General features: G+C 33.1%; 10 protein-coding genes across 19 annotated transcripts in view; 4 read left to right on the top strand and 6 right to left on the bottom strand.

Annotated features, from left to right (window-relative positions):
* LOC105770299 (two-component response regulator ORR24) overlaps positions 1-2,162 on the bottom strand; it is a 3,655-nt gene extending 1,493 nt beyond the window's left edge. Inside the window, exons 1-5 of one of the 2 annotated variants that reach the window (XM_052630721.1) lie at positions 1,591-2,162; positions 1,124-1,276; positions 530-913; positions 347-426; positions 1-134 (exon numbers count right to left, since the gene is read on the bottom strand). The exon at positions 1-134 is cut by the window's left edge and continues 1,123 nt beyond it. In XM_052630721.1, the coding sequence (XP_052486681.1) occupies positions 1-134; positions 347-426; positions 530-913; positions 1,124-1,276; positions 1,591-1,738 (899 nt within the window). In that variant the 5' untranslated portion in view covers positions 1,739-2,162. The remainder of the gene's footprint in view (positions 135-346; positions 427-529; positions 914-1,123; positions 1,277-1,590) is intronic. The other variant, XM_012591433.2, reaches the window with a different exon arrangement.
* A 13,112-nt stretch (positions 2,163-15,274) lies between these two features.
* Positions 15,275-17,774, bottom strand: LOC105770301 (two-component response regulator ORR24-like). The gene is made up of 5 exons (XM_012591434.2): positions 17,542-17,774; positions 17,084-17,236; positions 16,573-16,851; positions 16,393-16,469; positions 15,275-16,139 (listed from the first exon to the last, which is right to left on the bottom strand). Exons 1-5 carry the CDS (start codon positions 17,687-17,689, stop codon positions 15,309-15,311), a joined length of 1,488 nt encoding a protein of 495 aa, XP_012446888.1. The 5' UTR covers positions 17,690-17,774; the 3' UTR covers positions 15,275-15,308.
* A 3,829-nt stretch (positions 17,775-21,603) lies between these two features.
* LOC105770302 (uncharacterized) lies at positions 21,604-24,207 on the bottom strand. The gene is made up of 5 exons (XM_012591435.2): positions 23,430-24,207; positions 22,791-22,827; positions 22,388-22,624; positions 22,251-22,298; positions 21,604-22,166 (listed from the first exon to the last, which is right to left on the bottom strand). The coding sequence occupies exons 1-5, from the start codon at positions 23,726-23,728 to the stop codon at positions 21,882-21,884; spliced, it is 906 nt and encodes a 301-aa protein (XP_012446889.1). The 5' UTR covers positions 23,729-24,207; the 3' UTR covers positions 21,604-21,881.
* A 2,248-nt stretch (positions 24,208-26,455) lies between these two features.
* Positions 26,456-29,724, bottom strand: LOC105769985 (hypothetical protein). Of its 2 annotated transcripts, none has more exons than XM_012590984.2 (9): positions 29,518-29,724; positions 29,369-29,419; positions 28,953-28,974; positions 28,489-28,603; positions 28,308-28,340; positions 27,850-27,975; positions 27,387-27,493; positions 27,235-27,306; positions 26,456-26,990 (listed from the first exon to the last, which is right to left on the bottom strand). In XM_012590984.2, exons 1-9 carry the CDS (start codon positions 29,659-29,661, stop codon positions 26,629-26,631), a joined length of 1,032 nt encoding a protein of 343 aa, XP_012446438.1. In that variant the 5' UTR covers positions 29,662-29,724; the 3' UTR covers positions 26,456-26,628. The 2 variants fall into 2 exon arrangements, with proteins under 2 accessions (XP_012446438.1, XP_012446439.1); XM_012590985.2 differs by having other exon boundaries at positions 28,862-28,974; positions 29,518-29,667.
* A 2,086-nt stretch (positions 29,725-31,810) lies between these two features.
* On the top strand, positions 31,811-35,415 carry LOC105770629 (putative cysteine-rich receptor-like protein kinase 20). The gene is made up of 7 exons (XM_012591910.2): positions 31,811-33,267; positions 33,488-33,616; positions 33,745-33,920; positions 34,028-34,238; positions 34,342-34,579; positions 34,671-34,821; positions 34,955-35,415. The coding sequence occupies exons 1-7, from the start codon at positions 32,151-32,153 to the stop codon at positions 35,261-35,263; spliced, it is 2,331 nt and encodes a 776-aa protein (XP_012447364.1). The 5' UTR covers positions 31,811-32,150; the 3' UTR covers positions 35,264-35,415.
* Positions 35,416-36,587: 1,172 nt separating this feature from the next.
* Positions 36,588-37,942, top strand: LOC105770696 (class V chitinase CHIT5b). The gene is made up of 2 exons (XM_012592008.2): positions 36,588-37,711; positions 37,807-37,942. The coding sequence occupies exons 1-2, from the start codon at positions 36,601-36,603 to the stop codon at positions 37,833-37,835; spliced, it is 1,140 nt and encodes a 379-aa protein (XP_012447462.1). The 5' UTR covers positions 36,588-36,600; the 3' UTR covers positions 37,836-37,942.
* A 95-nt stretch (positions 37,943-38,037) lies between these two features.
* LOC105770697 (uncharacterized) lies at positions 38,038-41,531 on the bottom strand. 3 transcript variants are annotated; one of them, XM_012592012.2, is made up of 10 exons: positions 41,251-41,531; positions 40,215-40,299; positions 39,671-39,745; positions 39,553-39,589; positions 39,355-39,438; positions 39,093-39,153; positions 38,881-38,987; positions 38,685-38,750; positions 38,245-38,384; positions 38,038-38,153 (listed from the first exon to the last, which is right to left on the bottom strand). In XM_012592012.2, the coding sequence occupies exons 1-9, from the start codon at positions 41,324-41,326 to the stop codon at positions 38,289-38,291; spliced, it is 687 nt and encodes a 228-aa protein (XP_012447466.1). In that variant the 5' UTR covers positions 41,327-41,531; the 3' UTR covers positions 38,038-38,153; positions 38,245-38,288. The 3 variants fall into 3 exon arrangements, with proteins under 3 accessions (XP_012447466.1, XP_012447465.1, XP_012447463.1); XM_012592011.2 differs by having other exon boundaries at positions 38,038-38,384; XM_012592009.2 differs by having other exon boundaries at positions 38,038-38,750.
* A 1,091-nt stretch (positions 41,532-42,622) lies between these two features.
* On the top strand, positions 42,623-43,456 carry LOC105770961 (60S ribosomal protein L39-3). Its single transcript, XM_012592342.2, has 3 exons — positions 42,623-42,787; positions 43,007-43,110; positions 43,231-43,456. Exons 1-3 carry the CDS (start codon positions 42,785-42,787, stop codon positions 43,277-43,279), a joined length of 156 nt encoding a protein of 51 aa, XP_012447796.1. The 5' UTR covers positions 42,623-42,784; the 3' UTR covers positions 43,280-43,456.
* A 2,431-nt stretch (positions 43,457-45,887) lies between these two features.
* Positions 45,888-49,915, top strand: LOC105771439 (ATPase 8, plasma membrane-type). The gene is given in 12 exon segments (XM_052631431.1): positions 45,888-45,944; positions 46,041-46,397; positions 46,490-46,804; positions 46,889-47,215; positions 47,288-47,407; positions 47,499-47,621; positions 47,739-47,843; positions 47,934-48,872; positions 48,964-49,137; positions 49,247-49,429; positions 49,535-49,710; positions 49,819-49,915. Coding segments are annotated over 12 exon segments (2,973 nt in total).
* A 2,524-nt stretch (positions 49,916-52,439) lies between these two features.
* On the bottom strand, positions 52,440-65,966 carry LOC105769313 (dicer-like protein 4). 6 transcript variants are annotated; one of them, XM_012589858.2, is made up of 25 exons: positions 65,515-65,960; positions 64,957-65,134; positions 64,665-64,775; positions 64,237-64,377; positions 64,056-64,131; positions 63,126-63,190; positions 62,038-62,181; positions 61,814-61,939; positions 61,245-61,383; positions 60,779-60,875; positions 60,232-60,424; positions 59,340-59,500; positions 59,035-59,241; positions 58,656-58,921; positions 58,257-58,534; positions 57,747-58,177; positions 57,503-57,603; positions 56,459-56,664; positions 56,101-56,310; positions 55,137-55,595; positions 54,730-55,002; positions 53,875-54,201; positions 53,287-53,644; positions 53,100-53,214; positions 52,440-52,963 (listed from the first exon to the last, which is right to left on the bottom strand). In XM_012589858.2, the coding sequence occupies exons 1-25, from the start codon at positions 65,667-65,669 to the stop codon at positions 52,813-52,815; spliced, it is 4,968 nt and encodes a 1,655-aa protein (XP_012445312.1). In that variant the 5' UTR covers positions 65,670-65,960; the 3' UTR covers positions 52,440-52,812. The 6 variants fall into 6 exon arrangements, with proteins under 6 accessions (XP_012445312.1, XP_012445313.1, XP_052486976.1 ...); XM_012589859.2 differs by having other exon boundaries at positions 58,257-58,531; XM_052631016.1 differs by lacking the exon at positions 65,515-65,960 and having other exon boundaries at positions 64,665-64,866; positions 64,957-65,105.
* Positions 65,967-68,875: the final 2,909 nt, after the last annotated feature.

Genomic DNA, 68,875 nt, shown 5'->3' with positions numbered 1-68,875 from the left:
AATGTGCGAAAATCTCCAAAGCCGTCCAGTGAACCCATGCGCAAGTAAGACGGATCTTTACTTCCTAATGCAGCAACCATGTTAGCTTGTTGAGTTGCAACACTGCTGAGTCTTTTTAGGTAAAGCCTATATTTCTGCAAGACAGCATAAGATAGTAAGCTTAAATACTGCACACTTTTATAAAAACTCATAATTCAAGTATATGCACTTCTCCCATGCCTACGGCCCAGCAGGCTTGAATTGAAGTTGTAAAACTTCATTAACGATGCGCTAATTTTAACATGAAACTAGCAGATCGCTTGTTAAATTTTCCCTTGTGAGCCCTCAACATTCATAAGGAGATTACCTGTAGATGGCTTGCTACATTTTCCCTTGTAAGGCCATCGACATTCATGAGGTCAAGAATTTTCTTCGGAACAGCCTCTGCTTTTAAACAAAGAGGAAACAAAATGTTAGAACTAAAATGCAAGTGGCATGAGAATCACTGGACGATAATAAGAGACATTAATCTCAACAGCAAAAAACTCACTCTCAAGACCCAACTGGTTGACAGCGGAAACAAACTTCCTATGCAGCTCTACAGACCAAACAACTCGAGGCTTCTTTTGGGTTGAAGGGTCCTCATGTCCATTATCGTCACCCTCTTCATCCTCATCTTCACTTTGGTCCTTCCGCTTCTTACTGACCTTTTGGTCAGAACTGCTAGATGTTGGACCAGTTTCTCCGGTTCCTCCCCGAGATTTATCTTGATTTGATGCATTAATTTGATCCTTAGAGTCAGGTTTCTTTTTTCTCACAACGTGTTGCCATATGTTTTTTAGCTCCTCAATGCGAACCGGCTTCAATAAGTAGTCACAAGCACCATGAGTAATCCCCTTCATTACAAGCTTGGTATCACTATGAGCTGACAACACTGAAATTTCATCATGAAAAAAAAAGACAATATCGTCACTTCTGCTCTATTAATCAAATTTAGATCCAGAAAATTATGGGGAACGAACTTCACCCAAAAAAATAGAAATTTTCATTCATTTCACAAAGAATTCAAAAGACAAAAGGGGAAAAGGAAAAAAAAAAGAGTAAAATTCAGAGCCATAAAATGGAAAAAAGGGTTAATGCTTACTAATTACAGGTAGGTCCATTTCAAGCCCCACAAGTTCAAGAAGCTTAAAGCCATCCATATCTGGCATATTAACATCACTAATAACCAAGTCATATCTGTTCCTGTTTTCCCTCAACATTTTGAGGGCCGTAATTGCCTGATTGGTTGTGGTAACTGCAGGAAAAAGAAAGCATAAATGATATGTCAAAAAGAGGCCCACTGTCTCAACAATGTTAAAAGTCAAACCTTGCATACTACAATTACAAAGACCTAATTCTAAACGCATGCTAAGCACAACACACAGATCTTCCTGACAGAAACACAGTAAGATTACTTATTTAAGATTTTTAGAACAATGAATGAAATTTTGAATTAAGGATTGAGAATAAACAGAACAGCAAACACGTAACTTGTCAGCAGAATCTAGAAGTAAATTTCAAGTTGGAAGAAAATTTTCAGCAGAATTCAAAAGATAAAGTACCACTAACCATGATATTGGCATTTACGAAGGAGATTTTCCAAAACTTTGAGACAAATAGGATCATCATCAACTGCTAAAACACGCATACCAATTGGAAACCTGTCCCTGCCACCATCTTCACCATTGGAACCACCCAGTTTCTCCTCCATAGTCATCGATAAAAATAAGCAACCCAAACAACCAGATGAGAAAACAAAGCAACAAGAGAGATCAGAAACCCAAAGTTTCAATCTTTTCAAGTTTATCCACTGCCTTTTTAAAACTTTTAAAATAAATCCCAGATAGTACAAAGACAAGAATTGAAAGTGAGAGTGAATTGGAAGATAAAACTGTGGGAGAAAGAAAAGCTTTGCAAGTAAAAGCTGTACAAAGAGACAATGATGATGTTGATGGCCAAAATGCCTCAACTCCCAGAAACAACAGAAATCTTTCTTTTTCTTTTTCTTTTTATTTTCCTCCTTTGAACTTTTGGGTGCAAAGCAATTCTCCGCTCTTTCTCTGTCTCAGGTTTTTTTTTTCTCCCCTTCTTTCTACTCTGTATTTGTCTTTAGCTTTTTCATGTCAACAGAGCAGAGCATCTTTTCTTTATTTTATTTATTCTTTTTTGAGGAATTATTTTGGTAATTGAGCTTGTTTATATTTTTTTTTCTTCAAAGCCTTCCATTCTTATTTTATTTTTTTGCAACATTTATATATTCTTTATTATTTCTCTACTGTATTTTCACCCGCTAATGATTCTGTAGAAACGTTACTAAGCTACTATAAATGGACCTTACTATATCTGCCACATTAATCTTGACCGTCGGCTTGGGTGTATCCTATACAAGTTTAACGGTTTTATAAATATTTTTCAATTAATATAAACTTCTTTTAAAGGCACGCTTTCCTTATTATATAGTTTTTAAGTGTGTATTAACATCGCTGGCTTTACATTAAATATTTCGAATTTTAAAATTTAAATTACTTAAATGCTTTTATTATAAAAGATTAGCACTAAAAGCTAAACCAATTATGGTAACTAATTTGATGTTTATTGCTAATTACCATTTTTCTGGGAGGCTATTCCTTTGATTTGTTGAGAATTACCTTGTTTAAATTCAAGCTGCTTAATTGATAATTTTATCACCAAGTAATTGCATTTCCGTAATTACAACCAATTTTAGTTTCTTATATTGTTTTCCAATATGATATTTGACCGGAAAATTTTTTAATTCCTTTTATGGGTTGGACCATACAATTCAGGAAAAAAATAACAATGAACCCTTATCGGTTCTGTCACAATTAAAGTACGATATATTTAGAAATCAGTCCCATATGTTTCAAAGCGACGGGTAAAAATCTACAAAAAAAAAAAACCAAAAAGGACTATTGCAAAATTACCTCTAAAATCACTTGCAAAAGCAAATACCGAGTGCATAAGTAATACTTAAAAAAACATACTATAAGAGTAGACAAATACTTCTAAAAGTAAAAACTTATTAAACAATAGAAGACAGACAAAAATATATATAAAATTTAAAACAACATAAGTCCAAAACATAAACAAATTAAGAAGCTGGCGAAAACCCATGTACTTTTAAAGAAAAACAATTGGTGACCAATAGAATTACAAATTATAAAATAATAAAATTAAATAAATTAAAATGCCTTGAGTCTTCAACCATCACAAGATATGTTCCAAGTAATTAGAATCGCTGCTTGAACTTGTATTTTAGTTCGAGTAATATACACCAATATGCATTACTTTATTTGAATAACATTTTGTAATAGAATTTTAGATTTCACAAGCTAAGTTAAGGAATTGAGGTAAAATATTCATGATAATTTTATTAAAATTTATTGTGGAAAATTACACTATATCAAATATTAACCCAGTTTTATTATCAATTTAAAAATTATTTAATTTTGTTAAATTAAAAAAAATCGCAGCAAAAAGTTGCAATATATCCGTCTAAAACTCTTCAAATCTTATCTTACCCGTAAAAGAATCAAACTATTTGACCAAATTATTTTGATTCCTTTTATAATTTTAATTCCATTTCTATGTAATGTAATTTCTCGATCCTGAGTTAATGAATATCTCGTCATATAAATAACAAATTCATAATATGATTTTTAGAAAAGGCAACTCGTTTTAATTAAGTTGTAAATTTTGAAATTTAATATTTGTATGAATTTAATCTCTCCACTCGTATTTCAAAATTTATGTTCAGCTGTTAAATTTAAGTTTATTATAATGTTATTTTTAATTACATTACTATCAAATAAATATTCTTATATTTCATAATATACCCGTCTAAAACTTTTCAAATCTTAACTTACCCATAAAAGAATCAAATTATTTGACCAAAATTTTTATTTCGTTATTATAATTTTAATTCCAGTCCTATGTAATGTAATTTCGTGATCTAAGTTAATGAATTACAATTTTTAGTCATGTTTCATCATCTAAATATCAAATACAGAATTGCTTTTTTTAATCAATTCAACATGTAATATTTTGATTAAAATACGTCATAAATCTTTTCTCTTCATAAATTTTGATATTTGATATTTGTACTTTTATTTCTATGAATTTAGTTCTTCTACTTATATTTTAAAATTCAGATCTAATTGTTATCATTGTTAAAATTATTTTGTTAAATTTAAGTATGTTATCTGTCATTTTTGAGTTACATTGCTATCAAGTGAGTTTTTTTTAATGTCACACTAACAAATTTAACAAAAAGAAAAATAGTTTTAGCAATTGTACCTGAATTTTGAAATTAAAAAATAAATAGACTAAATTTCTAGAAATAAAAGTACAATAACTAAATTTCAAAAATTTGAAGAGTACATGTTAACTCAATATTTATATAATTAACTCAATATATATTTTAAAGTTGAAAATAATATTTAAAATATATTAGAAAATAAATGTAAATTCTAGCTGAGTCTTAGCCTGGTTGGTTCCGACATTATTGTCTGTGCATGAGAACCTGAGTTTGAGCGAACTGAAACACGTTTATCCTCTTGTTTAAGAGTTAGGAGAAATTATGGATAATTTCAAACATTATATAAAAAAAAAAGGGATTACGTAAATATATGCTATAAGTATTTGTACTCTTTGAAAATATGAAATTTAACCCTTATACTATCATTCTAGGAATTTAGTCACTTAACTTTTCAGATTTTAAAATTGATTCAAGATTAAATATTGTTAATTTTTTGTTAAATTTAAGTTCATTACAATGTCATTTTTCATTACATAATTATCAAGTGAGTTTATTTTTAAATGTCATACCGACAAATTTAATAATAAAATTAACAATATCAATAATTGAACTTAAACTTTAAAATCTAAAATTCTTAAAAACGAAAATATAAAAATTAAATTTCAAAATTTTAAAAAGTACATGAACTTATAATATATTTTATCCTTTAAGATTATTACCTAACATCTTAAATATGAAATTTATTTCAATTCTACGAGTGGATTTTAAAACTTATATATTTTTCATTTATTTAAATTTTTAAGACTATTAAATTGTGATATACTTACGACATGAAAAAATTTATATAAAATTTTTATTATTATAATCTATGAAAAGTTGAAATTATAAAGTTAAAAATTTAAAAACTATGGTGTTACGTTATAAAATTTTATGTAAAATCTAAAACATTCATATAATAATATAATTTATTTTGTAAAAATAATTAAATTTCAAATAAAATATATTTAAAAATAAATAAATAGTTAAGACACTCATCATTTTAATCTTATTTTGAATTTTTTACTTTTTCAATAACAATATATTTAATAAATTCTTTTAGATATCTAGACAAGATGCACTACAGATTTACTTCCATCACCGTTACTATACCAAATAATTATGGTTATGATTATAAATTAGTCAAAATTACTTTTGTAAAAACAGAAACAAACAGGGGGCGGGGCAATTCCCAGGCAATAAGAAAAGAAGAGAGACCCTACCCTAGTGTTCTTGGGGGAATAGGTCAGCATGCCCTCAAACCAAAAGTACCACAAAAAAAGTACACTTTATTTTTGGATGCTCCCTTATGGTGTACGACAGGGGGGTAGCCCCCTTGCCCTGCTATCACCCACGTTCACAATTTATTGGCTTAAACCGTCTATAGGTGGGACCCACCCTCAGAATGAATGCTATGCTTGTTGCAGCCTTTTTTGATAATGACACATCGGTCGCAGGATATCAGAGACTTAAAGTTTGCTGGGAATTTGGAACTCTCAGTCTCCACACTACTCGTATGTGTATAGTATTACAATACGTATATACTGTATTAGATTTGATGTCAGTCTCTATTTGTTTTTTTATATAATGACTTGAGTCATCTATACTTATTCCTCAACTCTTAAATAAGAAGATAATGTGTTTCAACACACTTAAATACACTTCCTCCTATGCTGACAATAATATCAATACCAAAAATCTTAATTCTAAGTTATAAAATTAGTAAATTAATGACATAAGATAGAGAAATTAAAGGAATTATAAACTAGAGATTGAAATGGTTTTATTGTTTATATATAGAGAGGGATATTGTACACCTTATTTTAGATCTTAGGTTGCAATAATTTTAATATAATGAAGTGTTCCTAACTAGAGATCTAAAACAACCTTTAATTACATGCCAACAACCTACAAGTGACGTATAGAAATATGTTGAGATTGACATTATTATTCATGTGAACCTCAAATTAACCTCAAAGTAATAATATTATATTGCATATGTAGAAAGTAGCCATAGCTTAGAAATGCTAATGAAAGATTAAGATGGGTCATGTCATAATAATTAACAATTCATAATAGACACCAACAAAGGGGAGAAATGTATAATGTGATGAAGCAAGTTGCTTAATGATTAATTAATACTTTAATGCCATGACAAATCTTTCACAACTTTGGTTGCCATCCAGCTAAATACAGCAAAGCTTTGATTGGTTTTCTTTATTTTATTATGAATTATAATAATATTATTATTAGCCTACGGGTCAAGTCTTTCTTTCAAACTCACAAATTAGTCCTTGCCATGGCTTCATTTGGATTGAGATACAATTAGTCTAATTGAATATATTTGGTGGTTGGATTAGCCTTTAATTTAGGAACGCAGCATTGCTGTTTGATTTGATAATTGAAAACTTCAAGTGAGGTGTTATACCAATGTAAAGCAAGCTACAGGAAATTAATAAGAAAGGGACAACTTATTGTCTAGATAAACAAATCTTAATCTAATATAATCTAATTCATCACTAAAATTAGTCATTCTATTAACTGCGGGAGTTAGTTGAGGTGGCAAAAGTCTCTCCTACCTTAACTAATGGTTGAGGGTTCAATCTCCCTATTGGGTATAGAGTAGCTTTAAAACTCGTGGTCAGCATTTATCCCTTAATGAGCCTATAGAATATGGAAAATTAGTTATTGGGTTTCAAGACTTACTAAAGCTAGAGTGACAGGTATGGGTTGTGCACATATATCAGGAAGGTAACCAGGCGGCAAACCTCGTGGCTAAACTAGCCACTGAACGAGGAATGGGTTTACAGCTGGTTCAACACCCGCCGGAGGAGCTGCTACGGGTGCTGCAGGCCGACAAAGAGGGTTGGTCTATGCCCACAACAATTTTCACATTATCTTGGTGACCTGTTTCGAGTTTTTGCTTTATTCATATTCTTTGAAAATGATTATTGATTGAACTTTATTTTTTAAATATCAGATATAAAAAAACAAGAAATAAAATTCAAAAACTCAAAGAATACAAAAAAACCGTAACAGATCAAAACGTGTTTCAACAAATAATTTTACTGTAAAAAAAAAAATTGATCAAATTCAAATTGGTCCAGCTGTAGCCAAAAATTTATGATGGGATCTGAGGGGTAACAATCATACTAGGGCTGTGGGGCAGACTCAATTTCATGGAACAATCTGGCCATCTTTTTATCATAGACGTGCAACAAACATGGATATAATTCCAAATTTTTCAATGAACTGATGGAAGGTTGTGAGATTAATGATAAAATTAATAAAGCAAAAAAGTTGGGTGAGATTTTGATTTTTCAATTCACTTTAAGTAATACAACAACAAAAGTAAAGCTACTAATATTGGTCCATATGAGTGGTGATGCACTTCATGGAAACATTAAACAGATCCATGAAACTATCATAATTAATCCCAAATAAAAAAAGTTTGGTTATCTCTTTTTTATTAAAATTAAATTCCTCGCAAGCTTTATAATTTTATCAAAATTTCCATTTTCTCCTTTGAATCTGAATCATGTAATTTATCACTTTTTTACTCCATTCTCCCTTAATTGTGGATCATATAAAATTATCTTAATGATTACAACCTTTTTCAGTTAAAATTTACAGTTTTATATAGAAAATATTAGCCTTTTATTTTTCTCATTAATTAAGATCATAATTCATAGTTGGGTGTGTTCCTAATTACAATTTACATTTTCAACCCGTCCTTTATCCATTTTTTTGATTTACTGAAATAGGTCGTTTTGGGAGAGGATGTGTGAAAGCGTGCTCAGCTAAACAAGCTTTCCTGCTGACATGTCAGGGAAAGTGTGTCCAGTTGAATGCATTTTTCGATAATTACAAAGAGAGCTTGTTTAGAACACGCTTTCACACACTCTAAAAAATATTTTCCTAAATTTTCAAAAAATCGACTTATTTGATCAATACTTTTTTTTACATATATGACTAATTTAACCTTCAATTTGTCTTTTAACTTATATATAACATATATTTAAAAATAGGATAAATATTATAAAACAGTAATTTAAATATTAAGTGTCAAAATAAAATTATGACTTGAGAATGGAATTGTAATTAAACATTCAAACAACTTGTTTGGTGAATTTTTAAAAAAGTGAAGTAAAGCAAAGTGGATGTGATTGTGAACAAATCATCAAACACTTGAATGCTTATGACTTATTATTTTATTTTATGCAGGGAAGCTCTTTTATTGAAGAAACGGAATCCATTTACAAACCATAAGAGCTAAGCTCAACATAAGGGAGCAAACAACATGAAGGATGACTTTTCATTTTGATATGTCAAACCAAAACGTGATGATCAGAAATGACAAATCGGTTACTGTATTTAATAAAAATTATATGTTTTGTTAATTAAAGATAAAATAGTAATTTTTAGTATTTAATTCGGGTTTTATTAAAAATTGATTGTTAATATTATTAAATTTGAATTTTTCATTATTTGTTAATAAAATAAATTTAGTGTTAATCATGAATTTATTTAATTTTATGTTTAATTTGTCAAATACAATCTTTAAGATATTTTCATCAAATTAACTTTACACACTAAAACATTAAAGTATCAAAATATGTAACTTTTATCAAATGTAAATACATAAATATTATATAAAAAATGTGAGACTCATATACTATCATGTATATTATTTATTTGAAAGAAGCTTGTATCCGTTCTAGGCTTGGGGTATCTTCCCTTTTCTTTTTCCAATTTGTTGCTGCTTGTTGTAAGCCATCCTTTCTAACGTGCTTGCTATTAATAAAGATTACTTTTTCTATTAAAAGTAACACTTTTTCAAAGTGGAAGTCCTTTTTTAAGTAATAGTTAGTATACTACATAACGGGTTGGATCACATGTTCCTGTTTTTTTTAGAAAGTAACTAATGTGAATGTCATTAATGAACAAGGAATAGATTAACACGCAATTAATCAATAATATTTGGACTGATACCAAAGAGAAAATGTGGTTCCGATTTTAAAGACAATATTATTAGGAGGGGCACTCACGGACCTCAAAATAGATGTACATAAATCAAAAAAGAAATATTTGAAATGAAGCAAATTTTAAAGGCATAACTCGCTTTTTAAGTGTGCTTAGTTATAATTTACGCTTTCAAAGTTGTGAAAATGAAAATAAAAATTTGATAATGGGAACAAAAATAGAAGAGTAAACTCTACAAATGGTTACTCAATTATGTTTGGTTTAAAATTTTTTAATTAGCCTTTAACTTTTGAATTTGTTCATGTTTTAGTCACTCGCGATTAAATTGATAATGGAAAGCCTTATTCTAACTGGTACAATAACACAGTTAGTCCTCAATACTTACATTTTCTATCAAATTGATCCTAATTCTAAATAATTCAATAAATTTAACCCTTCACATTTACAATTTGTATCATCCACAAACTTCTCAACCAAAGCTTTTAGCTTTTAAAATAGAGGCATTTCACATCTACTATTCTTTTTATTTATGGTTGAAATTATCCAATTCGGTATATAACCCTTTTTATATTTTTAAGAAGTTAGTATTAGAAATTAACTAAACACCATTAAAAATAATAGAAAATAAAAATTCTAAAATATAATATATATAATAAAATTACATAAATAATTTAATATTTTTTTAAAAATAATTTTCACTTTGACTAGCATAATTTTAGAAATATCTTTTAAGAAGTTGGATCTAGAACCTATCAAGGTCCTAATTCGAAATAAAAGATTGAGCCAATCAATCCGCGAACCAATTGAGTCGGACTAAAAATTTCATTAATTTGACGATTGAACCGATTTTCTCTATTTTTTTCTTTAAAATTATGCTAGCCAGAGTGAAAAATATTATTTTTTACAAATGTTAAATTATTTATATAATTTTATTATATATACCTATATTATATTTTTAAATTTTATTTTCTATTATTTTAATGGTATTTAGTTAATTTCTAACACTAACTTCATAGAAATATAAACAAAAGAGTTATGTATCGAATTAGATAATTTCAACCATAAATAAAATAATTAATAGAAGTGGAATGCCTCTGTTTCAAAAATTTGAAAGCTTTAGTTAGGAAGTTTGAGGACTAAATTGATAGAATTTGTAAATGTGAAGGATTAATTTATTGAACTGTTTAGAATTATGATCAAATTGATAGAATATGAAAGTATTGAGGGCTAAATGTGTTATTATACCAATTAGAAAAAGACCTTCCGTTATCAATTTAACAATGAGTAACCAAAACAGTAACAAATTCAAACTTTAGTGTCCAAATTAAAAAAAATTTAAAGTTAAGCGACTAAAACAGAAACACAGGCATAATTGGGTGACAGAAACACAGTTCAAATTCATGCCATAGTATAAATGATTCAGCTAAATGATTTTATTAAAATTTAAATGATATAATATTAAAGGTAACATAATCTCCACGTAACTTACATTAAACTAAATGATTTTAATAAAATTTTAAAAAATTAAATAAGAATAATTTTATTTTTGATAAGATCGGCATAAATTTATTCCATCATTAATATATAAATTTATATAAAAAGAAAAAAGAATTCATGTTACCTTCCTTTTATGATGATATCTTCTGTTGGTTACGGCTTTCATTTGCTTGGTATTCATTGCCAGTGGCGTCAAAGAATCTATGCTGTTTTGTCTGCATGTCTTCCAAAAACTTTCATGTTCCCTGGTGTAGGAATTTCTCGTACACTACATGCTTTTTCTTTTTGACATGCATTTGACTCACATATGGATGTTTTTTTTTTCTTTTTTCTATTTCTATTTCTGTGATATATTTAAATGTTAGTTTACGACAAGTTTTCACCATTATTTTTAAAAAATGTAACTGTATAATATTTTCGTCTAAATAAATAAATAATGTGGTTATAATAGTTACAATGATATTTGTAAATTTCAAAAACGAAGTCCATTTAATAATAAATATTACTAACCTTTTAATTTGTTGATTAATGATTCTAAGCATTGGAGTTAATTATAAAAAAATTGAAAATAGAAATTGCCCTAATGTTGTCAGTGTCTTTCACAAGAATATTCTCTATTGCCACATTATAGTTAATGGCATAGTGAGAAGTGGGCTTCCTAGGAGCTTCCATTTTAATGCATAAATGTTTATAAACTTTATAATAAAGTAATTAATGTAACTTAGCCTTAGCCACGTGACGAGTCTAAAAGCAAAATACAGATGTAGCATTTCACTAAAAATTTGGAATCCTTAAAGGTGGGGAAGTTGGCAGTTTGTTTATTTAATAGAAGTGTTAATCATATATTATTATAAAAATGCAATTAATGTTTTTATACAACTTTTTAAACTATTAATATTTTTTTAAATCTCTAAATTGAAGTTATTATACGCATAAATGCGCTTAATTTCACGTCCTTCAATGTATTACAATAACACCGATGTCAATAGAACTAAGACTCAATTAATTAAATTATTATCTTTCTAATTAATATTGTTATAATTAAAGACGATAATGATGGTAGAAGATTGCAAAGCAATAAGAAAAAAAATAAGGCCACACAGATTTTACGTGGAAATTTTTTTGGGAAAAAAATCACGGGCAGAAGAGTTTTAACCACATCTATTTTAAGGGTTGAAAAACTCAATTCTAATCAAAGTCCGATAGTAGAAGTATAGTTTTATACGGACTCAACTTGTGCGGTATGGTCCGTACCGTGAGGGCTCCACCCCCACATCCGGTCGCAACCCCAATCCAGTTTTGTGCTTAATGGTCCACACCCCAGCTCCCACAGATCCCCTTATTTTATCACTGTATTTATTTTTTCAACAAGTGACAGGATTCGTGTCACATAATCTTTAACAAATATAAAAATGATGAATTCAATAAAAAGAAATATTTAACTAATACCTAAGCATAAATTGTTTATTTAATTGTAGCTAAAATACTACTCTAAACATTATCTTAAATCTTAGAGTTAGGAGCTAATAATGACTGATACAAATTATTAATGAATAATTTGTTTTTTTCTGGGGGGGGTGGAGGTGAAGTGCTAAGATGTTGATTAAAGAACAGTAACGAAAAATTGTATAAAATTATTGAAACATTAATTGGAACGTGTATCTTCTTGGTTGTAGATACCGCAAATCTAGCTTAGCTAGCTGTCATTTGTTGTTCCTACATCAAACACTGAAATGATAGAAAAGGAAGACCGTGATCCATTTACTGTTAAAAAAATTTATAAAATCAATTTTAGTCCAGTAACCCTAAACTTATCTTATTTTGATACTAATAAATTTGAGTTCATTCCAATTATTATTTGAATATAATTCTAAAATTTTTTTTTTTTAAATTTAATAAATCAAATAATTTATTTTATTCGAATTTGTTTTAATGTCATGTATAAATCCATGGTTGAGAAAGAGGGTTTTTTCCCTAATGATTATAGTTGTAAATCATCGATTTCAAGCAAACCTTCTCTACATGTTTAATTTTCTAGTTTGCTTTATAGCCGTCTCTTTCTAGTGTATATGGTCGCTGATTTGTGGGCGACATGTTTACAAATCATTATCCAATTTGCCACAAAACTAGCTCGGTTCCAGCCATGCAACGCAATCTTCACTATTTGTTTAATCAAAAATAGTAATCATATCATATTAGAAAGAAAAAAAAAAAAACTCCGAAATCTTAATTCTTTAGCCACTTCTTGTCTCGAGTAGCTGAGATAGCACTCTTTGCTCGTTTACAACTATAATCATTAATATTTGCTCGTTTAGTCTTCAAACCTGAGTTTGTTCCAAAGATAGAAATAATGGGTCGGTCCCCGATTTTGAGGAATTGGGTATAAATAGAATACAATAATTTATGCACATATTGGGTCCTCTTCAATGGAGGTTTGGACCTTAGTCCAGTGAAATTTCGAGGAGCATTTATATTTCACTTTAAAATTATACACGAAACCCTAGACCAAGAACCATATGTTCTCCGTGATATATTTTTCTGATGGAACACTTGGGCGGCCATAAATGGTTCAAAATCAAAGAGACTACATATATCTATGGTTCCTATCAGCTTACAATGTTTTATTGAAGCCGATCAACATCAAAGCTCAAGGAACCATGGCTGCCAGTCCCTCGGTGATGAAGTGAGTCGGATGAACTGTAGGAGACAAATGAGTAGTATTATCTACCTGTTCTGAAGCATTTATTGTGGTTAGATTCTTCTTCTGTAAAACTGGGTTTAGAATCAATCTCCTTGTCTGGTTTCGTAATGGATTTCTTCTCCATGGCATTTATGAACTTGCGTAGATGTTTAATATACTCGGGATAAGTTTCCAGGTTGCAAATGGCCGCCACCTTTCACCCATAAAGGCTCCTATTTTTCCCTCATAAGCTCCCATAATCGTTTCGCATGATACCAATCGACAACCTCAACGTTTTTGCCATGCAGACATTTGTATAACTAAAAGTGAAGAACTAAGGAAGGTAACCAAAATAATGATGCAATGGAAAAGATACTAACATGTATAACTGGATTAGAACCGGACAGTTGACTCGTCGTATTTTGTCTATGTTCTGCAAATATTCCGACCGAATGATTTTTAAGGATTGCAGCAGAAAGGAAGTGTTTAGAGTTTAGAGGAAGGTAAAAATGCTTTGAAAATATCAAACCAAAATGCCCGAAAGGGTGGCTCCCCTTCCAACAGATTGGCCATATCCCCATATTCCTTCTTCAAACAATTGTACACTGCCTTCATGTCATAATACGTGATGAATTCTGTTGGCCATTGCAATTACAAGGGGAAATGAAAGCAACTTATCATATAGAAAGTTATACATACAGGCAAAAACATTTTTCTACCAAATAAAATTTTCAATCAATTTAAAAATCAACGGACATTCGTCGATTGAGTCTTAACTCAATCGATATAGACATTGTTGTCAATACAAGAATACGTGCGCTCGAGTTCATTGAAAAGAAATTATGAATAATTTTAGTCATTGTATAATGAGATAATTAAAAAAAAAATCCGGAATGTTGCAGTGTTGTTTACCCTCAAAACAAAGAGAAAGACAAGAAAAAGAAAGAAGACGAATAGATACAAACTTAAAGACTCTTCTACCTTGCGGGAAGATCTTCATGTCCTGAATAATAATAACTGCAAAATAAATAGCATTCTAGCGGGTATAATTTAGTGGTAAAAGTGTGATTCGTTTTATTAATTCTAAGAGTTAAGCGATTTGATTTATATTCGAACAAAATTTTATTTTTTAAAAGAATTTAATCATTTACCTCTCAACGAAAGATTTGAGGAAGAATATAGATCATCGCTATTTGGATTTAAGGCCAATTAAATTATATATATTTAATTATATTCTAACTAAAAATTAAATTATAAAATTACAAAACATAATTTTTTTTCAATTGCATCAATACTTTCAATCGAATAAGTATGAGGAAAAGATTAATAGATAAAATAGAAAATGTATTTCAAATCATAACTAAATCTTCATTTTTTTATGGGATAGATTGAAGCAATAATAATAACAAAAGGAATAACACAAATAAGATAATTGGACATAAATTAAAAAAATATATTGAGGATTCATTTTTATGCTATAGGAGCACCGTGAGTATCGGAAACATGCATAAATTCTTCTCAAATATCCTTAATTTTATTTTCTATTTACTTATATAAGATGGATTAAAATATGGGTTAACCACATTTGTGTTAAATGCAAACAAAGAAGAGTTTAAGCCATTTCATGAAAGGCTCTTTGAGGAAAAAAAAAGAGGGCTTGTGTTCGGACATCAAATAAAATGAAAATTCATTTATTTATCCATTTTTATTTTTTTAAGGGAAGAAGATAAAATGGAGAAGTTACAGCCGGCCAACCTGAAATTAAAAGCAAGCAAAACAAATTAAAAAAAGAAAGCGTTGAAGGAACATGTTGCTTCAACACCAAGCATCATAAGTCTTCTGACATATCTTATACACACAACAAAATAACACAAAACATACAAACAAAAACAGAACCAGGGAATCCGCTCGGCAGAATGAATGATTCGTATTGCCGTTATTATCGTGTCTGCTATCTCCCCACTGTTGCTTTTTTGCATAATCAATATTCAGAATGATATAATTATTTAGGCCAACATTGGAGATGTCTCCTTTAGAGTCCCCCAAATTTGCTGATTTTGCCTTGAAAGAATAAAGATCAAGAAGGCTGTTACTAAGGGATGCTTGATTTCCAAATGTACCACTATGTTTCGTTTGTTGTGTGTTTGATTGTAACAACAAAGGGTTGCCTGAGGAAACATGTAGAGTATTACACGAGCCACCAACCGCCATTCTGGCATCTTGGAAGTTCGGATCATTAACACGATTAAATTCTCCACAACCGTTGGTGGGCTTGTTCTGTGTCGGTTGATTGAGATCTACCGATGTTGGGATCCCTTGAAACAAAGTTCCATTTTTTTTCTGGTTTGCAGGTACCACGGCTGGCTGGATCTTCCCAGAACCATTGATCGGATTATTCAATGTTTGACAATGTCCAGGTTGAATCACGCTAGAAGAAATCCCATGTAGGCTTAAAGCAGCTGAGGAGTTCAGTCTCCCAAACATTCCACCTGGTTGATAAGATGGCAGAGAGGCACTTGAAATCCTTCCAGGTCCAGTCAATGTGTGAAAATATCCAAAGCCGTCCAATGGACCCATGCGGAAGTAAGACGGATCTTTACTGCCTAATGCAGCAACAATGCTGTGTCCTATGTAAAGCCTATATTTCTGCAAGACAACATAAGATAGTAAGCTTAAATACTGCACACTTTATAAAAGCTCATACTTCAAGTATATGCAATTCTCCCATGTGTATGGGCCAACCTAACTCTTACAATAGCTTGAACTGAAGTTGCAATAACTTCATTAACAATGTGCTAATTCTAACAAGGAGTAAAATGGTAACAAAACACTCCACTAAAACTAGCAGATTGGTTGTTACGTTTTCCCTTGTGAGCCTCAGCATTCATAAGGACATTACCTGTAGATGGCTTGCTACAGTTTCCCTTTTGAGGCCTTCAACATTCATAAGGTCAAGAACTTTCTTCGGAACAGCCTCTGAATCATTTAAATAAAGAGAAAATGAAAAATTAAAACTAAAAATGAAGCTGGTCTGCTGCGTCACAGTAAGAGACACTAATCTAAACAGCATAAAACTCACTATCAAGACCCAATTCGTTGACAGCTGAAACAAACTTCCTATGCACCTCATCAGACCAAACAACTCGAGGCTTTTCCTGGATCGAGGGATCCTCATCTTCGTGTCCGTTATCTTGGTTCAGTGCATTAACGTGATATTTAAAGTCAGGTTTGTTTTTTCTCACAACGTGTTGCCATATGTTTTTTAGCTCCTCGATGCGAACTGGCTTCAATAAGTAGTCACAAGCGCCATGAGTAATCCCCTTCATTACAAGCTCTGTATCGCCATGAGTTGACAACACTGGAATTTCATCAAGAATGAGATAATATGGTATAAATCGCTCTCAAACACTTCTAATCTACTATTCAAATTTAGATCCAGAATAATTATGGGTTTATAAAACCATCAAACTTTACCCAAAAAAAATTTTCATTCATTCCACAAATAATTCAAAAGACAAAAGAGGGGAAAGAGCAAAATCAAATGGGAATAATTCAGTGCCATAAAATGGAAAAAAGGGGTAAATACTTACTGATTACAGGTAGGTCCATTTCAAGCCCCACGAGTTCAAGAAGCTTAAAGACATCCATGTCTGGCATGTTAACACTAGTAATAACCAAGTCATATCTGTTCCTGTTTTCCCTCAACATTTTGAGGGCCGTAGTTGCCTGATTGGTTGTGGAAACTGCAGAAAAAGAAAACATGCATGATATGTCAAAAAGAAGCCCACTGTCTTAGCATTGTTACAAGTCAACCTAGCATTCTACAATTACAAAGACCCTAATCACTTCACACAGATCTTCCTGACAGAAGCATTTATTTAACATTTTGAGAACAATAAATAAAACTTTGAGTTAAAGATTGAGAATAAACAGAACAGTAAACACGTAACTTGTGAGCAGAATCTAGATGTAAATTTCAACCTTTGAGATAAGAATAAAGAAAAATTTTCAAGAGCATTCAAAAGGGAAAACAAAAACAACCACTAACCATGATATTGGCATTTACGAAGGAGATTTTCCAAAACTTTGAGACAAACAGGATCATCATCAACTGCTAAAACATGCATGCCAATTGGAAACCGGTCCTTACCACCATCTTCACCATTGGAACCACCCCTTTTCTCCTGCAGGGTCATTGATAAAATAAGGGATCCAAACACCCACCCAGATACAATCTTTGTCAAGTTTATCGACTGTGCCTATCTAAACTCAGATAGCCAAAACAAAACTGAAATGGTGGAAAAGGAAAAAGTAAAGCTTTGCAATTAAAATGATAAGTAATTCTAGTACTATAAATAACAGACTTTACTATATCTGCCCTATGACTCGATCAATTAAGTAATCTTAACCGTGGATTTGGGTTTATCCTACAGAAATTTAACAGTTTTATAAATATTTCATTCAAATGTGGTGTAACATCATTATTATTTTTACTTTTTAAATGTTATTATTAATTTAAAATTATATTAAATGTTATATAAAAATTAAAAAATTAAATTAAATTAATACTTGGATAATTATTATTAAATATTTCATTAAATTTAAAATTATCATATAATATAAATTATTTAATTTAAATAAAAATAGATATATATTTTTTATTTTAAAAGTTCTAAAAAATTATATAAATGTCCATAACTATTGTATAAAATTATTTTAAAGAATAGTATTTTAATTTCTCATTTTAACATTTTTTATGCTTTTACTTTCTTCAATTCTTTTAAATTTTTAAATATTAAATTAAAAATAAATTATAATTTAATTAATAAATACAATCAAGTATATCACAAAAAAATAATATATGTTATATTACGAGGTTTTAATGAAATAGTTATGTTTACATTATATTTATATGACATTTGATATAACGTATGAATGGCGTGTATCTTTTAAACATTTAAATTATTTTTAACGGCTTTAAAAATATAGTTTTAACATATATTTAAATTTTAAAATATTAATCCAAATAATTTTTGGGAATATTTGAAATAAGTTTATAAGGAAAAAAGTTGAAAAAAATATTTATTTAAAACTCCTGTTCAAATACAATTAAGAAAGAAAGAAAAACTTTAAAATGTTTCTATAATAAAATTTTCATATATTTTAAAATATATTTTAAACAAGTCATTAAATATAGGCAGAATGAACATTTTAATGACATAATTTTTTTGGTGTTATTCATGTCGATTTTATGGTTCATAGTTGCCCCTTCCAACAATTTCATTAAAATATTTATGTTTTTTGCTTGCCGCTTTGGACTATCTAGGGTTAATTTATTCATCGTATTAAGTGCTTGCAATCACTCCAGATATGTCGTGCTTGAGTTGTGATAAAATAATTGTTAATATGTGATAATGCTTTATTGATGTTGAGACTAAAACATTTGTTGTGTTGATAGAGCTTGTCCTTCACCATCTACAACAAGTGTTTGTTATTTTTTTCCTTGAATTGTATGGTTCATTAATTGAATGAATTAATGAATTTATCTTTCAAAAAATATAGGATTTAACATTTAAGAACATTTAATTTAAAATTAATAATACAGTTTTAAAACAATAAAAATATGTTTAAAATTTACAATCGTTATTTAAATAAATTAAATTAAATAAATATTAAACAATAAAAAGAAGTATTTAATCTAATATATACATTAATCTTAATTTTTTAAGAATTACAAAATAAAAACTAAAAATCAAATTAAAAATTAAAGATTTTTAACTAAAATTATAAAACAAATTATATTAAACAATTTTTGTATAAATGTTTTTTATTAATATTTGACATAAATATTCTAAAAATTAAACACTTATATTATTTATTAAGTTCTCAATTATAGTATTTTTGAGATGCTGTAAATTTTGTAACAAAAGTTTAACAAATGAATATAATATATTTTAATTTATCTATACAGCCAAATCCATCCATCACAAGGGATAAAAAATTAATTTATAATGAAAAATTAAATTGTTTTTAAAAAATCAATATATGATATTTATATAATCATTACCATTAAATATTTCAAAATATTATAAATAAAAATATTATTTTAAGAAATATAATTAACGTATTATATTTTAAAGTTAAAATAATATTTTTTGATAATTGGAGAGGAGGAAAGGAGTTGCTTAGAATTAAAGCCCAACTTTCATGCCTGTAATATAATATTCTTGGTATTAGGCCAAAAATTAAAGTTATTATATGATATATATGATATAATAAGTGAAACATATTTTAACTCTACAATAATTTTTTGAGCAATCACAATAATAGTTACAATATATACATATTATGATTCATAAACTTTTCTTATTTGTGGCATATTTTACCAAAGTTATTTTATCCTTATTGATTTATTTCAATAACATGCAATCACAATAATATATGGGTTGACTTTATAAAGATTTATCTCAATACTTTGTATCTTTATTTTAATAGTAATTGATTCGATGAGAATTACGTAGATCATGATGATTTGCTTGGTGAAGATGGATTCTAGATCTATACAGTTAATCCTCTTTATAACAACCTTGCATGTATAACAATATTTTGAATGTTACTGAGAGAAGACTGTTATACACCTATATCAACATTCGAGACACTTATAACAATATTTGAGATTTAAATCATATTTGAATTTTTTAAAATTCAAATTAAAAACTATAATATATTAATAACATTTTAAATATTGAGATTTAGATTATATCTTTAATAAATTTTACAAATATAACTTCATCTATTAAATATTATTTTCATTTAATAAAATATAATTGATATATTTTTATATAAAATTTAAACATTTTATTAACTAAAATTTATTATTTTCGTTTCACTTAAGATTAAAACTAAATTTACTAAATTTTAATATAAGAGGCTGTTATAGAAACTAATTTAATAAATACCTTGTTATTGTTCTTGACTTCTTGTTATAAATGAAAACTTGTTATTAAAGGTAAAAGTAAAACATAAAAAGTGGTTTTACAACAAATTTAGTTGTTACAGTTAGATGATGTTATAGATGTGTTGTTGTAATGAAATTATGTTATACACACTGCCTATTATAGTTGATTCCGGTGGTTGGTTTGACCGATTGATTCTATTAATTGATTTGACCAACTAATTTTATTTAAAATGTTTAGAAAAACTTAGTTAATAGCTGAAAAATTGATATGTGTAAAATGACAAATAAGAACATGATACATTTTATTGTGAAGTATTTATTTATTTATAATACTTTAGTTTTTATTGGGTGAAATAATTGAAATAAAACATTATTACCAAGGAATTAAAACATTCATTATAGAAATTAATTAGAGAATATTTTTGAAATTTTAAATAAACAAATTTCTTAAGTTCATTATTTGCAAACATTAACTTTGTGGAAATTGATAAATATTAATAGTGTATCGATATAATTGCACACTATATTCTCAAGTGATAATTATGTCATGTTCTTAATATGTAAATTAGTGATAATTATGTCATGTTCCTAGTGATAAATTAGTATGTAAACTTTAGATTTTAGAGATGAAAGTGAAAATGAGAGAATAGATGATACTAATATCTTGACACCCCTATTAGATCTGAGAGCATATGACAATGAGAGTAATTTTTGGACAAGTATGATCAGATATATCATTCCACATATCTCATTCCCAATCCATTGTGAAAAAGTAGTTCATCCCTGTCTTATGTGTTTTGGAGGTTTTAGCTCAAACTAACCTTCATCTACCAAACGCTATAATCAAAGGGTTTGACTACTCAATCTTCTATTTGTGCCTAAATCTCAAAACCCTATTTACCAAGCACCTTGTAGTCTAACTATCAATTAATAAAAGTAGAAATTTTAGTTTATTAGAATTAACAAATCAAATTATTATTTGAATTTAATTATAAAATCATTTTTAATAATGAATATTATAAAATTTAATAAATCAAATGAACTTGTTACAAAGATTGAAATAATGGGTCGGCCCCGATTTTGAAGAATTGGTAGAAATAGAATACAATAATTTATGCACATATTGGGCCCTCTTCAATGGAGGTTTGGACCTTGGACCAGGGAAATTTCGAGGAGCATTTATATTTCACTTTGTAAAATTATACACGAAACCCTAGATCAAGAACCATACGTTCTCAGTGATATTTTTCTATCAGACCATAAATGGTTCAAAATCAAAGAGACTACATATATCTATGGTTCCTATCAGCTCACAATGTCTCATAGAAATCGATCAACATCAAAGCTCAAGGAACCATGGCTGCCAGTCCCTCGGTGAATGAATTCTAGGAGACAAATGAATAATAATATTATCTACCTGTTCCAAGGCCTCACTCCTTTTTGGAACCAGCTACCTTCTTCTTAAGTCTCAAGCATTTATTGTGTTTAGTTTCTTCTTCTGTAAAACTAGGTTTAGAATCGAGCTCTTTCTCTAGTTTCGTAATGGAAATCTTCTCCACGGTGTTTATGAACTTACGTAGATGTTTAATGTACTCGGGATAAGTTTCCAGGTTGCAATGGCCGCCACCTTTTACCCATAAAGGCTCGTACTTTTCCTTCGAAAGCTCCCACAATCGTTTCCCATGGTACCAGTCGACAACCTCATCGTCCGTGCCCTGCAAACATTTGTATAACTAAAATTAAAGAAGAGTAACTAAGCAAAGTAACCAGAACAATGATGCAATGGAAAGGATGCTTACATGTATAACTAGAACCGGACAATTGACTCGTCGTATTTTGTCTATGTTCTGCAAATATTCGGACCAAATGATTTTTAAGGATTGCAGCAGAAAGGAAGAGATTTAGAGTTTCAGAGGAAGGTGAAAATGGAACTTACTTTGAAGATATCAAACCAAAATGTCATCTTGACAGGATAAAGGACCCTAATGCCCGAAAGTATGGCACTGTGAAGAACAACTCCTCTTGGTCTCTGTAAACGAGAAGCCAAATGTAGGGTGGGTCCACTTCCAACCGATTGGCCATATATTATCAAATCTTCCTGCGTAACCCCATATTCCTTCTTCAAACAATTGTACACTGCCTCTATGTCATAGTATGTGTTCAGCTCTGTTGGCTGTCGCAATTTCAGGGAAAAAAAAGGAAGCAGCTTATCAGACATAAATTTAGACATACAAGTAAAAAACTAATCCACAATGTTGTGGTGTTGTTGACCCTCAAAGGAAAGAGAAAGACATGGAAAAAGAAAAGACGAATAAACACAAACCCAAAGACCTATTTACCTTACCGGATGATCCTCCATATCCTGAATAATCATAACTGCAAAATGAAAAGGAAAATAAATAAATAATATCTAACAGGTTTTGCCTTTAAAAAACCATTTTAGCTACTTTCCCCATACAATTCATAAGATAATTGGAATATGGTCAAACACATGGGTGTGAAACGCAAACAAACAGAATTGAAGCCATTTTCATGAAAAGCTTTGTGTTCAAACATTACTTAAAATTACAAATTATTTATATTTTAAGGGAGGAAAAGTGATAGCCGGCCGACCTGTAATTGAAGCAAGCAAAACAATGATGGGCTGAAATTGGTTTTAATAATAATAATAATAATTTAAAGTTGACAAACAAGATTGGTGGTTCTCAAATATGCAAAGACAAAAAGAAAAACAAATTAAAAAAGAATTCCATAAGACAAAAGCATGTTGCTTCAACAGCAATTATCATAAGCCTTCTGACAAATTTTATGCTGAAAACAAAATAGTACAAAACATATAAACAAAAACAGAACTACCGAACTCAAAATACATTAAACTCGAAAGGCAAAAAAAGAAAAAAAAAAGAGAGAAGAAGAGTTGAACATAATCAAAATCCAAGCAAAAGATGAGAAACGAATAAAAAGATAAAGGAAGGTACCTCATAATATTGACGCGGAGGTGGGCTCTGAGCTCAATGAAGAGTTCATGCATTTGGCCTAAGTCAGCGGCATTGCCATGGGAATACAAGAGGGTTAACTTGGCAATAGGGTGTTTCCAATAGTTGGCTACGATTTTATTGCCGCCTTTGGTATCGAGCAAATGAACATCCATGTTCAAATCATCTCTGATCCCAGGCAAAACCAGCCTCCCATCTGAATCCTTGCAAACTTCGTACGTTGGTGGATCTGGTGGGAAAAACGCAAACTTTGCGGCCACGCTTGACGTTACGTTCCCCATTAACAAGACAACGGAAGAGAACGAAAGGCACAGTTTCTTTCCCTTTTCTTCAGATACGAAACTGGACAATACATACAATGAACATACAGGCAGGCAGGCAGGCAGGCGAGAATTTGTTTTATGGTGTTTGGTTCGAAAGGGTATTGTTTCCGTTGAGTTTCCTTGAGAGTTTTGTCTTTGAATTTCCGTTGGGTTTTGGTGATTGGTGATAGGTGAATTGGTGGTTTATTTGGTTTTTCCTTTTTGGAGGGTTTTTGTTTGTTTTATTACTTGGTTACACTGAGGATGATGAAATGCCAAAATCCAAATAAAGGGGAAGAATCAAAGGATAATTGGATCCGATCTAAGCGGGTCTGAGCTGGAAGTGTTGCTGGAGAGGAACATAAGCCTAGAAATATAGCTATACTATTGCTAGCTAATAAGCTTTTTTTTTCCAAGTACTCTACTTAGAAGCCATGGATGTCTTCAACATGATCTGGACTCTTTTCCTTCTTTCATTTTCTGATTGACAATACCTAGTTTTGGAATTTTACCACCTTACCCTTTACTAATTAAGTATTTTGATCTTAATTTTGAATGAAATTAAAGATTAGTGCTGTCTTTATTTGAACAATTATCCCAAAAAAATGATTTGGATACAAAATATAAAAAAATGTTGTGATTAAAAAATGTAAACAAAATTCTATAATAATAAATTAACACCTATAAATATCTGATAACAAATTCATGCTAAAAAAATGAAGGGTGTTTTTGACATTTAAATTGTAAAGTTGAATGTTCCCTTTATCCAAAACAATGGGTTGTTCTTAAAACTAGTGCTCTAGAGTTGGACGGAACAGATATTAAAGAGAAAATGAAATTTGTAAATTTGGACGGCTGAGGTTCGGTCAAAGGCAGGTGGGGATCTTTAGGAAGGAGAGAAGATTTCAGAAAAAAATGAATAAAAAAATTTGTCAGAATCCGACATTTCTTTTTCCTTTCGTTGCTTTGTTGAGTTCAGTTTCAGCCCATGTTTTTGTAACAAGCGTCTTCCAACTTTGACCATTTTTACCAACAACCTTTTTTACTGTTTGGTCATCTCCAAAATTTACTACTCTTTTTCATTTCAACTTTTTACTTAAAATTTGGGTCTCCACTGGAGAATGGATTTTTATATGAAAAAGGAAAAGAGAGAAAATATAGAATTGTAGTAAATTTAGTGATTGTCTAAGAAACAAGTGGGGGTTTTGAGTGGTTTTAATAACTAAATAGAGATAGGTGTATCCTCAATTATTGAAGTTCAGATAACGTAGAATTAATTAATTATGATGAATGTTGGAAGTGAAATTGTGAACATGGGGATTATGGAGTGACATTGGGAGAAACTAAAATTAATTGATTGGCCTTTGCCTGTCTGTCTTTCGGCTTTCAAAAAAGAATGGATGATGGCATTACCAAGGGACAGGTAGTGGTCCTCCTAGGATGTCTCTGCCATGTTATCAATATCCACAGCTAGTGAAAATGAACGGTTTTGGAGAGATCCCCCCATAATTATACTTCGGCAATTACTAAAACTGAATCTAATTATTCATTACTACCTTAATTAACACTCAAATGATTATAAAAAAAGAAGAAGAGAGGCTACAGTTCCATGCAGAAGCCAAGATTACTCTTACTAAAAGTACAAATAAATTATTATATATAAATATGTCAGTGATAATTAATTTAAAGTATTAATTGACATTAAAATTGAAATTTGAATCTAGACGATCTTATATTAATATAATACATTCTAAAACATAATTACGAAATAATGAAAATAACAAAAATGTCATGATAACAGAAAACTGGATCTAGCTTCGGTCCAAAGGAAAGGAAGAGAGTGAGTCAAAAAGGACATAGAATATAAGATAAGTTGGTGCACAGATAAATATGAAAAAGAAAGAGAAAGTGGCAGGTCTTAAGTTAAAGGTGCTATAATAGTATGACTAAAGAAAGAGAATAAAGCTTAGTCTGAAAATATGTTAAGTATATGCAATAGAATAAAAGAAAAAGAAAAGGGAAAGGAAAAGTGACCTGTTTAAAAAGTGTTTAACAAAAGAAAGAGTCCAATATTTTACAATATATGCTATAAGCCTATAATCATGATTGAAGAAATCTAGGTAATGGATCATCACTTTCATGTGCACAAATCCCTTTTTCATTGCCAAATATAATTGATTATTTTAATCCATTTCTCTACCTTGGCCATCATTAACTAGTAGGTTATGGTAACAGTCTTATTACTGCTACTTTTTCAATTCAATGTATTTGAACATAAAATAGGATAATATTATCCTTCAGGAATCAGGTCTATGTATGACTATATTTTATGAGAAGATGGAATATATCAACGTTATAGAAATGGTTACGGAGTACTGAATCAAGATGAAACTGTGAGCACATCAAATCATAAATTAATTGGTCAGCCGTTGCCACCTGTCTTTCCTTTCACCACACTCTTGCCAAAGAATAGGATTGTTTTGAGGGAGCATAAGCAAAATGATATCTAGTCCCCTGCAAAGTTAAACCAGCCAGTTGAACAGCAAAAAAATCGAGCCAAGCTGTTCATAAACCGTTTATCAAATGCTCTGTTTTTATTTACAATCCTATCGGTCAGAGATTGGATGAGCGCCCTGGACCCTGTTTCAGGTTGTTAAGAAAACTACAAGCTGAAAGCTAGCAGTTTTTTTTTATCATTTCCAAACATATAAACCAGAACTCTCCATATCACATTAACAAATGTTTACCAGTGAAGATAAGTCATATTCCTGCTACATACGGATGACCAGTAAGCAAGATTCAAGACTATTATTTAGATTTTAGCAGATTAATTCTGTTGCTGGTCTCTAAAGAGTGTAAGAAGTCAAACTCAACACCAATCAGCGAGAAGACTGTCCGTTCGATTTGAATAGTATGTGCTCCTCCTCTAATGTTGTCTCATTTCCAACAACAGACACCCAACTTTCGGAGATTTTATTCACTTGTCCATTCAATATCTCAACTAAAGTGAAGGCTCGGTAGGTGCCATCAGAATTGGATGCTTGCAGGGAGGTCTCATTTGTGGATCTCTTAACCCTGGGAACTATGGCTCCATTCAGGTATATGATGTTGTGAGTCCCGACTACAATCATTTTACGAAGACCATTCCCATGTGCCAATTCCTTATGCATGTGACCAAACACAACAAGTGGAATGGAGACGTTAGTAGTCTCTTTCAAGTTGGAGATGGCTTGTGCTAGATCTGTACCAAAAGATATTTTTGTTAGCTTTGACAAAATAAGGCCATTAATCTATTTCAAACATAGACAAACATAGTTGCATGAGGAAGGACATTTGATTTATTAGTTTTGACACTCCTACATCTGGTCTTCAGCTTCATATTATTCCACCGATCTTTTCAAGCACAAAACAGAGTGAGATAATTAAATTATTTTGAAGGGCAGGTAAAACACTGTATTGAAAGGAGCCTAACTCTGATAAATTACCTGGATCACCATGATCACCACCACCAAACACCCAGTCTTTTCCACAAATGTCATTCAATTCACTGCCAAGACCTGCAAAAAGTAACGCCTAATGCTTTTATAGGAAAACCCAATTGGTCTTAAATAATGATTGAATTGGCAAGTCCATACACCTGTGGGTCCATTATGTGCAAGAAGTATAACTAGATGATCTTCTGGGGTCCCAAGCGCAGCTTCATAGATTCTCTTGGCACTTCCTTCCATATCTTGGATTCCATACCTAAATGGCACTCCAATTTGGTAAATTGCAACATGCATAAAGATTGTAAGACGAGAGCCAAATTCCACAATTAACAATCCCATTAGCACAGCCAGCTTAACTTATTAGATTGTTAGATTACAGAATAGTTTAAATCTAATAAAGTCGATTCAAGTGTTTTGCAGAGTTAACAGACAAGCCAAACAAGATTTATCTAAGAAAGGAAATAGTAGACAAAGGGTGAAATACAACCTTGCAGAAAAGTGAGTCATTGTGGGGAAAGAGTAAAAGTAACCAAACATACAACACGAGAAAAGTATGAAAAGTCAACAAAACAGGTAGTAAATTAACAAACAGCTGCCACTATGCAATACTACCTTGCAGACAGAAGCCTTTTCCGAAATATTTGTTGACCACCGCACGAAAATGGCCGTCCACCAACAATACTGAGCTTTAGTAAAGGAAAGTCCAGACGTTTGTAACCTACATGTTCCTGTCCAAGACTATAATGTGAAAGGAACATTATTATCAACTGATGCCCTTCAAACGCTACAACTTACAAATGATTATAATATGCAAAAGGACCATATGATGACACATACAATAAACTGTGTCAGTAGCCAAAGTCCTTATCCATATGTTCTCATTTTTAACTTTTGGCAACAGAACATCATTATAGCCAAGAGATTATATTGATATTTGAAACAAATGTACTGGACTAATCCAAGCCTCAAATTTTCACAGTTACCATCTAACATGGAAGAATAAAAGGAACAGCGAAAATTACAGAAGCATGCATTCTCAAAATTCCTTTTTATAGGTCAGCAAAGCTCACCATTCTAGCTGAAGTTGAACTCGATCCTTCTTCCTAAACAAGAAAAGATGTGCTGAATTAGAAATCATTAGATTGTCTAATGCATAGCTAGCAACTTAAGACATGAACAAGAACCACCACATCAAAATCCAAACACACCCAACAGGCATATTAGTCAATCCATCGGGCATAAGTAACTCACTTAGAAGAAAACTGTTGAGTGCTCCAAGAATCATGATTCCCCAAAATAACTGCTTTGGGAAAGTTGAGAGCAGCGACATCTTGAACTAGTTCGAGATTTTCATTACCAAAATCACCTGAATGAAGCAAAAGCATGTGAACAAGGAAAAAAGGGGAGAAGCAAGCTTGACGGATGTAACAGGTTGTTCAGGTAGCGCTAGAGCTAGACATTGGCTGCATGATTTAGGCACATAAGCTACAGTTATCTAATTTCTTTTAAATGAATGAACAACTCTAGAGTGTCTCAGACATATCCGAGAGTGTGAAATGAAGCCAGAGTCTAGCCACAACATGGTTACAACTTACAATACATGTTTCTTTTCAACATGACTCACCTATTGGATCTGGAAAAATATTAGAGGGAAGACTCCAAAAGTGAATAATCATAGCACACATTGGTTGGATAAAGAGGAAAGAGGAACCTGCCTGTGAAGAGCACCAAATCCGGCTGCATTTCCACGAAGTGTCTTATCAGATAGGTTTTTGAGATCCATATGACACTTTTAAACATCAGAAGAGTTCATATAAAGCCAAAAAAAAGCCACTAAGAAGACAAATCTTTAATTTAACGGGAACTTGAAATCTATCAATGGGATCTGTGAAAATGTAGTCTGGCAACTTGTACAGTTTCATTGAACACATGTAATCAGGGAATTTGAGAATAAAATTCCCAAAGCTAGAGTGCCGAGTTAATTAAAAGCACCCAAATCGATAAGCAAATTATATTATTGAATTCCTCTTATGTTTATTTTTATTTTTCACATTAAAGCAGAACCCTTAGCGCTTTTTTTTTACTTATCTAAAAATCCGAAGGTTTTTTTTTAACGAAATTTAATCTTTACCTTAAGAAATTGAAGGGCGTTTGCATCTTCTTCAAGGTCCCAATCATCGTGCTTCAAAAAAAAGCCCAAGTTAAAAAAAATATAAACGGAAAGGAAATTTCAATATGATACATATGATTCAATAAAGAAGAGGAAAACCGACAACTTACGACGTCACCAACAACAGCGATTCGAACCAGGGAAGAGGAAGCCATGGAAGAGAGACAAGGGCGGGGCTTTGGCTGAGGTTGAGGGGAAGAAGATGAAGAGCAAAGAAAACTTAGAGTAGGCGCGTGGAGAAACGCGCTAAGCATTTGTTTTATGGTACTCCTCTTTCCCGGTTATAATTTACTGGCAATAGTTGATAGGCTGACTACAAAGAAAGTCAACCCTTTGTTATCTAATAAATAAGTAATGTAAGGAGCCCTTGTGGCCGTCCAATTTCAATCATTACTGGCCGTCCGATTTTTTGTTCAGTTTGTGAAAACTCTGGCATAATAGGCACGGCACTTTTTCGATTTCATGATTTTTTTTTCTTTCAGAAAATAATTTTAATTTGTTGAAATCAAAGTATTTTTTAGGTTTATTTTATGATTAATGAAAATTAATTTTTAAAGTTTAGTGATTGTTTCTTTCAAGAAATTTTATATAATAAGTAAAATGTATCACAAATTTGGTAGGTGGATTGTTTTTCTCGGAAGTAAAAGAAATAAAAATTCACACTAAAATGTCGTTATGCGATAACTATTGTGTCATGCAGATAAAACTGACGTAATATACGTCTAGAATACGAGATTGTAATTACTTTTGTTTCTCTGTATAGTAGGCTGCTGCTGCTAAGCTTGCTTGCTTCACTGCTCCACAACCTTTTAACTTTTAATTTTATATCATGGCGGAAAATCCATGAAAACTCCCAACATTGGGTTTTTTACAAAAATATTATAAAAAAATAAAAATTTATCAAAATATAATCTTTTTTTTATTTACTAAAATATTATAAAAAAATTTATTTACCAAAATATACAAAAAAAACAGAAAAAAACAAAAAAAAATTGACACAGCCTGATGAGGCCAATGCCATTGGCGGCACCAATGTGCCAAAGGACTAAAATGTGACCACTTATAGTTTCAAGGATCTGACATGTAAATTTACCATTTTAAATTTTGAAAGTGAATGGCCGCTGTTGTGGGCACTAAAAGTGAAATGTGACTAATTGCCTTCTAAGCCCTCCTTATTTATTATTTACTTTTTATTCCCTTCAACTCACTTTTTTATTTAATAAACAATCCCTTAACCTATTTTTGTAGTTAAATAAGCTCTTAATCTATGATTTTTACTCATAAAAGCCATTTATTTTATTATTAAAGTAAATATATTTTACCTAAAGTAAAGCTATTTAAAAAGTATAAACTAATTCGCATTTTATGTATTATTTTTGTAATTTGATGAAAATAGTTTATTTAAAAATTTACTAAATTTGATGAGAATATTTTATAATTATACTTTATTTTTCTATTTGGGTTACATTTATAGGTGATCGTTTTATTATTACTTATAATTAAGTGATAATTAAGATACTTAGAATTCTAATTAAGTAATAACTCTATTTTAATTTAATAAAATATTCGTTATTATTTTAATTTAATAAACTATTCTCATTTAATAACTATATTTTAAATTAATATAACTCTATTTTAATTTAATAAACTATTCTCATTTAATAACTATATTTTAAATTAATAGAAATACCGTGTATGCCTTATTGAAAAATAAACTATTATAAACTATTCTCATCAAATTTAGTAAATTTTTAAATAAACTATTCTCATCAAATTACGAAAATAATACATAAAATGCTAATTAGTTTATACTTTTTAAATAGCTTTACTTTAGGTAAAATATATTTACTTTAATAATAAAATAAATGGCTTTTATGAGTAAAAATCATAGATTAAGAGCTTATTTAACTACAAAAATAGGTTAAGGGCTTGTTTATTAAATAAAAAAATGAGTTGAAGGGAATAAAAAATAAATAATAAATAAGGAGGGCTTAGAAGGCAATTAGCCACATTTCACTTTTAGTGCGCACAACAGCAGCCATTCACTTTCAAAATTTAAAATGGTAAATTTGCATGTCAGATCCTTGAAACTACAAGTGGTCACATTTTAGTCCTTTGGCACATTGGTGCCGCCAATGGCATTGGCCTGATCAGGCTGTGTCAATTTTTTTTTTCTGTTTTTTTGGTATATTTTGATAAATAAAAAAAATTATAATATTTTAGTAAATAAAAAAAAGATTATATTTTGATAAATTTTTATTTTTTTATAATATTTTTGTAAAAAACCCCTCAACATTTTATTATATTTTAGCTAAACGGTAGCTGTCAAAACATCTTTTCTACTTCTTTTGTACAAGTGTCCATCATCAAATGTCAAAGAACTCCCTTGCTCTCTTAATTCAATATAGAATTGATTGAGTTAGGTCCTATGACAGCCACCCACAAAAACCCAAAGTCTTGTCGATGTAGAATGTAGAAGAAGCTGCGGTGGCTTCCTCTTTCATTGCAGGAACCATTGACGGGCCGGTTAATACCGTTGTAACGTTTAGAAAATGGGGTTTGGAATGGACTTTGGAGCGTGGTTTTCAATTTTCAAGCGAAGGGTAATTGTAGTACATATTGTATTTGCCAGTTTACAAATCGGGAAGCCTCTTTAATGTAATAGTCACCGTTGACACATGATGGTATATTGACTTTGAAGATCAGTTTTAGCTTTGTAGGAGATCTTGCCTTTTAAGTTTCCATGGCATCCAAAATTATCTTCTTCTTTCTTTTCATCTTATTCCCTTCTTCTCAATTCCACTTGTGTGGAGCACAAACTTTGGTTAAAGCTGGGTACTGGTATGCCAGTGGTGAATTTCCCATACAAGACATAAATTCTGCCTTGTTCACTCATCTTTCATACGCTTTTGCTGATGTGAACGCCTCAAATTATCAGCTCCTTATCCCCTCTGCCTCTCAACAATATTTGTCCACTTTTCCAACCATAGTCAAACGGAGAAACCCATCGGTTAAACCACTGTTATCCATCTGGAATGGAATATCTGCAACTGGAAAATCTATTGCTGGTGAAAATGTTACTGACTCAGTTTTATCTTCAATGGTTTCAGCATCTTCTAAAAGGAAGTCTTTCATTGATTCCTCTATAAAAACAGCTAGGCGTTATGGTTTTCAAGGCATGGACTTGTTCTGGGTCTGGCCTAACAGTACAGATTTGTCTAATATTGGTGTTTTATTAGATGAGTGGCGAGCTGCCATTAATTCAGAGCAGAGACAGCCAGGTGAGTCGCAATTGATCTTAACACTAGCCATTCGTTACTTGCCAACAATTGAAATGGTAAGTTATCCAATCGATTCCATAAGAAGAAATGTAGATTGGGCTCATGTTGTGGCATATGACTATCATTTGCCGACAAGGGAGAATTTTACAGGCCTTCATGCTGCTTTGTATAATCCATCTAGTAATGTCAATACAGATTTTGGGATTAGGGAATGGTTAAATAAAGGAATGCCACCTAGCAAGCTGGTTTTGGGTTTGCCTTACCATGGGTATGCATGGAAATTGGTGAGCAGTCAAGATAATGCCATTGGTGCACCATCTTCAGGTCCTGCTGTCAACATTGATGGTTCCATGGGTTATAAAGCTATCAAATCATATATTCGAGATTATGGTTATGGAGCTACTAGTGTATACAATGCAACTTATGTAGTGAACTTACTAACTACCCCAACAATTTGGATCAATTTTGATGATGTAGAGACTATCAAAGCAAAAATGTCCTATGTAAAGGAGAAAAAGCTTATTGGTTTCAAAGCTTTTCAGCTTTCCAATGATGATAATTGGGTGCTATCACGGGCAGGTAGGTATTTTCAACCATCTCAGAAGATTTTTGAGCTTAAAAACTCTGCACTAGAGAGCTAGGATTTGGTTTCTGTTTGCTTGTTTTGTGTAGCTAAAAACAACCTTCATAACTTTTAGCCAAATCAATCTTTACATAAAGTAAACAAAGTAGATAAATAAAAGTGCATCAACTTTGATGACAGATCCTAATTAATGTTGCTGCTAAACTACATTGGCAGCTCAAGAGGGGGAAAATCAAGCAAACAAGCAGCAGTTGTTGCTTAAAATCATCCTTCCAGTATCTCTCATTGTTATCCTTGCTGTGGCTTTACTGTTTTATTTGCGTAGAAGAAAGGTTCAATCAGAAGGTAAATGGCCTTCAACTTTGAGGATAGGAATTGGAGCAAATGTTTTGGTTGATAGCAATGCATAAAAGGAAAGATTCTTTTTTTTTTTCTGAGTTTTCCTTATACATTTTTTTGGTTGCTTTTTACAGCGGAAATGGTTTTAACGAGCATTCCTAGCCCAAGAATTAATGCACCAGCTGCTGAAAATTTTGGCAGTGATGCTTCCCATTTGCAAGTGTTCAAGTTTGCTAACATCAAAGGGGCTACAAATAATTTCTCAAGTGCAAATAAGCTTGGAGAAGGTGGCTTTGGTCCTGTGTACAAGGTAACATAAACAGTATACGGTTGGTCAATAGCATTTACATTCAGTGCTGAAGCAAAGTTGCAGGCACCAGCAAATGATGATTTAGTATCCTTTTTGGATTTTGATAGGGTAAATTACCAGGAGGCCAGGAAATTGCAGTGAAGAGACTTTCCAGAACTTCTACTCAAGGACATGAGGAATTTCAAAATGAGGTTACATTGACAGCCAGGCTTCAACATGTAAATCTAGTAAGGCTGTTGGGATATTGCACAGAAAAGGAGGAAAAATTGCTGATATATGAATTCATGCCAAATAAAAGCTTAGAACTCTATCTCTTTGGTATGCTATTAAGTTGATTTTAAGTCTTTAATTCTAGTTTAAAGCACATATTGGTCACAATTTTATACTTGATGCTATGATCAAAAGTGTGGGGTTGTTGCAGATCCAGTCAGGCGGTATGTTTTAGACTGGGAAAAGCGTGTGAGGATCATTGAAGGGGTTACTCAAGGACTGTTGTATCTTCAAGAATATTCGAATATTACGGTGATTCATAGGGATTTAAAAGCTAGCAACATATTACTGGATTGTGATATGAACCCCAAGATATCAGATTTTGGGATGGCTAGACTTTTCAAGAAGGATGTAAATGAAGCAAACACTGGTAGAATTGTTGGAACATAGTAAGTTAAACCTTTTTCGAAACAGGGTTTCCTTTTGTTTGATTTGATGTATATTGCTTAGCATTTTAATGACAAACAAATCTCAATTCAGTGGCTATGTTCCTCCTGAATATGTAAGAAAAGGTATATACTCCATGAAGTATGATGTTTACAGCTTTGGAGTTCTTCTTCTGCAAATTATAAGTGGCAAGAGGAATACATGTTATTATGGCCCACAGGAGAACTTAAACCTTCTTGAATATGTAAGTTAATCACCATGAATTCATTAATGTTTAGACTTTCAAGGTTTTTCCAAATGCAAAAACAAACCCATTTAAGCTACTGAATGAATGACATTAATAGGCTTTCTTTTTTTTCTTTTTTGATGATTTGCAGGCATATGAGTTGTGGAGTGATGATAGAGGGACAGAATTCATCGATACATCACTTGATGATTCATCTTCAACTTGTAAAATCATGAGATGCATGCAAATCGCATTGCTTTGTGTGCAAGAAAATCCAGAGAATAGACCAACCATGTTAGAAGTTTTCAGTATGCTTAAGAATGCTTCAATGGCGGCAACTACGCCTAGAAGGCCAGCTTTCTCTGTAAAAGCAGATAAAAATACAGGAAGTACGTCTGCATCACAACAAGAAATTTGCTCATTCAATGACCCTCAGATTTCACAATTGGAACCCCGATGATTGCCGCTGCAAACAATGACAACAGATGATTGTTGATTTCCTTGTAATTATTTGCAGTGTCTTTTTTTTGTTGTTTACATTTTTCATTGTTAATAATTTCAGAGCTAATACTAATACATGACTTGTTCATAAATTTTTATCATTTTTTTCAATGACCAAGTACTTGAAAATTTCATTTATTAATAATGCAACATGAGAAAAAATATCTTAATTATTACGTACGCATATACCTGCTTCTTCATGTGATAATTGCTTTCATGGATCTTGAAAAGTGAAAGGGTAACCCGTAACCCTCCTACTCAAATTTTTCAGTGAAGGTACCTAAGAGGTTCTATAATTGGTTTAAATATGTTTGAGAGTTTTATACTCTTTTAAAATTTAAAATTTTATCTTATATTTTACTTTTGAGACATTAAATTTTGATATTTTATTGGATTTGAAAATTTTGTATAAAAATTAAATTTTAAATTTCGAGGACGACTAACATATTTAAACCATGATTAAATCAAGCCTTCTATTATTAAATGAATTTTATTAAAATAATCTAAATCAAAATAGAGTTCATATTTACTATTCAAAAATATTATTTATTGTTTAACAGAATAATATTTTTAAATTTTTATGGTTCGAAATGAGCAAATCTAGAAATTTTTAAGAGGGCTGAAAATTAATTATAAATTTTGAGAGGTTAAAACATAATTTTATCATTTATAATTTCATCATTTTAATACGTTAAAAATAAATTTTTTTATTTTGAGGGACAAAGTGTAATTTTACCATATATATTATTTTTAATTTCATTATTTATAAGGTAACCGAAATAGCAATTTTTTGTTTTGAGGGACCAAAATCCCTACCTACCTCTTTAAATACATTCTCCTTCTTAAATGAGATTTTTGTATGAAGTTGGAATGCAATTGAAAAAAAATATAATTTTCAGGATAGTTTTTATAAAGTGAATTTTAATTATATTATATAATTAATCTTATTTTTATTTTTAATAGTATATAGAGATCATTTAAAAATAGAGGGATTAACATTACTTCCCAATACTTTGACCAAAATTTTCATTTGACAAAATTTTGAAATATAGAATATAAAGACTTCTCCACTTGTCACTGCCTTCACACTTGCGTTCATTTCATCTCCGCAAGCAGACGTTAGTGCCCAGACAAAAACGAAAGGCCATTATGTAAGGTTCAAGCACATACTGACCATTAAAGTATTTGTTCTATTTTTTATATTTAGTGTTGTTTGAACAGTTAACTGTGTATCCATATATATATATATATACGTGTGTGTTTTTATGCCGTATATTGTGAAAAGCCTCTGTAATAATGGCTGCCCTCATCATATATTTTCAGCTGTTTTCCATTCTTAATATCGTTTTATTAACATTGCCTACAAGATCAGTTGCCATTGCGTTTGCACCGGCTATCAAAGCAGCTTATTGGCCTTCAGATTCAACTTTCCCACCATCAGCCATAGATACATCCTTGTTTTCTCATATTCACTATGCTTTTCTCATGCCAAGCAACGTCACCTACAAATTCGAAATATCAAATTCAACAGCCCTACTGATGTCAAATTTTACTACCACCCTGGGCCACATGAATCCTCCGCCCGCAACCCTTTTCTCCATCGGCGGTGGCGGTTCCGATTCCCTTCAATTTTCTCGCATGGCTTCAAAGCCAAAGTCACGTAAAGCTTTCATAGCTTCAGCTATGGAGGTGGCACGAAAGTTTGGGTTTGATGGGATGGACTTGGACTGGGAATACCCCAACAACCCGAAAGATATGAAGAACTTAGGCCATTTGTTCAAGGAATGGCGACGAGCTATCAAAGTTGAGGCTAAAGCAACATGCCGAGCACCTCTACTTCTCACGGCGGCCGTGTACTTCTCAGTCGAGGTTAACTTTGATGGAGTCTACCGAAAATACCCAGCGAACTCTATGGATAAAAATCTGGATTGGGTTAATGTAATGTGTTTCGATTATCATGGAGGATGGAACACTTCAGTGACAGGAGCTCATGCAGCGCTTTATGACTCGAGCAGTAATGTGACTACGAGTTATGGGCTTAGATCATGGATCAAAGCTGAGGTGGCTAGAAGCAAGCTAGTTATGGGATTGCCACTTTATGGAAGAAGTTGGCAACTAAAGGACCCAAGTTTTCATGAGATAGGATCAGCCGCTGTTGCAGTAGGGCCAGGAGATAATGGAACGATGACATTTCTGGAGATAGAGGAGTTCAATAAGAAGAACGGTGCCATTGTAGTACATGACATGGACAGTGTCTCGACATATTCTTATGTTGGTTCATCTTGGGTTGGATATGATGATGATATAACAGCGACGTTGAAGATTGGGTTTGCACAAGCACTTGGAATTCGTGGCTATTTCTTTTGGGCTCTAGGCTCTGATAGTGAGTGGAAAATCTCTAAACAAGGTAACAACTAACAATAAAGTTGGAACATTTTTCACTCTTCTTATTCTGATTTAGTTAATTAACAATTTACTGTTCTTTGGTTGATGTTTTTGCAGCTTCAAGAGCGTGGATTCTTGGTGAATGAAGATTGAAGCTTCCTTGGTCTCTTTAGTACTACCAGAATGAAACTGTTGTGATAAACAAAACATGGTTTAAAACTATATATTAATATATCCTTCATTGAGTAACAAATCTTTTTCTTTTCTTTATTTTTTTTGCTTAAAATAACGAACTGTAAAAAGGAAAAAGGAACTATTAATGAATGCAGAATGTATAAACCATCGGAGGACAACAAAATTGCAGCTTTAACCAGAGAAAAAGGTTCAGTAAAATCAGTTTAATCAGTTATGATATGAGCCAAGCTCCAAGGTTGCTGTGGTTAGGTTTTCCACAAGGTCTTGTCCTGTCGACAAATTAATCAAAATGAAAATTTTATAGTTCTTTAATACATTCAAGGGCATAACATCTAAGGGACACACAGAGAAAGCATTTACCATATGAAATCAGCAATCTGCAAGACATACAAAAAATGGCAACACTAGCTATGCTTTTCTCTCATCCATTCAACATAATTATCAAGGATCAAGGGCCAAGCTTGGGTTGCATCATAGTTTTCAAGATCTGGAAAGCTAATCTGTTCTAGCAAAGATTCAAAGTTATTATAGATGCCTCAAGGTTGCTTGAGGAAAAAGAAAATTATGATAATAAAAGAAACTAATGCCTTTTCATCAAATATCAAGTACATACGTCAAGCATGTGAAATCTAGCATGAATTATTCATATTTTTACATGTCATTTTCTTTTCTTAGTTTTTCTTCATTCTGGCAGCCAACACTGACTTCCAATGCAGATGGAAAGAAACTTTATGGTATTGAGTTATGGCGGCAAATGGGAAAATAAAATTAGCAAACTTGTGCATTTCCAAAAGGTTTACCTCCTTGCAAAAACGTAGAAAATTTATCCACTGGTCTGAATTTATTACTTTGTAATCATTCTGGACCTAGAAAATCAAGTCCCAATATCATAAGCACGCATGGAATATATGCTCCAATAAAAAACAGTGCATCTAATTATCATTTCCTTTGCTAAAAATTAAAGAATAACAGCCTCAAACAAAATTGGCTGCCTACCTTCAGATATTCAATTAGTGAATCAATCTGAGGACGAAATTGAACCCCTAGAACAAGATTCAACAATTCACAGATGCTTTCTATGTCCACACTCTTTTGCTTCTCCTCTGGGGAAGAGGATAAGTGTTAGCTTTTTATTAAAAACTAATCCTAGAAAAGTGAATCTGTGCACTGAGGAAAAAAAAGGCTGCTTTCATTCAATTAATAGGAACCTGTCAAACAGTATCGAAATGCATAGGTATAGAAATCCTCATAATTGGATGGCTTCTCCACCTATTTTTCAGATATATAAAAGATCAAATCAGTACTACAACTAAATTGCTTAATTCAGAAGGAAAATGGAGATATCCTAGTTAGGAAATCAATCTATCTAGGGTTCTATTTTCTATTTATGAGTCGAGGGCTCCATTTCCTACATCAACTTTTCTATCAGAAAATGACTTTACAATGATTGTAATAGCCATTGCAACATACCTCTTTCTCCAAATCAGAGAGCGCCTTCTTTAGTTTGCTAAGTGAATCAACCCCCAATGCTTTAAGGCCTGTTTGCCACTCATCCTGGTTCAGTGCAAGTAAAAAAAAAAAAAGAATGGCTCATCTAATGTCAGTTCACTTTTTCTATTAAGGCATCTGTTGAATGTAGCGAGTCATATAAGTAGTTCTTCTGCTTACCTGGGTAAAATAGCCCTGCTTTTCAGCTTTTAGTTTCCTGAGATATCCAGAACACATTTGTTAGAAGAAACTCTCACCAAACATTAGGCCCAGTCATGGTCCACAGAATAGAACATACCAAGCGAGCATCAATATCCTTACATCAGTGTAGTCCACTCCTAGATCTGAACAGAGTGCTTCAATACCTTCTGGACTGCTCAAGCAAACTAAGGGTATTAAAAAAAAGATATCTATGTAATTCTGTAAAGAAAATCATTCTTTGTGCATCCATGGGACTTGTCTTCAATTGTTTCAAACAAATTAGGTTTGCAACTGTGTGACCTCACATCAAACTAATCAGACAAAAGGAAGTCCTAAGCATTCGTCGGTAAGTACCTTGATATGAAATATAACTCTATGTATCATGCAATAACATATGAGACATTATGTTCAAACAACAATTATGAATAATGTAATTCCTTTAAGAACCAAAAGCTGAGAGAGATGCTTGACCTTGAAAAATGATAGCAGCTTGATTTGGATAAGTATAATAATTTTATTTGACATTTTCTTTTGTATTTATAAATAATTACACCAATTGATCATTGAGCAAGAGCAAGAAGTTCATATCACCATATCAGTAACTCTAAAAATATAAAAGAATATAGACAAAATGTACTTACTCAATCATGCCCAAGGAACTATTTGCATATGTATTGAACAAGCGATCTATTTTTTCCAGCCCCTTTATTTTAGCTTTACTTGAGACTGAAACAAAGAGTAGCATTATCTAATAAGAATACCGGGCACCTCACAAGAAAAACCCGAAAACTTAGTCGATTAAATATTAGGGGACCATCATTACCATTACTGTATCCAACTAACATTCAAGTCAGATAGCAATTTGAATGCCGGTTCATGTCATTTTCAGAAGCAAACGCCATGCACTTAATTCTCTATAAAAATTATCAATATTCTACATATCAACCTTCTCAGAATGCCACTTTAGTTATTATTAACCCTATAAGGCTATTCACACACCAGTTAGGGGACCGAAAAGACACGAATCCTACTGACAACAGGAAAACGAGTCCAAGTTGGGCTCATTACATAGAGAACCATCATGAACAAAAAGCAAAGTCCTTTTCAATAGTTTGAACCTTTGTCTTCCTCACTCCTAGCATTAACTTTCAGCTCTAATGCTAAAAGGCCCTATTTTTTATCTCCCTCATACGCTATTTTTCCCTAACTTGCTGTGAAAAAGAACCTGTAATATTAATTATAATATTGATAAATCCCAGGAGATATGTTCAATAATTCAATCAAAGAACGAATCAGATTTATATGGCCATCGATTGATTTAGACTGTATCCTAAGAAGCTTCCTAGCCTAAAAAAGGAGAAGATTTAACAGAAGATGATTAAAATATAGTTAGTGCACAATTCTTCAATTTAACGTATTCTCTTTTCCCGCGGTTTCTGAGAAGTTAATCTGAGTGGAGCAGTCGTCATTCACACACCGACAAGCCAAAATAAAATAAAAGAGAGTAAATAACAATGATTACTGTTAAGAAATAATCGGGTATTGTACGATTTTCGCTTAAATTCTTTTACTTTCATTGATCTTTTTCCCGCGCTTTCTCGGTTACCAAACAATAAAACACATAAAAATCACTTTTTTTAAGGGAAAAAATAAAATAAGAAAAGGAGAGGGATGTACCAGAACGACCGTCGGATGATGTGACGGATGAGGAATTGGGTGGGGCAGATTTACGCTTAGATGCGCGGGGAGGCATTGGTGACAAAAGAGATCGGACTGAAGCCAATGATGGAACAACCACAGCCACTCGATTTGATGACCAATGACCAATTGACTGAAGAGGAAAAAGAAACCCAGAACCCTAGATCCAATGATATTTAGAGAGAGGCAGCGAGACTGTACTAACACAACAGACTAACACAAAATAGAGATAGAGATATAATTGGAGTAGCTTTTGAGATAGAAAGAGATTAATCAGTAGTATTTAAAGATCGAAATAGAGAGGCTTTTGCACGCGCCACGCAACTATCCGCTGCGAGTGGAGGTTAAGTTTTTGAACTTCGGAGAAAGGAAATTACTATTTAGTAATTAGAATGTTTTTTTATTAAATACTAATTAGGAAGGACTGACTGAAATATTCTAAATCTTGTACTGTATATTTAATGGAGTGATAAATTATTTTAAGGACTTTTTATATAACTATTTAATTAAAAAATATACATCAATAAATAATTTAAAATTTATAAAAAATTAAAAAATATAAAAATAACACAGAATACATGAAACATGTGACGCGGACTTTTGTACGCCTCGCGAGTATTTGCTACATGCAATAAGTCATGTTCAATTTTTTCTTTTATAATTGAGGGTGAAGAATCATATTTTCTACACTAATAAATATTTAATTTTATTTTATTAAAATATAAATTATCTATTTATAAAAAATAAAATATTTAAATGATTATATTTATCTTTCGTCCAAAGCTATAAAAAAATATAATATATTATATTAATAAGATTAAAAATAAAAAATTACTTTTATCAAACAACCATATTCAATACTTATATTTATTAATTTACCAAACAACTTTTCAATATAAATTCAACTCATATAAAATTTAATAGTAAAATTTAATACTTAATTTTTCTGCACTTAAAATTTTAATTTCAATTATTATTATTTAAAATACTTACTTTTTAAATTATTAAACATTGAATTAAATGAGTAACTCAGCCTTTAAATTACTCTACCCTCAACAACGAATATTGATTTTTTTAATTTTTCATCTACCATTGATCTTCAGCCTTTAAATTAGTGTATAATTTTATTCCCCAACTAGGTCTCAAATAAAAATAATGTATATTTTAAAAAAGAGTTATTAAATGAATACGTATATAAATTTTCTTGAATTAATATAAAGATGAAAATAAAATTCACAATTAAGAAAAACTAAAATGAAAATTGGAGAAGGCCCAAACGATGAAGAGAAGTGATCCACTGGAGCGCAAATCCCAGAATCACTTGGTCCAAAAGTCATAAAAAAGTCAACATTCCCAAATTCATAGTCCACGTATGGCCCAACAAGGTAAACCCTAGAAATCCCAGATTCAGTACAAAATTGTTAGGTTTTTCACGCTTCCTGTTTTTAAAGCTCTCACCCAGCAGCTTGAGAACCTTAGTGCCGCATCCCTCTCAACAGCTGAAGTGCCGAAAATGGTAATCGCGCTCCCCCCTACCTTCCTTTCTTCCTTACGTTAGAAAATAGTTGTGCTATTCATTTTTAAGCTTTAATAGCTGTGGTTCTTGCTTTCATTTTCCCTTTGCAAAAATGTTTGGTTATATATATATATATATATATATATATATATATATATATATATATCTGTATGTGCAAAGAACAGTTGAGTCTCAATTTTGAAAGGTTTAATTTGACAGCCTTCGCACAAGACCTTCATGATCAAGAAGAAGCTGGCCAAGAAGATGAGGCAAAACAGGCCCATTCCTTACTGGATCCGAATGCGCACCGACAACACCATTAGGTCTATATTTGCTTCATTTTTTTTGCTCAAACATGCTTACAAGTTTTTGTTTTTGTCTCACTTTTAAGGTTTATTCAGATTATTTATTGATTTTTTTTTTCAAATTTTTTTTGATTGAAGGTACAATGCTAAGCGTAGGCACTGGCGCCGTACCAAGCTAGGGTTCTAAGTTCGATGGGCTTATTTGTTTCCAGTATTTTCTTTAAGTTTTCTAAGTTTATTTTCGGACTTATTTTATTTGGGATTTAATATTGGGAGCCATCGAGAATCTTTGTATTAGGGATTTTGATGAGATTGTTAGTGACTTTGTTTTAGTTTGATTTTATATTATCTCATCTTAATGTGAGTGCATGGTATTGAACTTTCTTTTGGTAATTGCTTTAATTTACCTTATATGTTAAACAATTCTCACCTGCATGATAGCTATGTGCTTGAGGGTGGCTTTATCAAATTTATTACTTTATTTTAACTGAACCATTGTGGTATTATGAACTAATGATCTTGAAATGGTTAGGTAATATGGTTTTTCTTTAAGGCAGAATTTTGAGTGACATGGCTTGTTGTATTGAGTTCTAGAGAGCAGTGTTGATCATATCACATGCTAGCGAAAAAATCTGTTGGTGGTAAGATTAACTATTAGAGACAATATATAGGGTAGATTTGTAATGACCTGACCCAGCCTACTGAGCTGTGTTGTGAGATGCAAGCCAAAATTGTCCTTTTGGGCGCCCACAGCTCTCTTGGGGAGTTTGAGGATTTGTAAGCGAATATGAAGGTAATAAAACCTTGAGGGATTCGTGGGTACTTGGTTTTTGTCTCATGATGTGGTTAAGCGGGTTGGGTCTGGTCATGACAAGACACAAGACTTTAGTTTAGAAAGGAAGAGATTTATGCCTTGTATGCATTGTTGCTTCTAGACGGGGAGATCATTTAGGTAATTTGACATGGAAAATGATTTTGAGGGAATCATTTGATTAAGGGAAGGTTTAACGTTAATATGGTCTGCAGGTGTTGTGGAAATGAAGAGTTTATAAACTAGTGTACGAGGCAACAAGTAATGAAGTGGAACTACGGAGGTGGGTTGTAATGGTCTTTACATGATAGGCACGTTTATGATGGTTACAGTCGATTGATGGCTTGTGTGTTTATGATGTTTTTGAGGAACAGAGTGCACTTTTATGGAAGGAAAAGTAATTTTTACATGATGAGCTTGGTTACCAATGTAAATACTTGAATTGCAGTTATGATAACTGGATGTAATAATACTTGAATTGCACTTATATGGAAGGAAAAGTAATTTATTCGTCTGCTTAAATGGGTCGTATAGAAAAGATTTGTCCGCTACCCAGCTTCCTGCTAAGTGTGAGCACCAGCGCATGTGCCCTTGTTTACGAAGCATTTTCAAGTTTGCTGAATCAAAATTTCGAGCTTGACTATGATGGATCAGTGGAGTGGAATGTGCGGTTGAAGTTATTAAAATCAAGATGTCAGGAATGGTAGGATTGTTATTCTATAGCAGGCTTCTAGCCATCTCGGTTATCATTTTCACAACAATGAAATATCAACTAATAAGGATGAAATTTTGACCTGTCTCTATTCAATTATCCGAATATCGTAATTTTGGCGTGCATGAGCCATCTGTTCGGCTTGGTTTGATCTTAATTGATTCGACCTGCGTTTTGGATAAAATTTTTAATAATTAAAATTTGTATTTGTATTTACATTTAGTTAAAGTTAAACTACACAAAATCACTAAATTATTTTGATTATTCAATTTCAAAAAGTTACGAAATGGTCATTGAATTATTTGAAAGTTTTTATTTAAGTCGTTGGGTTATTAAAATTAATGTTATATGGCTTTTTTTTATTCGCATACCATTTGAAAGCTTTCTTCTCCTTTTTTATAATAAAAATTTTTCACAAAATAATTTTTAATGTCATGAATCTATGAATTGAAATTCAAATAGCTCTCTTTCTCGATTTTTGACACAGGTCTTCGATGGGTACTCACCTATCATACTAATTGTTGAATCATTGCTTAGAGCTCGTTAGTCGGATTTAGAAAAAAAAAATTTAACCGCTTAGTGACTTAAATAAAAACTTTTGAATAGTTTAGGGACTTGAATAAAATTTTTTGAATAATTCAATCATTATTTTGTAATTTTTTGAAATTGAATGAGTGATCTAAATGTAAACTTAGTAATAGTTTAATGACATTGTGTATAGTTTATCCTTATTTAAAAAAATAAATGGGCTTGAATAAGGAAAGAAGAAGGTAAATTGGATTGTGGTCTGACCGGATCCGTACTCCTCTAGTGTTAATTAGAGACAAGATGCAAAGAGTAAACCCTCTATTCAGTTCTGCTAAAAATATTTGCGCTGAATTCAGTGTTTCTTTCCAGTTTAGTGGGCAGTCAGCAGAACCCTATAAAAAGCAAAACATCGGTTTTAACTTCTAAGCTAGTTCTGACTTTGAAAAGGAATTTGGGAGGGTGGCAATTTTCTACGACACAAAACTTCGTTCAAAACTGCATGGACAAGTCATTTCTTTAATATAAAAGGCAGTTGGGTGATGTGATGAAACAGTTCATGCAAACTAGAAACAGCGCAATTTATGGCAAACCACAGAGCCTCCAAAGAAACTAGTCCAAAATTCAATGTCGTTACTGTCTCCCTCTCTCATTTGCTTTCGAAGCTCGGGTTAATTATATAAACACTAGTTCATTCAAGCCAAAATAACACTTCCAATAATAACTAAACTCATCATCTCATTGCCAATGGCTTCCAATGGTGATATCTCTTTGGAGCAGATCAAGAACGAGACTGTTGATCTTGTAGGCATTTTGGATTCCATTCTTATTGGTTTTCATGTTGCTTTTTTTAGAAAGAATAGATACTAAATTACAGTACTTTGTGTTTGCTTTTATTAGGAGAGAATCCCTGTGGAGGAGGTTTTTCAGCAGCTGAAATGTACAAGAGAGGGTTTGACATCAGAAGAAGGAGAGAAAAGGCTCCAAATCTTTGGCCCTAACAAGCTTGAAGAGAAAGAAGAGAGCAAATTTCTTAAGTTCTTGGGCTTTATGTGGAATCCTCTGTCTTGGGTGATGGAGGCTGCTGCTATTATGGCCATTGTTTTGGCCAATGGAGGTGGCAAGCCTCCAGACTGGCCTGACTTTATCGGTATCGTTTCCTTGCTTTTCATCAATTCAACCATCAGTTTCATCGAGGAAAATAATGCCGGCAATGCCGCAGCTGCTTTGATGGCTGGTCTTGCACCCAAAACCAAGGTATATTTTGTTTGCTGATCCATACATGTATGTCTATTGCTTGTCTGGAGTTCCTTTTCTAGGTTCCATCAACTTCATGGTTCACTTTGTAGGTGTTGAGAGATGGCAAATGGGGTGAGCAAGAAGCTGCAACTCTGGTACCAGGAGATGTAATTAATGTTAAGTTGGGAGACATCATCCCGGCGGATGCTCGTCTTTTGGAAGGCGATGCACTCAAGATCGATCAATCGGCCCTAACTGGTGAGTCCCTGCCTGTTACCAAGAATCCAGGTGATGAGGTCTTCTCGGGATCCACCTGCAAACAAGGTGAGATCGAGGCTGTTGTCATTGCCACTGGTGTCCATACCTTCTTTGGCAAGGCTGCTCACCTTGTTGACAACACCGACAATGTTGGTCACTTCCAAAAGGTACCTTAATCATGGTTGTTTAGGTATTATGATGTAAATCCATCATGTTTGGATTATTTAATAACCCACTGCTTATTGGTACAGGTATTGGCAGCCATTGGTAACTTCTGCATCTGCTCGATTGCTGTGGGAATGCTCATTGAGATCCTGGTGATGTACCCAATCCAGCACAGGAGATACAGAGACGGTATTGACAACCTTTTGGTGCTTCTCATCGGAGGAATTCCAATAGCCATGCCCACAGTCTTGTCTGTGACAATGGCTATTGGGTCTCACAGCTTGTCACAACAAGGAGCCATCACCAAGAGGATGACTGCCATTGAAGAAATGGCAGGGATGGATGTTTTGTGCAGCGATAAGACCGGGACTCTCACCCTCAACAAGCTAACAGTAGACAAGAGTCTCATTGAGGTAAGTTATTAGCATTTTTCCTATCTTTCTAACATGGTTTCATGAGCATGAAGTCGGTATTTGTATCCGCAGGTGTTTGTAAGTGACATGGATGCAGACGCCCTTGTACTGATTGCTGCAAGGGCTTCCAGGGTTGAAAACCAGGATGCCATTGATGCTTCGATTGTAGGGATGTTGGGAGACCCCAAAGAGGTATCTGATACAATTCACATTTCCATTCATACCACCTGTAATATCTCTGCCATTGCATGTGTTACTGATTTTGCTGCTTATGAAACTATAGGCAAGGGCCGGAATCACCGAGGTACACTTCTTACCATTCAATCCCGTGGATAAGCGCACAGCTATCACCTACATTGACAGAAATGGTGAGTGGCATCGTTGTAGCAAGGGTGCTCCTGAGCAGGTAAGATAGTACATCAACTGAATTGCCATTGTAGTTCATTTCTAATCTTCAGAGTAATCACCGGTTACACAAGTTTGGCTCCTGAATTCAAAATCTTATCATGTGGGTTGGTACCAGATAATTGAGCTATGTGAGCTCACCGGTGGCTTGAGGCAAAAGGCGCATCATGTCATTGACAGTTTTGCTGGCCGTGGCCTTCGGTCCTTGGGAGTTGCTAGACAGGTGGATGACCCTAAAGCTAAATGATTTCATCATGAATATGTATATTAAGATCAACCACTTCTCTAACTAATTTATTTGGTCTTTGCACAGACAATTCCAGAGAAAAAAAAGGAGTGTGCTGGAGGACCATGGGAGTTCGTGGGCCTTTTGCCTCTTTTTGATCCCCCAAGGCACGATAGTGCCGAGACTATTCGACAGGCTCTTGACCTTGGTGTCAATGTTAAGATGATCACAGGTGACCAGCTTGCCATCGGAAAAGAGACGAGTCGCAGACTTGGAATGGGGACGAACATGTATCCTTCTTCCTCCCTCCTTGGCCAGTGTAAGGATGAGGCTATTGCTACCATTCCCGTCGATGAGCTCATTGAGACAGCTGATGGATTTGCCGGAGTCTTCCCTGGTAATTGAATAATCATCTTAAGTCTAAAAAATAAAAAGAACCAACTATATTCATAGTAGATTTAATGTTTTTGTAAGGTCAATTACTTAATTACTTACAATTTGTTGTGTGCAGAGCACAAGTACGAGATTGTTAAAAGGCTCCAAGAATTGAAGCACATATGTGGCATGACAGGAGATGGTGTCAACGATGCCCCAGCACTTAAGAAGGCGGATATCGGTATTGCAGTGGCTGATGCAACTGATGCTGCGAGGAGTGCCTCGGACATAGTCTTGACCGAGCCAGGATTGAGTGTGATCGTGAGCGCGGTTTTGACTAGTAGAGCCATCTTCCAGAGGATGAAGAACTACACAATCTATGCCGTTTCCATTACAATCCGTATCGTAATGGGATTCATGCTGATTGCTCTCATCTGGGAGTTTGACTTCTCACCATTCATGGTGTTGATCATTGCCATCCTCAATGATGGAACCATCATGACTATCTCCAAGGACAGGGTCAAACCATCTCCTACACCCGACTCGTGGAAGTTGAAGGAAATCTTCATCACTGGGGTCGTCCTCGGGGCTTACATGGCGATTGTGAGCGTGATATTTTTCTGGCTGGTCCACGACACGCTGTTCTTCACTGTAAGTGAATCACACTGACCAAAAAAATCAACCAAACCAAGAGGGGAAAACGAAAAATACAAAAAGTGAACATTTTCTTCCATATTTGCAGGAGAAGTTTGGAGTGAAACCGATAAACGAAAACGCAAATGAGTTAACTTCAGCTCTCTACCTTCAAGTGAGTATCATCAGTCAAGCACTCATATTCGTGACAAGGTCAAGGAGCTGGTCCTTTGTTGAACTCCCTGGTCTCTTGCTTCTTGGAGCCTTCCTCGCAGCGCAGTTGGTCAGCATAATATGATGTTATATTTCCAAATTTCAGTTTTATGCATTGTTTATGTATAATTAAAGATAATTTGAATGTTAAAACAAGTGTTTGTTACTTGTTGAACAAGGTGGCTACTTGTATTGCGGTGTATGCAAACTGGGGGTTTGCCAGGATCGAAGGCATTGGATGGGAATGGGCAGGTGTTATTTGGTTATTTAGCGTTATTACATACATCCCTCTTGATATCCTCAAGTTCATCATCCGCTACTCTTTGACCGGCAAAGCCTGGGACAATCTGCTTCAGAAAAAGGTCAACCACATTTTCTTTGTTAAGACATTAATTTCCTTCCTTTTTCTTTTTTTTTTTTAATTTTGATTTTGACTAAATTCCTTTTTTCTGGTTTAACAAATTAAGGCCGCATTCACAACAAAGAAGAATTATGGAAAGGAAGCGAGGGAGGCACAATGGGCAGCAGATCAACGTACCCTTCACGGCCTTTCACCCCCAGAAACCAGCTGGACCAATGAGAAGGACCACCACGAGTTGTCAGAAATAGCTGAGCAGGCTAAGAAGCGTGCTGAGATTGCAAGGTAATTTCCTTAAACAATCACCATTGTTTAGAAGCATGCAAGCTTTTGTTTATTTTCTTTCTAAAACTATACGCACAAATTAATTAAGTTTGGCTTTGATTTTGGAAGGCTGAGGGAGCTCCACACACTCAAGGGTCATGTTGAATCAGTGGTGAAGTTGAAGGGGATAGATATTGATACAATCCAACAACACTACACTGTATAATGGAAGGCTTAAACAAAATTATTAAATTGGCAGAATGCCATTTTCACCTGAAAAAAGGTCGTGGGAATAGTTACCGTTGTTGAGTGCCATTTCAAAAATGTGAAATAAAGAAAGGGAATGTTAAGTAGTATAATTAAGATATCTCGTTCCAAACAACAATACAGACAATGTTTGGGAGGATATTGATGTACATCCCTTTAAAACAAAAATATCCATCATCATTTTGATTTTAATATAACAATTACATGAAAAGCTATGTGGTAATGTACAAAGGAATGAAAATTGTACATGTTGGGTTTGGGTGTGGTTCAACTCGCTCAAAGAAAATAAATCAACAAATAAATATATTTAACTTATTAAAATTAACTGGGTTACCATGTCATCTTCAGATAAAATTTACATGCCAAAGCCTTTAAGGCCATGCATCTCATGCAATACATTAGTGAATATAAAAAGGCTCGAATACAGTAAACCTCGACTTGAAAAGGCTGCTGCTGCTGCAAGTAGCATTATGATGAATGGTGAGAACATCTAGATTTAAGTTACTTACCATTCACTCATTCATACCCATTCTAGTAAGATCATCAATCAACCTTTTTTCGGATATGTGATTTCCAATTCCCAATCTTCTCTGTATCTAGTTTTCTGCTTGCTGTATACATCAGACTTCGTTAACTAAAATATGAGAAAAAAATTCAGCAATAATGTAAAAGGATTGGTACTAATGTCTACAAACCTTGATGTCATTATCCATATCAGGAGTGAAATGAATGTGTTGGTTTATTCCAGAGCGTGCTGCATCCATTGTAGAAACTTTGAAAAGTCTTAATGCTTCAGTTACGTCACTTTCAGTGGCAACATGTGACCTAAAACACATTTTTAGGTAACTGTTAAAAGGGGGCAAAATTTTCATCTAGTTATATCAAAATAGAGTTAAAAAATGTCACTCTTCCAGTTTGAATTTTAAATTTAAGCATTCACAACTCAACTTGATTAGCTAAAATCAGTGCTTACAATTTCATTTTTGCAAGAGACTCGTTTAACCTTATGATGGCCTCTAACTGCATCACAGTGATGGGAATTGCAGCAGCTTCTCCAGTCTCATTTGCTTGCTGCCTCATTTCCTACAAGAATAACTCCTGTTGATGACTAATGTTAGTTAGCATATTAAATAACCTTGAGATTATTATTCTAAAATATATTTCAACTTCTGGTGTCAATGGGCAGTTAGGGAGCCTTTTTTATTAGTTTAATTTAGGCACAAACATACTAAGACAATACTCATTTATAGCCAAAGTTTGAGATTACCCTTCTGATATCAACATAATCACTCTGAAGCTTAGCACAAGCAGCTTCTGAAAGGCGAGGGTGGCATTCTGATGTCATCGCGTTGCGCCAATATTGCGTCCCAGAGACCTTCAAAACCGTTATTGCGGCCGCAATTTAATACCATGCTCAAACTAAAACAGTTATTATTAACTAAAACTAATAAGCAATAGAATGTGTTTTGATAGAATTGATACTAATACTTGCAAGAGTGTTTTACCAGAGGCAGATAATCGGAAGGAGAGAATCGAAGGAGAGAAGGTCTTCAAGATTGACCACTAGAAGTTCAGGGTTATTCACGAGGCTTTCTCTGTAAGGGAACACGTTCTTCTCCTTCTAGAAGTTTCTGATGAACTCCTTGAATTTAAGGAGCACGGAATGGCGACTCGAAGTGGCCGATGCGGTGGCACTTCCGCTTCCGAGGAGGCATCTGTGAATTGCGTCTGGTTGCTGTAATGCACCCCTCCTTCGTCCTATCTTGACATCTTTTTCTACTAGGATTATTTTTTATTTTCGCTCTCTCTGAAATGAAGAAGCGAAATCGCTCCTTCTGAGACGTTTCCTTTTCCTTGATGTTTTCGGCAGGAAGGTGATGGAGTTTTGGCGGGGACATGGCTCACACGTGCGATAAACTCGTGTGACTAAAGATTGAATTTGGATTAACTGGTTCGCTGAATAAAATTTGATGGTGCCCGTCAAGGAATCGCATGGCGAAAATGTTTCTTTTTGTTCTTATTTCTCCTCGATATGAGATTATTTTCGTCTTTATTTTTTACTCAAGTAATGAATTTTTTTCCATATCAGCAGTTATCATTCTATGTTAGAATCAGGTTAGATTTGAGATGCCACCATTGAAGACGACACAGGGGAAGCTGATAATTTTGCATCAAATTATATTCTATATTAGATTGTATAATGTTTTCTTTTTTAAATTTGTAGATATGTGATTGAAATCGATACATTAAAATTTTAAGTTTTAGATTATCGAAGTTTGTCTAATAAACCAAACAAATTTTTTATCAATACTTATCATTGTCCATTTGTCTTAAAATGCATATTATCCATATTTTGTCCCGAGTTTGTTTAGTTAACAAACGCCCAAGAAAAGGAAAAATAAAATAAAATAAAAACATCAAATTTTGATACTGTTCGAGTTTGTTTTAGTTAACAGCCATCAATATAGACATCATCAAACATATTTGAGTTTGAAATCTAAATTCGATCATCTTATTATCTCAATTGAATAGCTTTAATCCTCTATCTCGAGTTTAATAAATTTAATCTTTACACTTTCATGACACAGCACCAGATACATGGATTGAATTAAATTGGGCTCCTTGTTGGATACATGGACATACCAAAAATGCCACGTTAACAAGTTCGAAGCAAAATTTTAATTTTGTTGTTAAATCATCTTTTATTCGACTTTTAAAGAAAATGCTGGTTTTTAAGTTCATTAAATAGGGGATGAAGAGAGAGACTAGAGCCATTGAACTGAGATAGCAAAATGACTAAATTCAAACCTTGATCTCCATTATGTCTAGCAATGAGGTTCAGTCGGTTAAGTTGACCTATTGTAAGTATCCTCCATGTTTTAAATACCAGAGTGCACCTTCCGCTGCATGCTCGGCTGCTGCCTTCTTTGTGGTCCGAGGACTGCTGAAGCACTCCAATATCATATCTGGAGCTTCTTCGATTTCAACTATTACCCTGTAAGTGAATCTGCAAAAGATTTTGAATATATAGGATTTGAGTAAAATTATTCAAGAGGGATGTAGTTTGAAGTTCCCATCTTTCGAACTGTCCTAATGGAGACTTTTCAGCTGTCTTTTCTAGTATATATGCGTCGTGTACTTACGATCTCAAATGACTTGGTCCTTCCTCTTTGCAACATTCAAACAAAGGGGGTTTCCAGCAATTGATAGCACAGATTTCGTATAACTGTGATCTAGCAGTACGACCATGTGATTCACCTGAGAAATTAAGAGGCAAATAAGATAATTGCTCCACACTGACTAGTCACAAAAAGTGTAACAATCATTTACCTTTGGATGGCGAGTCAATCCCACAACTAGGATCCACAATGGAGCAATTGGGGGGTTTGCCTTTGGCTTCAATACCAGAGGCTGAACCCCTTGCTGCTTTTACTTCAAAAGAAGGTGGAGGTCTGCTACCAGGTGAGATGCAAGATACACCGCTAGAAGTTGTCCTTTTAATAGAACGAGTTTTGGGGTTGAAATCATTCACAAGAGATTCTTGCAATTTCATGTTTTCAAATCCAACTATGTCAGTAACACTGACATCAATGGGTGTTTCATCGTATCCAATCAGCTTGGCTTCATTCTTGGGGCTTCCCTTCAAAACTTCTTCCAAGGACTTTGATTTGGGTGCATATCCTAGAGCCTGTACATTCAAAGACAAGAAGAGACGGGGATTAAGTCGCAAATTCACAATCATTTATCGACCTGCAATATAAGGCAAGCTTCACAAGTTTGGAATATACCTACACTAAGACTGGGCTATAAATGATATTAACTTCTAAAAGGAACCAAATATGAGTACATATTCAAAAAGCATCATGTTTTAATGGCATCAAGAAGAGGGAATAGGAAAGTATGCAGGGCACCTGTTACCTTTAACTTTACATATAGTTGATGTGCAGTAGTTCTGATAGCTTCTTTTCTATTAATGTTGCTGTAAGAAACACATAGAGGTACATCTCCTGCATTTACCTTTGCATCCACTGAAAAATTTCTACCAACTTTTGCAACTAGAAACTGCAAATCCCAGTTATAACACTGGGAAAGCTCCTGTACTTCCCTGATAGGATTGAGCTGCACACTTGAAAGGCTCTTGATTGGATCCAGAATGGATAGCATTATCTTCCAAACACGGTTCAAGTTGAACCCTGTATCAAGGAGAATAGCACCGAAACAAGACTCTACCAAGTCACCAAGAGCCTGTATCAATACATTAAAGCTATTAAATTAAAAACCCTTCTTGAAGTATTGTGCAGCAGCATTGTGTTCTTACACAGATTTGCTTTTATCATAATATCAGTTCCACCTAGCTCTCATAAATCAAACTCAAAGAATCAAAATCAGCCACCCACATCTTCGTCCTCAAACAAGAAAATAGCATAATCAGCTCCAAAAAAGATTTGCTTCGATTATTATACTGCATTCTACCAAATGCTCATAATTATTTTTTAAATTTATCATAATCCAGCATATGTATTCTCTTAAACAAATAAGACAATAAGCATGAACATAATTTAGTTGCAAGCTTTAATTAGAATATTGTATTCCACCTAGACCTCGTTAACTTAAATTAAAAGGAAAAAGAAAATCCAATGATCATAGGTTAGGAATAAAGCTTTGCATTTGTAACTTGCATTATATAAAGATGGCTAAAATTCATTATATCTTGGGGGGAAAGAGGAAAGCATGCATCAGGGGGCATAAGATACAACAGCTAGTAATTCTTACCTTCGGACATTTTGGCCCTTCAAACAATCCCCTGTCTGGTGATGATGATGTGATGAAGTCAACATATTTTTCTATGGCCTCGTTGAGGTGACAAGAGTCACACATAAGAAATTTGTGTAAGCGTCTGTCCACTGCAACATTGGCAAAGGACTTGTTGTTCACTGACACTGATCTCAAATCAGTCAACTGACCAGGTTTCAACTTTGGATACAGTGAAAACAGATATGATGTAATTAAATAATCTAAGACAGCATCTCCAAGAAACTCCAATCTCTGGAAAAGTATCAAAGTATTATTAATTGTTGCATCAGAAAATAGAATGTTATAAAAATGACAAGGCAGGTGAAAAATACAAAACATAAAGAGAGTCTGATTTCCTTAAGTAGAAAAGCAGACATATTGCATACCTGGTAGCAGCCTCCCCCATGCCTATTAAAAGAAGGATGCACAATCGCCTGAAGGAGGAGACCCTTATGAAGAAACTGGTAACCCAACAAATTTTCAAGATCTCCAATATCCAATAGGGAGGAAAGTGGCATAAATCTCTTGCTTGCAGCGCAAATACTATTAAGTTGAGAACCTTGGAAGTCCACTCGTATGCCTATCCATCTAAGAAATGCTGTTGCCGCTTGGAAGCCCCTATCAACTATAAATGCTCCTACAAGAGCCTCAACCACATCAGAAATTGTGTCCTTATGTAGCCAATGGTGATTTCTACTACATTTGACTTCACTCTTTGTATGATCTACTTGACAACTAGATTGTGGGTGAACAGTTCCTTTAGTTTCTTTTGTACAAATTACTGGGCAGGGATGGCCCAAGGGAAAGAACTGATAAGGATCAAAAGGTTGATCACGTATGTAAACCTGAAATTTAGTGGAAACACAGAACCGTAAATATTAATTATTTATCTTAAAACACCAAATAGACATAGACATATTAAATCTTCTTAGGTTCAAATTATCCATTCCAAGTGGCATGAACGTAAAGCATTTGAATACACCCGAAACTCCTTCAACGGCTGATGCTAACAATTCCAAAATCAAGGAGAGGGTTCTAACTACACACATTGTTTCTTAGTTTAATCATTTTAGTAAATACCACATTTTTCTATAATCTTCTATGTCTACAGGTCTAAGATAATTTATCCATATTGGATGAGTGACATGAACATGCACCTTAGCATTTAATGCAACTACTCCACATTTGTTAGCAGTGAAGAATGGCAGACTGGAATCGTAAAAATGTTCTATGTTTGAAATAGTATGTTGACCAACAGGTAAAATTTCTCAAAAATATAACAATTATGCTATTCATAACAGAAGTCAAAACTTCTGTATAAGAATATCACTTTCTAAAACACAATCAAACCTGTAAATTTCGCCTTGTTGCCAGCTTGAATAAATTAGAATTATTTACAACATTAGACCTTCTCCTAGTCAATTCCCCTTCATCAAGTGCATCATGTAAAAGAAAAAGATGGCGGGCCACAGCAAACTTGAGGAAGGAATCACCAAGTGTCTCAAGCCTTTCAAGAGAAAAACGCTCTTGACACTTCTCTGTAGTAAGTGCTTCTAGGACCTAACACCATTTCAAACTGTTAGTCATAGATAACATTCATGGAGATGCTTGCATTTCTTGATTAAATGATTGGACTAGCACAGTAACTAACTTAACAGACACTTAACCAAAAGCACTAGTCATAATATCACGTGGACTTAGGTCTTACCCTAAGGGCAGTAACTTCAGCTCCCTCGGCAAATGAAGCAGAAAAAACATGCTTCAGTTCAATAGCCACAAGCAAGTTCTCCAGGCGATGCATAATTGATGGTAACAAAGAAAGCGAACTCCCTATCTCTTTGGAGAAGCCTATTATTTTCAGCTGACAAAGCTCAGGAGGCAAATCAATGAAGTATTCTTCCAGTTCATTTGCTTCTGTTTACAACAAAGAACAGCCTTAAGAAATGAAAAGACAGAGAAAATCAACAAAACATATTTCCCTTTTGTTTGATTTACTGATAGAGAAAATGAGAAGGACCTTTTTTTCCTTTGGGGGGCAGGGGGGATCCAGAATGACTCAAGCTTTTGATACTAAAAAGGTTGTATTAAAGATAACATTTTAACGATATACTAGTATATTTCCAGGGAAGATTCAGACAAAAACCAATAGCCCCATTAATCCAAGTGCTGAAGCAGATTAAAGAATGGCCAGCAAGGCCGGTTGTAAAGCGTTTTATTGTTGCAATAGCCTGATTCTACTTACTAGCTAGTAATCCTTAAGTCTAGGATTGGAAAAGAAAGATTAATCCTCAATCTTCACCGCCATGTGAGAACTCATAGTCTCACTCAATCGCCCAACTTGAGCATTTCTCATTTCCAAAAGAATACAGTTCAAGATATCTCTTGCACATCAAATAAGCTGCATGGCTATAAGACTACTTCAAATTGGTAATTTCTTGTTTTCTAGTGTTTTCTGATGAAGAAGAAGAAAAATCAGAAAAGGACAATCATTAACAAATAATTAACAATAAATCAGGCATTTCATGTCAATTACAGGCAATGTAGCACTAATCTATCAATAATGAACCATAAATCTTGTTCCCATCATGAAAAAATAATGCAATCTGACAAAACAAATAGCAATATACCCATGAAGATGGTAGCAAGGTCTAGAATATCATATCTTGAACACAAATAATCCAGTATAACAAGCAACATACTTAGTGAAAAGGGAACAATGACAAGAATGAAAGCAAAGCAAACGAGAAGCTACCTGAATCCTCCGGCTTTCGGTTGTGGAGCAAATTGTGCAACTTAAAAAGTGGTTTTGCATGCAGAAGAGGTTGTTCAGGGTACTTAAGATGAATGCCAGACCTGATTGACAACATTCAAGTTAACACTTTATCAATTGAATACTAGATAAAAACCTAATCTAAACAACTTGGTGAGCATAACCTCCCCATAAACTATTCTGATAACGTTAATAACAGTTGTGAATCAAGAGTGGAGCTACCAACATGTTTAAGTGCTCCACGTGATTTAAAGTGCCTGAATCTCTATATGGGCTGTAACCATTTTTTTCACCAACAATGCTAGTAATAAAGTAAAAGGCCCTCTTGTGTGTGGCATACACCAAACTATTCTCAATGTCTCTTATACTCCTACAACCATTTACAAGGTGCAAGCAAACATCTGAAGGGAAATTTTCAATCTTTGCAGCTGCAACAGGAGGCTTAAAAAGTGGAGACGACAAACATCTTTGGACAATCCCCCAATCCACTGTCACTTTATTCTCACAATTGGAGAGAATAACAGGAAGCAATAAATAGAATGTTGAGGAGCTTGATGAAAGAAAGACATTTCCTAAAGTAATAAATTCAGAAAGGAGTTCTGATCTATCAAGGATGACCTTGAAGAACATTTCTTGAAAATGCTGTGCCTGCATGATCTGCATATGCACAGATACACAGTGAGTTTTGGTAGTAAGATAATTAGAACAAAGTCTGACAGAAACAAAACATTGTTACCTCTTCTCTCTTAAATTCTGCAACTCCAGATGGGGTAAGCTTTGTCATCACCGACCTACGCCGAGATAGGTGAAGATCCAGCTCCATTCTCTCAGCCTCCTTAGGGAGAGGAGACTTGACAAAGAGAGCAAACTCTTTATAGCTCCTGTCCTTAGGATTCGGATTAAATTTTATATAGTAAGCATAAAGGAGGACACAGTTCTCTAAGTTAGTCCATGATTCTTTAAGCACAGCAGGAACAAGCATCTCATGTAGTTCACCTCGTGAATCCTCATCTGCTGAAAACCAAAATCAAATTTTGCTGAGATTAAAGACGAGCAAAAGTGATTAATTCTATACCAGTCACCCAACCAAAAAGAAGAAGAAAAGAATAAGACTACAAAGTTGCTCTGCATCAACCTTCAGAGCTCCCAGAATCAGAAGACACCAGCAATGTTTCCTCCTCAAGAACACTGTTTTGCAGTGGCAAGAGATGGTCAGTCAAGGCTCCCAATTTATGCAATTCTTCAATTGCTTTTAGACAAGCATCTTTTTTGGCAGCATTAACTGAAGATTGAGGTGTACTGGCAATTTGATTTATTGGAGCATTCGAAGGTAATATTATATTGCAGATTGTTCCTCCTGAATCTTCAAAATAATAAAAGCTTGGCTTGGGGAAAAAGTACCTGAAAATTATATTCACGTGGATAATCTAAATTAGTAAATGAATTTCCACAAGAAACATATATAGTGACATTATAAGTTCAAAAGCAGGTAAGAACGAAAAAGTAAGGCATACTCATCATGGGGCAGTTTTGAGCAGTAATGATGAAGTAGAGAGATACTATATCCTGAACTGATGGAAGCACCAGATGAATCAACCATATAGATTCTCTCCTCAAGACCAATAGAAACCTCAGTAGATGTTCTGAAAGAAATTTCCACATTCATACGATCTTCATCTTTCTTAAAATTTTTAATCAAATCTAGTTCCTTCTCGTTCCCACTGCAAAGTTAAGAGAAAGAGATCTTATTTTTTCCCAATTACAGAAAGAGAACCAAATTGACAGACCTTCAAATAGCATATACTTTTATGAATAGCACCTGTTCACCAGAAATGCATACTCAGAGAGAGGCATTCTTGCACGTCCTCTTGATTGGATAAAGCTCGCAACAGTTTCTGGAAGGTCAAAACGTATCACAAGGCAGCATGTCTGAATGTCAAGTCCTTCTTCACCGACTTTAGTTGCAATCAAAAGATTCAACTGCCAAGTCAGCATTCAAGGAATCAAAAATAAATTAGTGTAAAAAAACCAGACAGACCTGCCAGGCAAACTGGTTGAACCAGGAACCAATTGCCTGTCTGGTCCAGTATATAAAACCCATTTAACCAGTAAAAAACGTAAAAACAGATGTTGGACTTTTCTAAATTTTATCGTATGTGATGAGATTAGAGCATTTATTCCCTTGAATCAACATTAAATCAGTTTTATTAGATATTTACTATATTCAATAATTATTTAGCACAACTAGCCAGTTCAACCAGTCTGCCCAGTTGAACCAATAAACGGAGGTCTCACTGGTTTGACGTCTAGTCCAGTTTTTTAAACATTGGAATAAATTAATTCAACTGACACAGAACCGTTAACAATACTTACACAAGGTTTTCCTAATTGTTACCATTATCCTTCAAACATCACATAAGCTACAACCAACTAGAACTAGAGGCTCAAATTACAAGAACAAAGACTGAATGAATGAGCTTCTGTCTCATAATAACTTCGAGACATTAGGAAATGCACTTCCTTAGGAAAACATTTATAGAAATGATATGTGGATGTCAAAAAACACAAAATCTGCCCACATTGTGCCTAAAGGATAAACTGAGCTAGTCCGCTAAAATGCAGAGATAAAAGTAACAATTCAATGATGTGAAAATTCACGAATTGGAAGGAGCTGAGTGACCAAGGAATATTAACACTAACAGAAGGGTTACCTCTCCTGTTCTGAACTTCTCAAGAATGTTTTTCATTGTCTTTCTTGACATACTTTTAAGTCCAGAGTGGACTCCCACAAGAAAATGGCACTTCCAAAATAATAGGAACTTAAGGTTTTGCAGTATGTATGACAAGGATCTTGCAGTAACAATCCTATTCACAAAAATTATGCATTTCATATTTGGCTGTAACCTGTAAAAGTAATTATAGAAGTTTGTGAGAGAAATATGTGTATGATACACCTTGTTAGTTAAATAATGAGAAAAGCAAAAAGCTTAAAGGCATGAAAAAATGCAGCAGTAGAGTTTGTTTGAAAGTAACCAGATAGAAAGAAATGAGACGTGTCAACATAGTTAAAATGAATTAACATCAGTACATCACCCCTCATGCATTAAGTCCCTTCTCTTGCCTCCTAGTGTTGCAAGAACTACATAAGTCATAATATTTGTTTACCAAGTACTATAACCATTGAAATGGTCCGATAGAGTTTCCATGCAATATATCTATAAAATAACCAAAAACCACTATACATGCTTGAATACAAACCTGAAGGTGGAAAGAATTCCAACAAGACGTAGCAGCTTTTTCGAGAAAAATGGTTCCTTCAAAATCTCTACATCAGATAAATCGTTTGCAGATCCATCTACAATATCAGCAACAAAGACTAATAGCTCAGATTCTTACTCAAGTTGACTGAAACAATAAGCAGAGCATATAAATTCAAAAATCTAAGGATCTCCATTTACCCAAAAAAAAAATCCCACTGATTACTAGAAGTTTAATACATACAAGTTACAATGGTGTAGCAAATCGTAATGCGGCCATCAATTAACAGAGACAGAAGGCAGAATTAAGTTGAAGCTACTACTAAAAAGTCCCTACACTGATCCCATATCTCTCCTGCATAACTGAACTTTGATGAACACATAATTGGGTATAGAGCCACCAAGAAACCAGACAATAGCTACAACGAAGTTGAAGCTAGAATTTAAAAGGCCTAAAAAGATTATACCTCTCGTACAATCTGAAGCAAAAACATCAGCAGCATGAACAAGATATCGATCACATACAGAGTCGTCACTTAAAATCCCTTCATCTTCTATCAATTCATTCCTCTCAGAGTTATTACCAGTTAAAAGAAGTCGGCAAGCCTACAAAATGCAGAAGGTGGAAATAAATCAGAATTTCCTTGGATACTTTAATCAGCAACTACCTGCAAGTCTGCAACAAGCTAGAACTGATACAAATTAAATGAAAGAATAAAAAATAATTAGTCACTGCTTATTGGCAGTGCACAAAAAAAAAAGTAGCAAGTAATGACCTATGAATACGACACCTTATAAAAATAAAGCCTTATTAAATAGCATGTGAATCTAATGTTCTACTCTATTTGGTATTCTCCAACATGATTTTGCCAGAGTACAGAGTTTGTGAATATAATTCAGATAAATAGAAAAAAGTTGCAGAATATGAAATAAGAATCAAAGTAACACTAATAGCAGATTATTTAATTGCAAGGGAAAGGCTCTCAACTGCAAATTAACAGAACCAAGAAATTCAATTGTTTTCACAAGATCTTACTTGCAATGCTCCCCAAATGCCCAAATTTTCCAAGCAAAAGATTATATTATCATGCATTCTGTTGAGCAGCTTTTTTGTGTTCCTGGCAGATTGAATATCACCATTCTTCCTGACAAAAGGTATGCACTGCTCTTGCCATAAAGAAACAGAAAAAATAAATGAATAAATAAATACAACTTCTTCCAAGATAATCAAGAGAGTGCAAATGTGTCACTGAAACACACCTGGCGCTTAATCTCCTCAAGTTTACTACAATAGATAATGGTGGAACAAGAAGAACCAAAATTGACAGGACCATAATCATATACTCTAACCACAGGAGATGCTACAAAGCTTTCCAATTCCTCCTTATCTCCAACTGAATATACCTACAATTTGCGGCATGTGAAATATTAGAAAATTGACTACTCTGAGCATCTATATCAGAACAGAAATTGGTTTAAGAAAAGAATCCGCCCCCCCCCCCTCCCCGGTTTTGATTATAACTAAAAAGTCTAGTTTATGGAAACATTCCTCATTGAAAAGGAAACTTTGGTTTTTGCATCTCCAAAGATATATGGTAGCACAGTCACACAGAGCAAGGGGAAGAGGAAGAGAAAGAAAATGATTACGACGATATGACAACAATAAACATTACTCCACCTGGCCAAAATTACAGTGGTTGCTTGAATCCTTAAAACAGTTATAGTAACATTACTGACCACAATGACTCAAGGTAAGATATTTCTGTACTTCAACCTAAGCAGTTCTACTGGAAGACTGATTAGCGCAATTATGAAGAGGACCAAACACATTTGTCCACCAAACGGAAGAAACAGACAGTTCTCCTATAGCTAAACATATATGTTAGTGAGATCAAGTAAATTGGGATCAGTTGCACTCAAGTGAGAAGGCAGAAAGCCAAATAGATCTTCTTGTCCTCATTGACTCACTAAATCAAGATGAATTATGACCTGCCACTACTCCAGCTTATGAAAGTCTGGAAAAGGTTGACTGAACCAAAGTCCTCAATTCAGGCTAACAAACACAAGTTAAGTAGGCATAGCATTTTCAAACAGCATTACAAAAACCCAGCTACATAAACTAAGAATAGTATCTTCACAAGCTACATTTATTCTAATTTAACAAGGAAACGTTTAGGCACCAAACATCTTCCCATGACATACATGAAATGCTGTTTACGAGTTTTATTCATCATGTAGGAATTATGATTGAACTTAGCTCCCTATCTTCAACCATAATTAGTTTTTAGAAGGAAAACAAGAGATTGCACCAAACCAGATTTCACAAAGTGAAAGTTTCAAAGACTCACCTTAGCATCAAGCAAGTTTTCGAGGCTGTTGATGCTTTTAGGTAAATTTACTTGACTGGAAGCATCTGAATGCGTAAGATAAGGTAATCAAAGAAGTAGCTATCAAAAGATGAGATAACAACTAATAACTAAAACAGCCTATCGATTAAAGAGGAAAATATATCATTGAAGAGCACTACAAGATGCAATATCATCCAATATATTTGTATCATATAAACTGAAAAGCGTAGCATAATTGAAAACGGAAACAAGTTTTTAGAAAACAATAATGAAAATGGGTTCAAATATGAGAATAAACAACCAAAAAAAAAAGACATCTTTTCAATTTTGAAAACGCGGGATGTCCATTACTTCTTTGCTTGGCACTTTGCAAGTTAAGTTGACTCATAATTAAACACTATTTGAAGCCATTAATTAATAATATATGTTAATATTTATAACTAGAAGCCATTAGCAGTAATTATTCCCTTAACTGCTTTCTTTTTCCTTTTTTGTCTCTAGAGGCATCTTGAACTATTTACAATCTCATTTGTTCCTGTCTACTCAAATCTCTTTAACAAAAGCTTATAAAATTACAAAAGAAAAAGTTGAGAAATTTGAAATCAAGAATAATATCATTGGATATTTTATTTATTTCTTTAACCTTTCCTCTCATTTTTAAATGTTTAGTGATATCAAACATATTTCACGGACATTTTTAGAAAAGAACATTTTTTTTCATTTACCAAACACATTTTCCATAAAAAAGTAGGCATTCGAATTTATTTTCTTGATTGATTCTGCCTTTACACACAACACATTTCAAAACACCTTTAATTTCTCGTACTTCCAATGGGAAAAGTTTTTGTACCGAAAGGAATTGAAAAGGAGATGGCTGATCCATGTAATAATTCAGACTTTTGTTTCAAAAGAAATGCAATTTTTAATTACCTTTACCAACAACGGGAGATGCTGTCATTCCAAATATACGAGGAAGCATTGATGCAGTAGCTTTATCATAAAAAACCTACATGATTGTCAAGTAATCTACAGAATCAAAATACATCAACTGATAAAGACTAATATAAATTTATCATTGAGAATACAAATGTGACTTCATGTAGCACTTTACTTTCATGATTTCTGCATAAGGATGGTTGCTTTTTATTTGAGCATGATGACACTCATCAAATATCAGAAGAGCGATTAAGTCCATCCTGATGAAGCAGTGATATAAGCTACGAAGTAGTATTTGGGGAGTCATAACAAGAACCTGTACAAAAAATTCAACATGAATAGAAATATAAGGCGAGGATGATGAAAGCTCGAGGGTCCATAATCCTAATTAAAAATCTTCTATAAGGGGGAGGGGGGTGGAGGAAGAAAAACCGATAACATATTTGGTCAAGTGTAATAAATTAAAATTGGTAAACTTCATAAGACATATCTCTTTATAGTTAAGCTTTCAACATAGGATGTCGAATGACACGTGGACAACATAGGATGTTGAACAACACGTGGATAAATTATAAACTTGTGTCAATCAAAGAACATAATAACCTCATATTCTTTGATCTCTATTTCCCAGTCATGATGGTTCTTCAAGTGTCTGCAGTTACCACAATAAGTCCCAACCTTGAAATCAAGAGAATCTTCTATAACCCGGGCTTGCTATAAAACAATAACAAATTCCATTAAAAACCATGCATGGTCCACTGCTGCAAAGAATCCACAATTGACGAATGATGATCCAAGTTGGTTCCTAAATCCCAAACTTAGCCAAAACAATATTATAAACTAATAATTCCCGACAATAGAGTATTAATGCAGAAAATCATAGAAAGTAGCTCACCTGCTGAACAAGAGCCACTGTGGGAGCAAGAAAAATGCATACCCTATTCTGAGGTTTCCGTATCAAATGGCCAAGCTCATAAATAAGCAGAACTGCGATGTGGGTCTTCCCACAACCAGTCTCCAAATAAACAATTATGTTCTCTTCCATGGCTTTCTTGCATAACTCCAGTTGATACCTTAAATGAAAGCATAAAACCCGACGTGATTTTTAAATATATAAAAACTAAATTAAATATATAAAAGCTTCTCACAGGTTGTCGGAAACAGCACTCCAAATAAACAGTGCATTTTTTTTTTTTTTTGGCTTTCGATGTTTTTGAAACAGAAACATCTAACAAGGTTTTTTATTTTTCATGTTTTCCCTCCAACCCCCTTCCCCCATCTTCCCACTTCCCTCAAGCCAAACAGATAGCTCTCGTTTAATTTAACTGAACTCGTGCAAAGAAATAAAAAAATAAATAAAGAGAACCAAGGCAAAGCCACATTGCATAAAGAAAAAACCGGAGCAAATAAGCATAGATATTTACATGTATAGGGAAGTGAAAGAGAGACTAACTTTCTAGCAATTTTTCGTGGATCCTTCTCTTTCTTTTCCATTATAGGTTCATCTTTTCGGCTGATTTCAACGATCGGCGACGGAGTAGAAAAGGCTTTAACTTTAGAGGCCATGAACGGCTCGGTCCCGTCGGTGGACAATTCGCCGCCCGGCATCAACGAGGGAATTATAGCCACAGCGGTGAGAAGACTGGTAAAAATTGCTTATTTTCCAAGTCTCAACCGCTAAGCAAAAAGAAAAAAAGATTTTTGTTTGCTTTGATCAAATGGACAAATAGATGTCGAAATCCCATTCGGTTTACTAAGCAGAGCGGTCTCCTAGGATTTCTTGTAATGAATTGTGCTCGGTCAATGGAAAGTCAAATCTGGTAACTCCTCTTCCAACAATTTTTTATCATTACATTTGTTCGCTTATTAATGAGTCGAACTGCCGAATCTCGTCTCCCACTCGGAAATCCGAAATTTCATAAATAAAATCAAAATTAAACAGTGGAGAATGGTTTCTTTTATTCTCTAAAACAAATTAATAAACAATATATTAAATTCCCCTATTTTTTTCTTTAATTTTGAAATTTTAGTCTAAATTAAATAATAACCATTATATTTATTTGTTTCAATTTAATTATTAGTCTTCTACAATTATAGATTTAATTCATATTTTCAATTGAATCATTCTAAATCGCAAATTTTAAAATTTCAATCTCAACCCAAATGACAATTGTTAATCCATTAACTAGATTTTAGTAAACAATATGTGAAAATAACAAGTGACATGACATTACACATGTGATATTATGTTTAGCGCATTAAATTTTAGAAATAATAAAATTAACTTAATGAATTTAATAGTTATCATCAATTTTAAATTTTAAAAGTATAAAATTAAAATGATCAAATTAAAGTATTAGAACTCAATCCATAACTTTTACAAAATACGAGGATTAATAGCAAAATTTAACCTAAAAATCAATTACTTAATTTGTAATTTAAACAACTCCTAAAGTTACTTTACTTTTAAATATTTTTATCGATAATTATATGATACTTTAAAAAATAAAACTATACTTTAAAAAATAAAAACTAATTAAATAAGACAAGTAGCAGTTTTTTTTATTTGTGGAGTTAGAAAACTTTGCCATCGTATACACAATGGCCAGCAAAGTCAAAAATCTAGTTATATAAAACGGAGAAAGTAGTCGCAGATTTCGGTCTCGAACTAAACATAGCCCCAAAAGGAAAAATAACTTAAAATTTATGAGGAATAAAACAAGCTTTCTTTGTTTGAATTTGGCCTCCTTATTTAAATCATAAATAATTAAAGACGCTGGCATGTTATCACAACCCTTTCAGCCAAACGACACTCTCAACCATCAATAAAAATCACGATGTAGCAAATCTCCATACAAATCATTGCTCATGTGGTAGTGGAAACATCTCTTACTTGAAACAACGGATGCAAAAGAGCTCCAAACAAATCGAGTTTTTGTAGAAACTCTATGGACCATAAATCACCAAGGACTTAGAGAAATTGATAAGCTATAAAAGTAACATATTTAATCTCATTTTTAATGCATTTTTGGATGATTAATAATGTAAATTAGTGAATTTGATGCTCCTAATATCTTAAATTCACGTTTCTATACTTAGGAGAACATTTGGGAGCAAAAGGAACGAAAAACGAGAAAAAATCGGACAAATAGAGCTGTTTCCAGAATCCACACGGCCTGGGCACTTCCACATGGGCTGGCCACACGCCCATGTGCCAGCCCATGTCGATATCGCACCTCATTTCCCAAACACGCGGAAAAAACTAATTTTTAGGCTTTTTGAACATTCTAAAGTCTACAAATATCAACTAGAAGAATATCTAAGGGGGTATTCAGAGAAGATTGAAGAAAAGACTCGAAGAACACCATCGGAATTAACTCAGAAGCAGATCTCTTTCAAGATTGAAGATCTCCATTTAATTTCCTTGAAGTTTTATTGAGTTTCTTTATGTCTTGTTGTTATCCTAACTTTGAGATGTTTGTATTTAGGATTATGAACTAAATTCCCTAGATACCTAGGGAAGATGAAACCTAGGATGAATCTTATTATTTGATTTTTGATTTACATGATAAATATTTGATTCTTGTTCTCAATTATGTATGCTTATTTCATGTTTTAATATTTTCAGGATATTAATTCATGTTTAATGTGCTTATTTCAGTGGAGCAAAAGTCCCTGTTTAAGAGTATATCAAGCGTAATTGAGAGGAGTTGCATACAATCCTAGAGATAGAACAACATAAATCTACCAGATTAGAGTCAAATCTAATAAGTGAATCCATAAATTGAGTTAATGCGACAATAGGGGTTTTAATTAGAAAGATATTTTAATTAATTAACCTAGACAACAAGGCATAGCGAATAAATCATTTAATTGATTCATGATAATAAGTAAAGTCTAGGTGGATTCTTTCTTGGATATTTTCTATCTCATTAGTATCTTCGATAATTTTCCTATTTTATTCTCTGCTGCTTTATTAGTAAATTAGTTTAGTAATTTTAGATTAAAAACAATCATTCCAATTTGTAGGCTAAATAATAGAAAAGTAGTAATTACTGGTACTTTTAGTCTTCGTGGATACGATATTCCCTACTCACCATAACTATACTATTGTTTGATAGGTGCACTTGCCTTAGTCGTATTTATAATTAATTTGTGAACATCAAAAACCCCAGCACAACAAGACTCGAGTGTCACAACAATTACCGCATGGCCCTAAATCATGATTGAAACCTTAGGCCAACAAAAAATATATTATTAAGATGATTTAAAAAGAAAATAGTTGGAGTCTGACATTAAAACAAAACCTGGGGTAATACAAATGATGGTGGTTGGCTGTTCCACGCCCATAGATTCAACCACTGTGAAACAATAAAAATTTCTAAGACTAAGAACCTAAACATAAACGATTGGCATATTCGATCGGAGATTCAAGTAATTAGACACGTTGAATTGAGCAAGATCATCGATTTGAAAATTTGTGAGCCGACAATGAGAGGGAGACTCCCCCTAATCGTTGGATGCAGACCTAGAAAGCATTGAATCTCACATTGCTACTGTTGAAATTTGAGACATTTATAGAAACAAGCAACGACCAATGAGAACAACAAACGATAGCGAAGCAAAGCATCGTTGGCCTAAGCCAATGAGTGACAACCAAAACTTTTCATTAATAGGAACTAAAAGTGGATTAGTATATAGATATGATATAGATTACATATCACAATAAATCACTATAAACAACAAAAAAATGATTGTTTTGAATATAGCCTGATAGGATAGAGATATAATTTGGCAATAATATCTATATTAGA

Source organism: Gossypium raimondii, chromosome 5 (genome assembly GCF_025698545.1).
Source record: "Gossypium raimondii isolate GPD5lz chromosome 5, ASM2569854v1, whole genome shotgun sequence".
In the NCBI taxonomy this organism is placed as follows: Eukaryota; Viridiplantae; Streptophyta; class Magnoliopsida; order Malvales; family Malvaceae; genus Gossypium; species Gossypium raimondii.
This window is presented reverse-complemented; position numbering and strand designations above follow the sequence as displayed.

What these genes read in the sequence shown, in the direction of transcription:
- LOC105770301 (XM_012591434.2), bottom strand. Translation starts at nt 17,689, where the DNA reads ATGACCCTGCAGGAGAAAAGGGGTGGTTCCAATGGTGAAGATGGTGGT. An exon ending in AATGGACCTACCTGTAATCA is followed by an intron (nt 16,852 to 17,083) that starts GTAAGTATTTAC and finishes ATGAAATTCCAG; the next exon opens with TGTTGTCAACTCATGGCGAT. An exon ending in CAACGAATTGGGTCTTGATA is followed by an intron (nt 16,470 to 16,572) that starts GTGAGTTTTATG and finishes TAAATGATTCAG; the next exon opens with AGGCTGTTCCGAAGAAAGTT.
- LOC105770302 (XM_012591435.2), bottom strand. Translation starts at nt 23,728, where the DNA reads ATGGGGAACGTAACGTCAAGCGTGGCCGCAAAGTTTGCGTTTTTCCCA. An exon ending in CTCCGCGTCAATATTATGAG is followed by an intron (nt 22,828 to 23,429) that starts GTACCTTCCTTT and finishes TTCATTTTGCAG; the next exon opens with TTATGATTATTCAGGATATG. An exon ending in TTTGGTTTGATATCTTCAAA is followed by an intron (nt 22,299 to 22,387) that starts GTAAGTTCCATT and finishes GAATATTTGCAG; the next exon opens with AACATAGACAAAATACGACG.
- LOC105769985 (XM_012590984.2), bottom strand. Translation starts at nt 29,661, where the DNA reads ATGCTTAGCGCGTTTCTCCACGCGCCTACTCTAAGTTTTCTTTGCTCT. An exon ending in TCGCTGTTGTTGGTGACGTC is followed by an intron (nt 29,420 to 29,517) that starts GTAAGTTGTCGG and finishes TTTTTTTTGAAG; the next exon opens with CACGATGATTGGGACCTTGA. An exon ending in GGATTTGGTGCTCTTCACAG is followed by an intron (nt 28,604 to 28,952) that starts GCAGGTTCCTCT and finishes TGCTTCATTCAG; the next exon opens with GTGATTTTGGTAATGAAAAT.
- LOC105770629 (XM_012591910.2), top strand. Translation starts at nt 32,151, where the DNA reads ATGGCATCCAAAATTATCTTCTTCTTTCTTTTCATCTTATTCCCTTCT. An exon ending in GGTAGAATTGTTGGAACATA is followed by an intron (nt 34,580 to 34,670) that starts GTAAGTTAAACC and finishes ATCTCAATTCAG; the next exon opens with TGGCTATGTTCCTCCTGAAT. An exon ending in ACTTAAACCTTCTTGAATAT is followed by an intron (nt 34,822 to 34,954) that starts GTAAGTTAATCA and finishes GATGATTTGCAG; the next exon opens with GCATATGAGTTGTGGAGTGA.
- LOC105770696 (XM_012592008.2), top strand. Translation starts at nt 36,601, where the DNA reads ATGGCTGCCCTCATCATATATTTTCAGCTGTTTTCCATTCTTAATATC. An exon ending in GTGGAAAATCTCTAAACAAG is followed by an intron (nt 37,712 to 37,806) that starts GTAACAACTAAC and finishes ATGTTTTTGCAG; the next exon opens with CTTCAAGAGCGTGGATTCTT.
- LOC105770697 (XM_012592009.2), bottom strand. Translation starts at nt 41,326, where the DNA reads ATGCCTCCCCGCGCATCTAAGCGTAAATCTGCCCCACCCAATTCCTCA. An exon ending in AGTTCCTTGGGCATGATTGA is followed by an intron (nt 39,746 to 40,214) that starts GTAAGTACATTT and finishes TTGCTTGAGCAG; the next exon opens with TCCAGAAGGTATTGAAGCAC. An exon ending in TCTCTGATTTGGAGAAAGAG is followed by an intron (nt 39,154 to 39,354) that starts GTATGTTGCAAT and finishes TCTGAAAAATAG; the next exon opens with GTGGAGAAGCCATCCAATTA.
- LOC105770961 (XM_012592342.2), top strand. An exon ending in CGCACCGACAACACCATTAG is followed by an intron (nt 43,111 to 43,230) that starts GTCTATATTTGC and finishes TTTTGATTGAAG; the next exon opens with GTACAATGCTAAGCGTAGGC.
- LOC105769313 (XM_012589858.2), bottom strand. Translation starts at nt 65,669, where the DNA reads ATGCCGGGCGGCGAATTGTCCACCGACGGGACCGAGCCGTTCATGGCC. An exon ending in AAAACTTGCTTGATGCTAAG is followed by an intron (nt 62,182 to 63,125) that starts GTGAGTCTTTGA and finishes CGCAAATTGTAG; the next exon opens with GTATATTCAGTTGGAGATAA. An exon ending in TGATTCTGGGAGCTCTGAAG is followed by an intron (nt 58,535 to 58,655) that starts GTTGATGCAGAG and finishes TTTGGTTTTCAG; the next exon opens with CAGATGAGGATTCACGAGGT.